General features: G+C 45.9%; 1 protein-coding gene and 1 long non-coding RNA gene across 2 annotated transcripts; one reads left to right on the top strand and one right to left on the bottom strand.

The window, feature by feature from the left end:
* Positions 1–14,427: 14,427 nt before the first annotated feature.
* Positions 14,428–27,853, bottom strand: LOC146205594 (uncharacterized). Its single transcript, XR_014704215.1, has 3 exons — positions 27,269–27,853; positions 15,640–15,806; positions 14,428–14,596 (listed from the first exon to the last, which is right to left on the bottom strand). It is a non-coding gene; the product is annotated as an uncharacterized LOC146205594 (long non-coding RNA).
* A 181-nt stretch (positions 27,854–28,034) lies between these two features.
* On the top strand, positions 28,035–29,600 carry LOC146205593 (protein ECT2-like). The gene is made up of 2 exons (XM_084607506.1): positions 28,035–28,111; positions 28,847–29,600. The coding sequence occupies exons 1-2, from the start codon at positions 28,035–28,037 to the stop codon at positions 29,598–29,600; spliced, it is 831 nt and encodes a 276-aa protein (XP_084463632.1).
* The last annotated feature ends 42,489 nt before the right edge of the window (positions 29,601–72,089 follow it).

Raw genomic sequence — 72,089 nt, 5'->3', positions numbered from 1 at the left:
CCAGTCTCTACAACGTCTAGGCTGGTCACAAAGAACCGGTGTACAAAGAGGATGTTGGGAGAGCATTTCTCGATGTCATTTAAAATGTGAAACATTGTCCCCTGGTTTTCTTACTTGCACTTCTCTTCATTGATGCGGAGCATCACTTGGTTCAAGGCGGCCGAGAAATGATGATCCCGGCACGCAAATCACTGAGGAGGTCGTCGATATGGCAATCCGGTCTTTACAAAATATTTAGAGAGGAACAGCGTGAGGGAGTCCCCCTTGCGGCTCAGGCCTTCTCCGTTCTCCACCACATCCAGGCTAGTCAGAAGAACAGGTGTACGGAGAGAATGTTTGGAGAGCACTTCTCGATGTCATTGAAGATGTAAAACATTACCACCTGGCTTTCTGTCTTGCGCTTTCCTTCATTGATGTGAAGCAACAATTGGTTCAAGGCTGCAATGTCTTTTTCCAGTTCTTCAGAGCCCTTGTTAAGTTTGGAGGAGAGCTTTTGGAGTTCTTTGAGCAGCAAGGCTATGCTGCCTAGCCTCTGGATGGGGCGGATCATCCGATCAGCCAAGGTCTGCCGTCCACATTCGGGCTTTGTCTGGCACCTCTTGAGGAAGGCGTGGAACCAGGACCGTTGCCGGTCACACATGGCCAATGTCTCCCGTACGTGCTCAAAGTTGTTGATGAAGGGCGGGTACGTCTTGGCAAAGTGGTGGGTCAGCACAGCCTCGCCCTCTGACAGATACTCTGAGCAGCACCATACCACGTCCTGCAGCCGCAACCGCAGGTTGCGATGCACCTCGTAGTTGGGCAGGAGGTGCCCAGAGATGAGCCGCACCTCGGCCTTGTCGATAATCGGCTCCCCCCACATCACCACGCTTCTGGGGTCCTCCAGAGGGTCCTTGAATAGCGTTAGAATGGTGTGCAGGATGGACACATAGTCGGTCTCCGTCGGCAGGATTTGATTGCATCCATCAAAAAACCTTATTGCCTAAGATGGAGCATTACGGAGTACGTGATAGTACAAGTCTTCTTCTTTCTTCACATCGACATGACAAATGTCAATATGTAAACCACAATAATAAGTATAAAAAGATCTCTTCCAGCGTACCGCAAGGATGTATACTTGAATCTATGCAATTGTTTCTTATAGTAACATTTTTTTCTCCTCCATGCACAAATTTGTGGTTGATTGATTGATTGACTTTATTTCATACAGCTGAGTAAACATGCTGAGGATTTAATCTGAGCGAAATATCACGCTTTGCCATTGATTAGAAACAGGTCGCAAAGAAAAACTCAAGCTATTCTTTTCCGCACTAAATAGATAATTTAAGGGGAAATGAGGGGCTCGTTATATACAGAAATGAAAGAAGCCAATTCAGTCGACGTGGTCAAGGAAAGCGTAGGGGACGTTTTCGTTTACTTTTTTTCTTTTGCTGTTGACGTGAATTCGTACAGTAATCATTTTAGAAAGATATTTAACTAAATACAAGTAGAAGGAAAAACCACGAGCTGATGGCGGAAAGTTGGAACCGAACCCACGACCTCCGACTATCGCGTCCGGTGCTCTTACCAACTGAGCTACATCGACGGCTGTCCAACCTTCTACTTTTTGGGTATTAATGTTTTCTATAACCAAACTTTGAGACAACCCACCCTAATCCATAGCGGCGGACATGGAACGTTCTGCGTTGCCGCGAGTGTCACGATCCAGAGGAAGGGCGGAAACTGTGCGAGAACCCTCTTTCGCTACCTATGGCTTCAAGACAGCCAGAACCGAGACCCCCGCAAGGTAATCAGCAGATAATTGAAGGTGAGATGAGGGGTACGATATATATGCGAAGGAAAGAAGCCAATAGTCGACGATTGCAAGAAAAGAGCAGGGGACATTTTCTTTTAGTTTTGTATCGAGAGCTACCCTGTGCTAGGTTTTCAAACCGTTGGCGTGGCACCGTGCCACCGTGCCACGTTACCGTTGCCTAGCAACTGACCGAGAGCTAGGCCAAGAGTTAGAAGAAGAAGAAGAAAAAGAAGGATAAAACAAAGAAAAACAGAAGTAAGAGAAGAAGAAGGACAAGCGGAAGAAGAAGACAGATAATTCGGTAGTTGGTAGAGGCGAACGACAACAGCGAGTTGAAGGTTCGTTCGAACGGTGTGACGGCGGCACTTTAAATTCAGGTGTTCGAAGAAAAATACGCTGCAACACACATATAGCTTTCGCTCTATCACTAGGTGACGACTTACTAGGCATGTTTGCATCGTTGTGTACAGGGAGTGCTCGTTTACCTGAAATAAACCGCGGGTTGTGCTGTACGGTTATAAAGTAATGTCTTCTTTTTTGAACCATTCGTATCATTGCTTGTTTACACAGTGCGACAACTCTGATGCGACCACCCGCCTTGAAAAATTTGGGGACTTCGCCTTTAAATTTTCAACGCAAAAGTCTTATCGGGCACCGTTCGCATCACCTCCTCATTCTCTTCAGCCTCACAACGACATACTTCTCATGATACACTACTTCTTTGAAGACGATGGGAGGATGTGTAAGGCTTTGAATCGGGCGGCGGGTCGCGCTATCTGTTGCGGCAGCGTCGTACGATCGCAGGAATTTTCTAGTGAGTTCCATACCGCAGGTAAGCAAAACGTAAATTTTCTTTAATACTCGCCTAACTACCATTTCCGCAATTAGTTACTTTCTAATCGCGCACCTAAACATTAGCTGAATGTCAAAAGGCAATACACGCATTACAATCCACCTTGTTTCGAAGAGAAGCAATGCGGTTCTGTGGCGGAGTAGTTTCGTGCTCGCCTCGCACTGCGAAGGAACCGCGTTAACTCCGCTGGTTTCCTCAAAACATTTATTGTTCGTTTGCTTTCTTCTGATTTTCGCGTTACAACCACAACGCTAACACCGACTTTTCTGCGACACGAGACCTTTAACGCAGTCGTGTTAAAGCACTATAGTCATGTTGGTGATGCTCCTTACGACCGGTGCTTTTCGCTGATTGTTCCTGCTTTTTTCCAACGTGACCAATAACCGATATAAATTGCTTTAGCCAGAAGTTTGTGCAATAACCGTTCGCATTCACTGAAATGGCCTAATGTTATCCCCAAGCGGCCTGGACGACTGCTGCGGGCCGTCTAGCTAAAAGCAGACTGCTCGGCAGTCAGGGTCACCTCGACGCTTCCCGTTCATTGTGTGCGCATTCTGCAATGTAAGCGATAGTTGATTTCAGAGCACTGTTGCCAAAACTCTACCAAAACTACACTCAATGAACATTTTCATTCACTAAACTTGAGTTAGCTCTGGAGAATCGCCGAAAGCGCGAGCCCATGGGTACTCAATCGCTATGCCAGTCACGCAGAAGAGGGTTCGAATCTTTTGGCGAAAGTTTATCGCTGATTGAGTTTTAAATTGCGCAAATGTGGAATATAGTCGCTGGTTGCGCTTATATTTAATACAGACAAAGTAGATAAAAGCACTTATATCGTCACGACGTCGGCTTGTCAAGCTAATGTTTTCCTGAGGCCGCCGATCTGTCGAGGACAAGGGCTGCCGTCTCAGTGTCGTTGGCCTAAAAAACACTTCGCAGTACAATAATATGCGGCTGCTGGACGTGCTGGTGTAGTTGTCGGTCTAGGGTGAGCATGGGAACCACCATCATTGCACCATTGTAAGTTGCACACTCTGAAAACAAACGAACTTAAAGAAACGAAACTCGATGCAGCGCAGCGCCATTGCAATACCACCAGTGAATGCTGAAGCTTTCGAATCTGTTTGAAAACTGTCGTGTAGCACCGCGGGAGTCCATCGAGTTCGAATGTCATTCGAGGTTTCCAATTTAGTTTGACTGGAATGTCATTCGAAGATACCCGTGTAGCAGGGATATAGGTATATTTTCTTCAGCATGTAGTTATGACAAGGTCGCAGTCAGCGGGCTGCGCGGATAGGTTCCTTATCTTATCGACACTGGGCTGTCGCATAGCACCGGTGACGACGCCAGCACGGCCAACGGTCGCCTATCGTCGTAGTGTGGGGTTTTCAGCTCCGCGACGCCGACGGAACTGATCAGCGGACGGTCGCCCGATCTGTTTTGGTTAGGTCTGAGGCCGAGCGAAAACTAAAATTGACGCCCTAACGGTCAGAACAGATGCGCTTGTCTGTAGCTTAACCTTGCCAGAAAATGGGCAAACACGCAGCTACGCGTCTTATATTCGCATTTCTATGTTCCTCTTGGCCAGAATTGTCAGTCGGCTCCGAACTGCCGGCCCGTTCCACAACGAGTAGGCTTATAGCGCGAGTCCGAGGGGTCTACAATTTCGGCGAATACGGTGCGCGCATTCACAAACTTTAGAGGTTGCATGTGGCCGTCGAATGTAGTTTCGGAAATAGTGGCCCAAGTCGACTACTGCTTACATAACAAAACGAATGCACATTGAGCGGAAAGCATCGATGTGACCCTGTATGGTGAACAATAATATACTTAGGGGAGCCGGCAGCTGTCGGCGCCGCTTGTGGGCACCCGGCGGCAGGAGACGTATAGCATCATCGGCGCTTGTTGCAGCGCTGTCGTAGTTTGTAAACAAATAAAAGTGCAACAGGTGTGAAAACAAAAAGAATACTTGTTTGGTATTGCCTGCTCAGCTTGCATTTTTAACCGTGTCAACGAGCAGCATAAAGCAACTTATATACAAAAGATGTGTAACAAACATGCTGGGGGGAGCAGTGGTATAGTCCTCGAATCGGCGCATTCCTGTGGGAGATTAGGGCTCAGACACTAAATACTAAATGGTTTATGTTCGCGTTGAAGCACTCACGAGTCATTTGCTGGAAAGCACAGAGAAGCATAAGGTTAGGCTCGGAGCCGGTCGCAGTCGTAGGGTGTCTTGCGTGCCATTGCTTTCTATGTCAGACACAAATTTCTGACTGCTGCTTTCATTAAAAGCTTTTTTTTTTTTTTTTGGTTTGGTTTGTGGGGTTTAACGTCCCAAAGCAACTCAGGCTATGAGAGACGCCGTAGTGGAGGACTCCGGAAATTTCGACCACCTGGGGTTCTTTAACGTGCACTGTTCATTAAAAGCTTCTTTATACGAAATCGATGTACCCTTTTAGTGTCACGTGTCCACACATATCACTCGCCTGTTTTAGCGTGTAATAACACAGCTTCCCAAATATTAATAATCTTCGCCCCTGCACTTGTATCTGCCTTATACGTCATAAGGACGTATTGTGGTGCCTCATTGTCGTACCAAGTATATATGGTATATACTAAACTGCTATATACTTTTAGTATATACTAAAATAGTTAAATAAGTCAGTCAATTAGGGTGACATCATCATCATCATCATCATCATCATCATCATCATCATCATCATCATCATAATCATCATAATCATCATAATCATAATCATAATCATAATCATCATAATCATAATCATAATCATCATCATCATCATCATCATCATCATCATCATCATCATCAGCAGCAGCAGCAGCAGCAGCAGCAGCAGCAGCAGCAGCAGCAGCAGCAGCAGCAGCAGCCTGATTATACCCACTGCAAGGCGAAGGCCTCTCCCACATTTCTCCACTTAACCCGGTTCTGTGCTAGCTGCATCTACTTGACCCCTGCGAACTTCTTAATCTCATCCGCCCACCTAACTTTCTGCCGCTCCCTGCTACGCTTTCCTTCCCTTGGAATCCAGTTTGTTACCCTCAGCGACCACCGGTTATCCTCTCTTCGCACTACGTGTCCTGCCCATGTCCATTTCTTCTTCTTAATTTCTACTAGAATGTCGGTAACTTGAGTTATTTCTCTGACCCACTCTGCACGCTTTCTATCTCTTAATGTTACCCCTACCATTTTTCGTTCCATAGCCCTCTGGGTTGTCCTCAACTTAAGTAGAATTCTCTTGGTTAGCCTCCACGTTTCAGCCCCATAGGTGAGTACAGGCAAGATGCAACTGTTGTATACTTTCCTCTTGAGCGATACCGGTAAGCTGCTAGTCATAATCTGCGAGTGCTTGCCAAATGCGCTCCATCCCAATCTTATTCTTCTTGTTATTTCCTTTTCGTGCTCCGGATCTGCGGTTACTACCTGTCCTAAGTAGACATATTCGCCAACTACTTCTAGTATTTCGCTACCTAATGTAAACAGCTGTTCCTTCCCGAGGCTGTTGAACATTACCTTAGTCTTCTGCATATTGATTTTCAAGCCTACCTTTCTACTTTTCCTGTCTAGGTCATCAATCATTATTTGCAGTTCATCCCCCGAGTTGCTTAGCAAGGCAATGTCATCAGCAAATCGCAGATTACTGAGGTATTCTCCATCTACCCTTATCCCTAACTGCTCCCATTTCAAGTCTCTGAATACTTCCTCTAAACAAGCTGTGAATAGTACTGGGGAGATTGTGTCTCCTTGCCTAACACCTTTCTTTATAGGAATTTTGTTACTTTCTTTATGCAGAACTATGGTTGCTGTGCAGCCACTATATATATCTTTCAGCACTTTCACGTACGGCTCGTCTACCCCCTGATTTCGCAATGCCTGCATCACCGCCGATGTTTCAACTGAGTCAAATGCTTTTTCGTAATCAATGAATGCTATGTATAAGGGCTGGTTATATTCCGAGCATTTTTCTATCACCTGATTGATGGTATGGATATGATCGACAGTAGAGTACCGTTTCCGAAACCCTGCTTGATCCTTTGCTTGATTGCAGTCTAAGGTTGTCCTGATTCTATTAGCGATTACCTTAGTGAATACCTTATACGTAACAGACAGTAAGCTGATTGGTCTGTAATTTTTAAGGTCCTTAGAGTCCCCTTTCTTGTGAATGAGGATAATGTTTGCATTCTTCCATGTTTCCGGTACCGTCGATGACACCAGGCACTGCGTATACAGGGTGGCCAGTTTTTCTAGCACGATATCCCCCCCCTTTCGTCTCCTCAGACAGCTTACCGGTATCCTCTCTAACTATCCTACCGCCTACTTCTACCGCACACTCAGTAATGATCTCTCTGAAATTGTTGTTCATTGCTTCTAGGGTAATGTCGTCATCCTCGGTTAGAGCTGAATATCTATTCTGTAGCGAGATCCTGAACTCTTCTGCCCTCCCCCTCACCGCTAATTCGTTGATGGGTTTCTTTCTTACTAATCTGTTGCGTTCCTTCTTCAGATTTAGGCTAATTCGGGACCTCACCATCCTGTGGTCACTGCATCGCACTTTCCCGATTACCTCTACATCTTGAATAATAGCGGGGGTTGAACACATTATGAAGTCGATTTCGTTTTTAGTCTCCCCGTTAGGACTTTTCCATGTCCATTTCCGGTTCTTCCGTTTGCTGAAGAAGGTATTCATGATTCTTAAGTTATTGCGCTCTGCAAACTCAACTAGTAACTCCCCCCTGCTATTCCTAGAACCAATGCCATAGTCACCTACTGCCTGGTCTCCTGCCTGTTTTTTCCCTACCTTGGCATTGAAGTCGCCCGTTAGTACAGTATACTGCGTCTTTACTTTTCGCATTGCCGATTCTACATCTTCATAGAAGCTTTCAACTGCCTGGTCATCATAACTACATGTAGGCCAATTACTGCACCAGGGTGGCCAACTCCTGTTCTGGTGAGGGAGTGCGTTGCCGGAGGTGCTCACCGGCATCAGGTCGCACCCCAAACCTGTTTATGCAATCCCATCGACACGCGGATTTTTTTTTTTTTTTTCATCCGGTGGAGAATTGCGCGGCACCGGGATTTGAGCCCCGGTCCTCTTGCATGCGAGGCGGATGTTCTACCGCTACGCCACCGCTGCGCTGGTGACATCAAAATGTATCAAGTACTAAATAGTTAGATAAAGTCAATCAGAGTGACGTCAAGGATGTTACCTCACGCAACCTGAAGTCGAGCCAAACAAGGACATGCAGGAAAGGATTGGCGCGCAATTTGAAAGTACCAAAGACTAACGTAGTTAAGGCAGTCAATTAGGGTTATGTCAAAGATGTGACGTCCCGCAACCGGAAGTAGGGCCGAAAAAGGGTATAGGAAGCGATTGGCGCGCAATTTGAAAGTACCAAAGACTAAAATGGGTAAACAAGAAGTGAATTACTGTGACGTAGAGGATGTGGACTGGAAGTAGAACCGAAAAAGGGCATAGGAAGGGATTAGCGCGTAATTGGAAAGTACCAAACACAAAAATGGGTAATCAAGAAGTGAATTAAGCAACTAGAAGCAACCAATAGCAGCATCCGTGCTTTCGCATTACTGCGATGCAAATTCTGCAGTCATCTTCATTTTTGAATGGTCATTGTCAGTGTTGCTATCATCACCACTAACGTTACTATCATCATTATCATCACCAACTAAAGGTACCGTCATTGTCATGGCTACCATAATCATTATCACTAACGATATCGAAATTGCGATCTCTTCTATCATCATTATCGTCTGCATATATCGTTTTGGGATGACGAAAACCAAGCAGGAGCAGTTCTACGACAATTCCGTCGGAAGCTCACTGCTTTTCGCTGCCCGCGCGGGGATGCTACGGCAAAGCTTTAGTTAACATTCTCACCAAGAAATAAGGGACATTTGATACGGTGATACGGTTTGACACCAGGTCGGTTTTGATATGAGCCTTGTAACCATATGGACCGGAGTGCGCATGTGTGCCTTTTGTTTCTTTGTGTATTCTTTCGGGTTTTTTCATATATATTACATGTCCCAATAAATTTTGACAGTTGATAGCGAGCACGGTCTGTCTTTCTCCGTATCTGTCCTCGTCCCTGTGGTGCCACAAAAAACATGAAGGAACATCTGTTTAATAATATAGGTCAAAATCTGTTGAACAAACCTTAGAAAAACTGTTACGTTTGCATGCGAAAACATTGAAAAAATATATAGTTAGTGGGTTTGCGGGGTTTAACACCCCAAAGCGGTTTAGGCTATGAGCGAGCCCGCAGAGACGCCGGAAATTTCGACCACCTGGGGTTTTAAAATGCACTGACATCGCAAAGTACACTGGTACCGTGTTTTTCGCCGGTCTAGCTAGAAAAGCGACCGCCGCGGCCAGATTCGATCACGCATAGCATAGCAGCCGAGCGCCCTAACGCTTGCACCATCGCGGCGGGGCTGGAAAATTTGTAGACGTCTCGAATCATTTCACGCAGAAAATTTTTCAAAAGTATGCACATTAAAACGATGTCTTAAAAGGAGAAGCAAATTTCCACTCTTTTCTTCACAAAACAACGGCAAAGATTTTATAATCCGTATGACCAAAGATAAATATTCAGTGTACCAAGTTTTAGGTTTTAGATAATAGCACGAAGCTTAATATTCACGCAATTCAGGTAGAGTGCGTAAAACTATACAGCGTCCAAGTCACATGGGTAGTCAAGAGGCTTCACACCTACCCCGGCACAATGCAAAAATGCGGCTAGTAATGCTTCTGCATTAAATACGTGGAGGACGTTACAAATAAACGAAATTCGCAGTAACATTTCTCACTCTTTGTGGAAGCCAGGTGTAAAAATTCGAAAGGAGGAGTACGTACAAGTCCATCCCAAACACGTCTACAGCTTACGCACGTGGGTAGGCACAGCCCACCCCAGGTGAGGTCCGGGGAGTGTGCCGCATGTCCCCACACGCCTTGTGTGCTGCAGACGTCCCTGTGAAACTTGAAGAATTGTCGCTCGAAGCATCCTTGGGTTAAAGCACTGAATAAACGTGGCGACATGCGGAGATAAGCAGTTCGCTGCCATGCGGTTATTGCACAGTGAAATTGTGTGTACCAGAATATCGAACTGCATTCCCGGTCTTCGGGGAGAGTTCAGGGTAAGCAAGTCTCATTGGCTATCGGTGCGTGCCAGCTTGGGTCTTCGAATTTTGCCTCAAAAAGAATAAAGCCAATCCAAGATATGTCGAACTCGGACGGTGTCACGAAATAGTTGTGTGCATCAATTATTAGAAAATTACAGGACTGTGTTTAAGTCTAAAGGACTGTTTTCATTAACTGTATCGTCATTGCCATCGCTACTATCATCATCATCACATTTGTTAGTATCATCTTTATCATTATCAACTAAATGCACCGTCACTGTCATCGCTACTACTATTACTGCGACACAAGACCTTAGCGACATCGCATTAAAGTCTTGTGAATTCGGCCGATGAAGCAATATGCCTATAAGAGAGCGGTGCTGGGACGGTGTAACGGCCGATGGCGCAGGATGTCTCATATATTGGATCGAGGCGCGTCACTATGAGCACATATTAAAAGAGCTTGCAAAGCAAAGGGAGCATAAATGAAAAAAAAAAAAAACAGCGATCATTCTGTCAATGTATAATTGGTCAGTCAATTCAGCATACCCACAGTAAAGCAGGGCTCAGAAACTCAGCTGATCACTTAGCGCTTCTTCTCCCGGATGGCTGCAGCATCATCTATGTTTTCGCTTCTACACTCAGGCCAGCATTAACTTTGTGCTTCAGTTGGTTTCACCGCGCTAACACATTGAACGACAGAAAAGACAAACACCACGGAGCGCGAACTAACAACTGGTTTTAATGGATGAAACGGAAGTCATTTTATACACAAAACGTGGTCGTCTAAGTAATAGCACGAAGCTCAATATTCACGCAATTCAGGAAGAGTGCGTAAAACTATACTATAGTTGTACTATAGTTGTACTTGGGATCTCTGTTTGTCGAATTCGAAGGGAACCTTTTCGAGCAGCGCACTGGGATCTGCATCGGCTCCTGCTTGGCGCCGATTTTGTCTGACCTGTACATGGCAAAAGGAAATAGGGCATTGAAGCACCAGCTCGAATCCCTCGGAGTGCTTGCATGTTTCCGTTATGTTGATGATTTTTTATTGTGTTTTCCTGGTGATGCAAGCAGTACTGTAAACCCCAACTTGGTCATTAATTTGTTTGAAACGGCGTTCAAGGGACTAAAATTCTCGTTTGAACTGCCGGAACAATCGGTGATTAGGTTTCTGGACCTCGAAATTCATAAGGGTCTAGAGCACACGTGTTGGCTTTACAAGACAAAAGGAGAGAAGGCGATTTTAAGGTATGATTCCGGACACTCAAAATTAATCAAACGGTCCATCGCTAATACATGTATAATTCAGAGCATCAGGAAGTCATGCGTGCATAAGGTAGAGCAAGGAATTATCCAACAGGTTGCAAGGTTAAAAGATAGCGGGTACCCTAATATTCTCCTGGCCTCGATTTCAGAAAAAATCCTAAAAACATTGACCGCAAAAAATAAAGAAAAAAATGACCCTGAAGGTTCCAAGAAGATCACGCGTCCGATTGTCATCCCGTATGTACACGGAGTATCGCACGGTCTAAAAAAGATTGCAGGCAGGCACGAAGTTCCTGTGGTGTTCACGGCACCCAAAAAGCTATCGGGGTTGTGCGCAAAAATAAACAGACTCGATGAGACACCCAAACTACGTTGCACCACCAACCATGAGAGGAAACACGTCGAATGCGATACAGGCGTGGTTTATTCCATCCCCCTCTCATGCGGATTGAAGTATGTCGGCCAAACGGGTCGGTGCATAAACAAAAGGCTAAATGAGCATGCTAACAATTGCAAATCAATCGCGCATCCAGGGAAGCTGGCTACGCATTGCCAGCACTGCAAATGTAAGCCTCAATTGAAAAAACCGCTGTTATTTCGCATTCTGATAATAAAACCGAAAGAGAGATCACAGAAGCGTTTGAAATAAAATTCGTCGGGGCCGATATGTGTATCAGCAACGTATCACTGTCGTTGTCTGCGAAAGAAGTTGATTTGCTTAGATTATCGCGATGTTTGTGTCTAGCTGTATGCCTTTGTTACCTGCGATGATTGTTTCCTCATGTTTCCTCGTTGCTTATGTTTGTTTGAAGACGACCACGTTTTGTGTATAAAATGACTTCCGTTTCATCCATTAAAACCAGTTGTAAGTTCGCGCTCCGTGGTGTTTGTCTTTTCTGTCGTTCAATGTGTTAGCGCGATGAAACCAATATGAATAACCAACTAGGCCCAATTCTCGCCATTTTGTGCTTCAGGCCGCAGCAGAAAAAAAAAAAAAAATCGGCAGGAGCTGAATAAAAAACTCTGCGTTGCGAACATCGGCAATCCTCTCAGTGACGCATGAGCAGCCTCAATTCGTATCCCGGAAGGACATCAGCAGTTGAGAGCCCTAATCACTGAGCCACCGCGGCGAAGCTACCTTTCGGCTTGAGGGCAGCATAGTATGCTACGAGGAAGGCTGTTGATTTGATCGCTTGGAGTTCCTTAACCTGCGCTCACATCGCACAGCACACTAGCGTCGCTCGCATAACGCCTCCGTTGAGATGCTGCTACCGCTTCCATAATCCATCTCACGAATTTGTGCCAAGTGGCCAAATGTCATAAGCCGCTAAACCAAATCACCCAGGTGTGTAGTTCGAGATGGTAGGCCTTTTTATTTTGAACACCTATATCGCATAAATAATTCACATCATATTCGAATGCGGTTAAACAATGTTCTGTTGGCACAAGTATTCCGTTTTTGAACTTGCTAATTTTAGATCCCTGCCTTCAACGTGTTCTTGTGACCGGGGTTCCGGCCGAGATACGCGCAGATTCTCCAGCAGCGGAAAACAGAAACGAGCGACCCCGACAAAAAACATCGAAGTGGCGCCGACGGCAGCGGAGTGACCCTTTGGCTTCTGCGGCGGCGGCCAAGAACCCAAACACCACCTTCGACAATGGGCGCGGCATCTCAAGTCACCGTTTGTGCCAAACTGATTGGACTGTACAGATTGGACTTGTTTCCCCAGCTAGACAACTGGGGATAACCGACCCTATTTAAAGGGCAACTCCGGGGGGTTTTTGACATTCGAATATTCTAATAAAAATTTTACTGTAGATTCCCCTCTCCGTCCTGACGCATTCTACAAAACTTGGGCGCCGTACGATAATCCGTTCGCGCGCAACCCGACTTTAAAATATGCTGTTTTCATGGCTTAAGTTGAGACTATTTCTGCCGGCAAAACTGAGTCTCTGACGTCACAAGCAGTATACCGGCGTTACTGTCCACTTCTCGCATGATTATCAAATTGTGAGGCTTATATTGAACTACCTCAGACATTTTATGCAATGCTTCATGATTTCCGCACTTTATTTTCACCATCCATCGCACGTATGAGTGTTTCTCTAATACTGAGTGTGACGTCACCATTTCGTCACCTGGGACGTCGTTTCTGGCCGTGAAAGCAGTTTCGGTTTCGATTTGCTGTTTTTTCTTTTTAAAAATACTTCTAATTGGAATTTCGAAAAACGGTTTTTTGTGTTCGAGTCAAGGACGTGCCGAGAAATGTAGTTCAACCAAAAACACAGAATGATGGAAAAGCCACCGGAGTTGACCTTTAAAAGGTAGAAGTTGTCTCTACGGAGAGCTTCGTTTTCTTCCTTCAACTTGTACATATCCCAGCATGTAAAAAGTTTTATAAGACATTTCTTATTTGCTTCGCCTCCTGGCTGCTCCTGCTCCGTCGTATCGGTCGCACATGGTTTCACTGTGGGTCCCCGAACCCCGATCACACCAGTGTTAAACTTTAGTTGCGTCTTACACGTTCACATCTTTTTAAAGAATACCAGAGTAGATTCTGCGATGCACTATGTGCGTTCTCAGCTGCGTTCTCTGTCTGCAGCGGCGGCAACGTTTTACACGATATACTCTACAAGAAACCTTTGAGTTAATATCTTATTTGGCCTTCGGACCACACGAGTATTTTTAAATGGTTAATTATCGAAATAAATTTCAAACTGTGCAAAAACATTCCCATGCACGAATACTGTTAAAATAAAACGGCTTGGCTTAGAACAAGCACGCTCACAGTTTAAATTTGTATTACGTCCTCATCCAGCCTATCATTTTCCTTCATGATTTGATCCCTTGTGTGACGCAATTCAATACTTGCCAGTCCAAAAAAAGGAATGTATCTATTCTTTTGTATGAACTCACGCGGACAATATTTCGGTCCGCTGTGGCGGAAGCATCGTTCACTGAAAAGCTTTCTTTCATCCATTGTTATGCCGCCCACATGGCTTTTGTGTAGTGCTGAGTTTTAGGAATATAAGCTGCGCCTTCATTTTCAACCGCGCCTATCATACTATTACACTTCCGTCTTACATGCGTTCAATAAAAATAATCAAGGTGTGTAACCTTCAACGTTTTTTTTCTTTTTTTTTTTTTTCATGCAGCTAAGAGCTTTTGAGGCTTTTCAAGCGCCCAGCATAAAAAAAACAAACTCATAACGGCTACAGTAACACTTTTCTGGCCCCTTTCTAGTTTCTCTTTCAGTTTAAGCTGGATGCACTGAATGCAAAGCGTGTTAACAAATTTTCGTTCTATTAAGTTAGGCGCGTCTCGGTTTCCTAGGCAGACTAGTGAGTGTTTGAGTGAAAACTTTATTGGCTCTGAAGGGGACTCGACGTTGAGTTAAGCAGGTCGTCTCATTAGTCCAGGGCTCCAGCGGCCACGGCTGCAGCGCATCCCCGCTCGACCAGCTGGGCTTGGACTCCAGGTCCTCGTTGGACAGTGCGATCTCCCACTGCTCCGGTGTGGGGCCTGCATGTGCGGGTAAGTGTGGGGTGCGTATGTGCGCCATGCCATAAGGTATAGTGGTCTGTTCCCTCGTCAAGGACATGCGTCTTGATATATGAATCGGTGGATTTCATTGTGAACAGAGAGATTTGGAAACGTGTTTGTCTGCAGCGGCATACAGCTGAGCTGACTGACTGCTCTCTGCTTAGTTCGGCATGGGGAAAACGGAATCGCTTCCTGGTGCCCCTGAGGTGACCCAATATGTAGCCGTACGTTTGCGATACCGGCTCGGTTTCTACGTCATTATAGGAGGCCGCGAGCCGGGAGTCGGCGAATGGCTTTCCTGCGAGTCCAAGGTGTCCTGCAGCTTATTTAATGGCACATTTTGAGAAGGCTATAGCCCTGGCTTGCTTCAATATTTGAAAGCTTTCCCGCTGAGGTGACCGCTTGTGTAATTTACGACAGGCTGTGTGCGAGCCAAAGGTTACTGTCGAATATATATGCCATCTCTTACCGTCAACGACCTCTTCGACGACAATCACGATACAGTCCTTGAATGCGGCACTGGACAGCTCCTGGCTACCGTCCGCGCATACGCTTATGGTTGACTCGCGCCTAGGTCATCGATAAACAGCTGGAACAGGGCAGGCAGAGGTCTATTCGGCAGCAGTGCCATTCTTACCATATTCACTAACCTCCTCGCACTTCGCAGGTAAACAGGTTTTTTTTTTTTCTTTTTTTTTTTCTGCTCTCGCTGAGTGCATTTGGCATTTTTGACTGCTTTCGAAGATCTCATGGTTTGTTGGGGGAAAATTTTGTTTTTGGGCATGCCAGTTTGGAGTGTAATGAGGAATGAACACAGAAAGCAATAAGAATAAATATGACGGTAGGAAACTGTTCACAATTACTTAAAGTCTGAGCTAGATGACTTCCGAAAAGACGTCGTAGCTGAATTTCCATTGTTATATGCTAGCATTATGGGGCAACTTTTGAGATGCTCCTTACCTGAGTGAGGACGCCTTAAGAGCGACTCACCTTCCTTCAGTCAATTTTTAAACATGCCTTACCGAGGAACGCCTTGTGAGGCATCGCTTGGAACGCCCTTTCCTCTAGGTAGGCACTGTGCGACTTTCATGCTCCCTTTAATCGCTCCTTCATTGGAACGCACGCTTCCTTGCACAACTAGCTTTGCGCTTGGGCAGTAGGGCGTCTTTGGAGGCTCGGGCGACGTTCACTGCAAGTGGAAAAGCACGCAGAGCGATAGATTCAGTGCTGCTCCTGCAGAGCCCCTCTTCATGTTGCTAGTCCTATAGTGTCTCTCTGTAGAGCCAAGCACATTGTTGAAACAAAACGTGTCAAATAAAAAAACGAGAGAACATAGGAGCGCACCTCGAAAGGAAGACAGCGAGAAAAATGTGTACTTGCATTGTTTCTTTTTTTTTCTTTTTTTTTTTTACAATTTCAACCATTATATCTCAAGCATTTAAGCGCATATTCTCGACACCAAACAGATACAAGCGGCTCCTCGCCGCTTTGAGTGCCACTTTAACCAAGGAGCCACTAAGGATGGTTGGAAAATTAGACGCCTTCCGCCTCATTAAGTTGAGGAAGCGGGGAGGGCACCTCGTGGAAGGTAAAGAAATAGCGTAAGCCAAGGACTGTCATGAAATTCGGCATTAAGCTTTTGTAGCGATATTTGAGACGAAACCAATGTAACAAACACAGAACACAGGCTACTGAAAGAAATCAAGATCTTGAAATGAGAGGCAACAAAGCGCTTAGATAAAAGCCACGATCTAGTCAAGCGCGTCGAGCAGATTACTAAGCAGCACTGCGGTTCGGGACAGTTTGGAGATAAAGAACAAGTCATCTGATCTTAAATCAAGTGATGTCGTCGTTAAGGGAGCCGAGACAATCGGCGAACCAATGTCGTTGGACGACATTGACAAGTATCATGGAGCACCCATTATGAACTCATGCGAAATAAATATTTTTGCGCGTTTCATGCGTTGCGATAAAGAAAATGTGTGCTTACAAAGGAAAAGAAAAGCCGGGTAATAACTGCTACGCTCGGATGCGAAACAACCAATGCAGTTTTAAAAAGTGAGCATCCCACCCGCCACAACAAGCAGCTACTCGGTGTTTAATAAAAAAGAAATAGCAAGTTGAATGGAAGCGTCGTACAAGGATGGAACAAATTTTGGGCAAAATGAAGAGTGTTCGCTGTGGTTCATCGCATCCCTGAGTGACATAAAAGGAAAGATTCACAGCGCTAACAACTAGACACTCACAAATAGACAGACAGGACAGGCGCTGAACTACAACTTCTTTTTCTTAACAACACCACATAGAAACTTCTTGAAGAAACAAATCCTGCCACACCGTCGGCAACATATGCATGTCAGTTTAGGTCTTCCCTATCTTAACGAAATTCAAAAGACGACTTTAAATAATAAATAGTGATACAGATGAGTCACTCATGCATTCCGAACCTAGCCTTTTTATACAAGAGGCTTCTAGCAACTCACGGGCAAGGGGTCCGTGTTCCTGCCTAAAATCCTAATTTCTACGAACTTCGGTTTGCACTTCGGCTTGAAATCGCACGATTGGCAATCGGCAGGTAGATGTAAATTCGAACTGTTTTTCAGAGAAAAGCAATACTCTGCAGCCCGATCATTCACACATCGGCCAGTTTGGCCGATGCATACCTTGCCACAGGTTAAGGGGATTTCATAAATAACCCCGGTGGCACATTTGACGTAGGGCTTGACGTGCTTTTTAGTGCAGCCTTGTTTTCTATTGACATCGCCCGCGACTCGTACGCACATGCCAGCCAATATTTGGGGGGCGGAGAAGACCATCACCACAGCGTGTTTGCTAGCGCCATCTTCAAATTATGAACCACCTTATGCATATAATGGGCAACAGCAGGTCTGGTTGCGACCTCCCCTTCATGATACGTGCCTTTTCTGCAAACGATTGTGTCCCTTCATACTCTGCATCAAGGACTCCGTTAGACACCGCTAGGTGTAGCCCGCTGATCGAAGCCTCTTCAGCTGGTTATCGAAGCACTCTTTTATCACGTGACAGCAGGATCTCTGCAAAGCACACTTTAGTGCTTGTATCATGATTGCTCGCTTAATTATCTCAGTGTGCGAAGAATCGTAAGGAAGTAAATCCTTACAAACTCTGGGATGATAGCACCAGCAGACGCCGTTTTGTGTGAAGCCCATGGATGAGAGAGAATTTCATGCGTTTAAGTCGTTCAGGAATAGTTCAAACATAATAAGCTTAAGAGTGCTAAACATCAGTAATTAATGACACAATTTAATTATGAAAATAAAACCACTGATTTGTTGCGGAAGTACTTAAACAATTTTCTCCGTAGTAAACGGCGAACTGGACTCGCAAGCTTAAGCGTGGGTAAAACCATTGTGGCTGGAAAAGAGGTTTCTGATATTTTTCATTTTATTAGTGATGGTACCTAAAACAGTCTGCTAAATATAAGGTCTATCCCACTTCCTGGACAAAATACAAATTTTAATAATAGTATGGACTTTTTCTTCACGAGATCAAATCATAGCGGCATTCCAGACAATGAAAACTTCAAAATCACAGGATGTAAACTGCATGCAGATTGCCCCAGTTAAACATGCCCTAGACCTTGGATGCGTCTCTCCCAAATAAATGCTGTGCACTTAGCTCTGGAGTGGGGCTGTTTTCCTAGGAACAAGTAGATTGAAAACGTGATGGCCCCATGCAAAATAAGCGATAAAATAACGTAAATGTGTTTTACTACATGTCTGCATGTATCCCTATATTTTCCGATGGTTTGAAAAGATAACGCCCACGCGCCTGTGCAGTTTCTTAAACAAGTTCGAATTTCTTTCGCCACACCAACATGACTTCCTAAAAAGCGCATACACAAAATTAGCATTATCAAGAGTAAATGAATTGATCATTGGCGCTTTTCACCATGAAGAACTTGAACTAGGATTATGGAACTGTCCATTTTGTAACTCTAGCTGACAGCGTCTTTTGTAAATTCCGGGAAACAGTGATCTCGGCCCACAAACCACTGAGGATGTCTCCAACAAGACAATCCAGTCTTTAGAAAATATTCAGAAAGTAACAGCATGATGGAGGCCCCTTGCGGCTCAGGCCCCCTTCTCCAGTTTCTACTACGTCCAGGCTGGTCACAAAGAACCGGTGTAGAAAGAGGATGTCGGGAGAGCACTTCTCGATGTAATTTAAAATGTCATTGTCCCCTGGTTTTCTGCCTTGCGCTTCTCTTCATTTGACGGAGCATCACTTGGTTCAAGGCGGCCGGGAAATGATGATCCCGGCACGCAAATCATTGAGGAGGTCGTCAATATGACAATCCAGTCTTTATGAAATATTTAGAGAGGAACAGCGTGAGGGAGTCCCACTTGCGGCTCAGGCCCCCTCCAATCTCCACCACGTCCAGGCTGGTCACAAAGAACCGGTGTACGGGAAGGATGTTTGGAGAGCACTTCTCGATGTCATTGAAGATGTAAAACATTGCCGTCTGGCTTTCTGTCTTGCGCTTTCCTTCATTGATGTGGAGCAACACTTGGTTCAAGGCTGCAATGTCTTTTTCCAGTTCTTCAAAGTCCTTGTTATGTTTGGAGGACCGCTTTTGGAGTTCTTTGAGCAGCAAGGCCATGCTGCCCAGCCTCTGGGTGGGGCGGATCATCAGATCAGCCAAGGTCTGCCGTCCACACTCGAGCCTTGTCTGGCACCTCATAAGGAAGCCGTGGAACCGGGGCCGTTGCCGGTCACACATGGCCAGTGTCGCCCGTACGTTCTCGAGGTTGTTGATGAAGGGCGGGTACGTCATGGCAGAGTGGTGGGTCAGCACAGCCTCGGCCACTGACAGATCCTCTGAGCAGCACCATACCACGTCCTGCAGCCGCAATCGCAGGTTGCGATGCACCTCGTAGTTGGGCAGGATGTGCCCAGAGATGAGCCGCACATCGGCCTTGTCTATCATCGGCTCCCCCCACATCACCACGCTTATGGGGTCCTCCAGGGGGTCCTTGAACAGCGTCAGAATGGTGCGCAGGATGGCCTCATAGTTGGCCTCCGTCGGCAGGATTTGATTGCATCCATCAAAAAACCTTACTGCCTAAGATGGAGCATTACTGAGTACGTGGTAGTGCAAGTCTTCTTCTTTCTTCACATCTCCAGAGGTGCCAATATGCAAACCACAATAATAAGTATAAAATATCACTTCCGGCGTACTCAAGGATGTATACTTGGATCTCTGTTATTTGTTTCTTGTAGTAACGACATTTTTTTCTCCTTCATGGCACAATTTCGTGGGTTGATTGATCGATTGACTTTATTTCAAACTGCTGAGTAAAAATGCTGAGGATTTAATTTGAGCGAAATATCACGCTTTGCCACTGATTTGAAACAGGTCGCAAGGAAAAACCACAGCTGCTTCTTTCCGCACTAAGCAGATAATTTTATCTGAAATGAAGGGCTCGTTATACACAAAGGAAAGAAGCCAACAGTCGACGAGGTCAAGGAAAGCGCAGGGGACATTTTTTTTTACTTTCTATCTTTTTATGTTGACGTGAATTAGTACGGTAATGATTTTAAAGAGTAATGCAATTAAGTACGTCGAAGGAAAATGTTACGAGTTGGTGGACCGAGCAATGCCGAGAGGCGGACCGGCTCGGCTGTCGCCGTCAACGGCTAGGCTCCAAGAAACGAACAATGATGCACCGCACTCCACTGCGCAACGAACTACGACTGCCCGAGCCGTGTCCTTTTTATTGCCTTGCTGCCTCACAAGTTCTATCGCGCCGCCACAGGGTGGCGCCACGAACAAACACGAACCGAAACTGTAACAGTCCTCCCCCATTGGTTTGTTCAAGAAGAGCATTATGGACAGTAGTGCTGCACTGGCTTGCGGCTTTTCGTGCTTCTTAGCAACTGAGGCGTACTACATGCTGACTTGGGAGAGTTCATAGCAGTCTGTTCTGTACCACTAGTAGCACTCACGGTGGGGTCAGAGTCCACAGAAATAGCCAAGCTGGTGTCACGCTCAGTTGATGGGTGGCTGGAAACGCCCTGTGTTCCAGTAGGTCCAGGCCTCCATAGTCCAGTGGTTGGCTCAGCGATTTCTTCGACTTGAGAACGTAGGTGGTCGCCATGCCTATGTCAGAGAGTACCGTCACTGAGACGGACTGTAGCTGCTGACTGACCTGTGGTGCTCGTGACACGTGCAGGTACCCACGGTGGCCCCTGACGAAAGTTCCTTGCGAGTACGTTGTCTCCCACATTCGGCAATGGAGAAGAACGGCACCCTTTATCGGCCTGTAGTTTCTGCTTCAACTGTCTCAGCAGCACTGAAGTGTGTAGATTTGGGCGAAGAACATCCAAAGGTGTCTTGAATAACCTTCCCATGAGCAATTCACACGGTGCTCTGCCTGTGACTTCATGTGGCGTGGTTCTGTAATGAAATAAGAACCGTGAAATCTAGGTTTGGAAAGATCCGGATACACTCTTCTTGATCTTGTTCTTGACTGTCTGTACGACGCGCTCTGCCGCACCATTCGAAGCTGGATGGTAGGGAGGCACAAGCATGCGACGTTTTCCATTACGTGGCAAGAATTCCAAATACTGTTCACTTGCAAAGGCAGGCCCATTGTCAGACACGATGAGATCCGGCAGCCCATGCTGCGCAAATGCTGTTCGAAAAGCACTGACAACAGCATCGGCTGACGTTGACGCCACTGGAAAAACTCCGACCCACTTAGAATAGGCGTCAACAATGACCAGGAATGTATGAACCATGAATGGGCCCCCAAAGTCAACGTGAGGCCTTGACCAGGACCTCTGTGGAAACGGTCATGGCGTGTGTTTAATGCGTTGCTGTGTACGCAGGTAAGCTTGGCAGGTTTCGCAGCTCTTTACACTCTTAGCGATGTCTCCATCAATTCCCGGCCACCAGATGTGGCTTCTGGCAATTGTCTTGCTTTTCTCAATGCCAGGATGCCCAGCATGGAGTATCATTAGGACTTGGGCTTGCAAAGATTTTGGGATAACAACTCGGGAACCCCACAGCAAGCAACCTTCGTGGAGGCTGAGTTCGCTGCTCCTTGCTGTGAATGGATTTCCATCTGGTCCTGCTGGAAGTTGTTCCCCTCGCAAGACAGCAAGAGCTACATGGCTCAGGAATGGATCATTTTTTGCAGCTTGTGCCACAATGGCAGGTGACAACAGTCCTGAGTATGCTCGTTCAAGCATGAACATTTCAGCAGGTGCAGGTAGATCCACGTTGTTTGCAGGCAACGGCAATCTACTGAGAGCATCCGAATGACCTAGCTCCAGACCAGGCTTGTACACAAGCTTGTATTTGTATGCAGAAAGTTTCAATGCCCATCTGACTAGTCGTGGTGATGCTTGCACTGGAATGGGTTTTTCATCATTCAGTAATCCTAGTAGTGGTTTGTGATCCATATAAGCAGTGAAAGGAGTGCCCCACAAGTACTGGCGGAACTTTTCAACACCAAATACAAAGGCTAATGCCTCTTTGTCAAGTTGGCTGTATCTTTGCACTGCACGAGACAAACATCTGGAGGCAAAAGTAATGGGCAGTTTTCGACCATCAGATTCTCGGTGTGCCAAAACTGCGCCGATCCCATACGGAGAGGCATCGGAGATGAGACACAGCGGCTTCCCTGGGTCGAAATGTACTAGGACTGGGGCGAATATTATTAACTGCTTCACTGCATTGAATGCATTTTCTTGCTCTTTTAACCACACCCATTTCGTCTCGTTCATGAGAAGCAAATGCAAAGGGCGGAGGCGTCCGGAAAGGTTTGGTAGAAACCGCCTCTAGAAGTTCACAAGTCCCAAAAAACTTTGAAGCTCCTTGATGTCCCGGGGTGCAGGTGCATGAAGATGGCAGATACCTTGCTCAAACGTGGAGACAGGCCTTGTTTGCTTATGATGTGCCCGCGGTATTCAACTTGTCGGACGAAAAAATGACACTTTTCGAACTTCAACTTAAGTCCAATTAACATCACGGAGTCTAGATAGGACCGCACTGAGGTTGCGAAGATGCTCCGAGTCATTCGAGCCAGTGACAAGGATGTCATCGAAATATACTGCAACATGTGGTAGCCCTCGGAAAAGGTTCCCATTCTCCCTCTGGAACAAGGCTGGTGCCGATGACACGCCAAACGGAAGTCGTGTATACTGGAATAATCCCATGTGTGTGGAGATTGTGACATACTTTCTAGACTCTTTGTCAAGAACTATTTGCTGGTAGGCATCTCTCAAATCCAGCTTCGTGAACTTCTCACCTCCTGACAGCATGGCCCACAGGTCCTCAATTCTTGGAATTGGATACTTATCCACCGTAGCCACTGGATTAACAATAATCTTGAAATCTCCGCAAATCCTGACGCGCCCATCCTTCTTGGCCACTGGAACAATTGGTGCAGCCCAAGCTGAAGAAGTGACTGGCTCCAGGATGTCTTCCCTCACTAGGCGCTGAAGCTCTTGTGACACCCCGTCCTTCAGGGCAAAGGGCAGTAGGCGTGGCTTGAAAAACTTAGGTACAGCATCTTGTGGAACATGGATTGTAGCTTCTGGACCCTTGAAAGTTCCCAGGCTCTGTTCAAACACCTCAGAGGAAACGCTTGAAGAAGGTCCTCAATATCAGAAACAGCATGAACGTCTGCTTCCACGCGAGCAATGTCAATGCCCAGTTCTCGAATCCAGTTCCGGCCCAGAAGTGTAGGTGAATGTTCCCCAGTCAGGAATAAAGGTAGTACTGCTTTTCTGTCACGAAACTGCACTGTGACATCCGTTCTACCTTGTGGTTTCTACGTGGGCATAGCCCACCAACCACCGCGGGTTTCGAGCGTCGCGCGAGCCGAAGCCCCGATCAGCCGTCACCACGCGCACACTGAAACACCGCAGAGCGCACTCAAGCTCCACCGGGAGGAGAGCACTTCGCTGCAAGGACACAAGCCTCCAAGTTCACAAAGGAGACGTTTATTGAAACGCCATTCTCCAGCGGCGCGCACGCGTGCGCGCGCACACACACACACACACACACACACACACACACACACACACACACACACACACACACACACACACACACACACACACACACACACACACACACACACACACACACACACACACACACACACACACACACACACACACACACACACACACACACACACACACACACACACACACACACACACACACACACACACACACACACACACACACACACACACACACACACACACACACACACACACACACACACACACACACACACACACACACACACACACACACACACACACACACACACACACACACACACACACACACACACACACACACACACACACACACACACACACACACACACACACACACACACACACACACACACACACACACACACACACACACACACACACACACACACACACACACACACACACACACACACACACACACACACACACACACACACACACACACACACACACACACACACAGTCACCGTGTCCCGGGAGCGCGCGAGGAGCAAGGCTCCCCTGCGCGCACGAAGTGACACGGAGGGCGCGCCGCAAGCACGCAAGGGCGTGCTGTGATCTCTCTCTCGCGGTGACCAAAGGGTTCCTTTGAGAGATAGTGGGCAACCACTGCAAGGTACGCCTGTCGCAGATCGTTGGATCACGATCGACAGGCTCGAGAGCTGCGCTCTCAGGTACGACCCGGAGCAGACGAACTCGAGTACACACTGGTCTGTGCGGACAAAGGCCGGTAGACAAGAACAGTAGCGTACGCACCTTGCGATGTCTCGGAGGGGTCTCTCCTTGAGCTCCGCTCGGACGGTCGCGCGAGCGCGGCCGTCGAAGCGGTGTCGTGTTCCCGCCAAAAGGCGCCAATGGGAACAGCCACTGGGACGCCAGGGCGGAGCTGTGGCCCGAACGACAGTGACAAGTCGTCCGAGCTAAAGTCCCTCGATAATTTGAAAGTAGCGACACTCTCCTCCACTCCGGCACTTTCCTCCTCGAATATCCTCGCCCGCCGCCTGCGCGCGCTGCACACGGCACGCTTTTTTGGGCAGCGCTCCTTCGCCGTCCGGTAAATTGGCTGGCACGCGCGCGCGCTCTTAAGTTTGCGCTTTTTCCACGCTCTGTTATCGAATAAAGACACGAATAAGACATGCGACTTGCTTGACTGTACCGCGAGCCACATAAATTAGCGTCTCGTACGCGCAATGAAAGTGCAAATTACGAGCGCTTGCCGCATGAACAAAAACCGCTTGCTGCATACACCTCACATTCCTTTTGACTTTTCATTACCGTGTGTCTCAACCCGTCATAATATATTAAGCATAATATTTACTATATATTTGAACATTCCTGAATATTCTCAGCATACCGATGCTGAGTTAAATGTATTTTCACCTCAAACTAATTTTAGCGAAAGTAAAGTTTATGCAGTTGTTAACGAGCGGAGTTTCATTAATGCGATAGTTGCTAGCAAGAGGCTGGAACAAATGCTTTGATGGTCATCCTAAAATTTTTCAATAAGGTTTAGACTGAGGTTGGTACCACGCAGTGCACATGCAGCTGCTTAGTTTTCGTAGTTAAAAATTTTCGCGGCTGCTTGAAAACGATCGAATATCAACTTTTTTCTGTTAAGAATGAAACGGATCTAGCTCCTGCTGTCGGCAGCCTTGAAGTGACGTCGAGCCGAAACCGAGAGCCAAGATCAGGGCCCCGATTTCCCATCATCCGTACCCCAAAATTTGGCCCTGTCGACCACCGATACTCCACCTTGTCGGAAGTTCATCCACATTGGTGTCAACTCTAATTTTAGTATGACCAATATTTTCTTTTTCTTTTGCTTTGACTAGACTAAATAAAAGTGACCCACAACGCTTTCAACTCTTTAGTGGCAAAATGTGGAAGAAGTACCGGCCTTATGTCGATAACTGCGACAGGGTGCGCACCTACAAAATACTGCTATGTCAACTCAAGACCAAACAGCATTGTTTTCTTTGTACACACTAGACCTCTCGGGTCCAAGGCCGACGGCTACTCTACGCTACGAAAATGGACATGACGCCCGTTAACTAGGCAAATAATTAAGGAGGCCCACCTAAATTTGGAAGTCAAGACTGAGTTGGCCATATGCAAATTAGGTTATAGACACCAATTTCCGGTCAGACACGGACCAGGTCAAATTTTGGGGATTCAGAGGGCCACATTTCGGGGTGGCCCTCCTAGATTGGTAGATTACCACTGAATTTCCCATACTCAAATAGGTCGGACACCAATTTTGGTCCAATTCAGGCGAGGACAAATTTCGGGGGTCCAGAGAGCTAACTTTTGGGAATAGGCCACCTAGGTTTGGAGGCCACCACTCAATTCGTCATAAGCAAATTAGGTTGGACACCAATTTTGGTAAAATCGGACGAGGTCAAACTTCGGGGGTCCAGAGAGCAAAATTTTGGCGATGGCCCACCTAAGTTTGGAGGTAATTCCTGAATTCGCACTATGCAAATGAGGTTGGTCATTAATTTTGCCACCTTTTGAAGTGGTCAGATTTAAGGGGTTTCTGGGGCTACGTTCTGAGGGAGGCCCACCGAAATTTGGACGTAACCAGTAATAAATAATCAAATTAGGTAGGACACCAATTTTCGCCAAATTAGGACGAGGTCTAATTTCGAGGGTCTAAAGAGACAAAATTTTGATGTGCGGATATATATACACTATGTGGACAAGTTCTGCGAAAGAGTCCTCTACACTCTCCTGCGACATAAACCTATTAATGAATTAACAATCTCCTTCATTGCACGCGTTAGCGCTGAAAAGCGAGACCTTTAGTTCAGACATTAAAGCGGCTATTGTATGCGCATAGTATGCATCAGGTTTCGCTATTATATAGCACGTTGAGCGGAACCATGAAGTCAAAACAATAACGCGCATAACGTCGCAAAATGATCATTGAATTAAGTGAGATTATCAGCTTTGTGATGCGCTTGCAAGCAGTTTCATGTCGCTTGGAACAAATGCACAGTACGTCGCAGAAGCAGCAGAGGTGACTAGTCTTCGTCGGGGTGAAGTGCTTGCGGCCGATTTTGTTGAACCACTTTTTTATTCGAATGGTGGCCTTCTTTCTGCTCGGAATTGCGAAAAAAAATGAAGCCTTTTTCGCGACAGCTTGTGCAAATAAATATGCCGCAGCTCGGCATAGCGCTGCATTAAAACAGCGCGAATTGCGCGAAGTGCGAGCGCGGAATGCTAGGGAGCTCGCTCCTACAAACAGCGGCTGCCTAAAAAATGGCGCCGGCTAAAAATGAAAACACAAAAAGAGCGAACTTTTCGCGCGCTTTTCCCGGCGACGGCCCGCGGAGCCAATCACCGTTGAGAAGAGCGCCGATGGGAGAGCTGAGAGAGGAGGATCTGCGAGGGGGCGCGGAGCGGCGGCAAAGTTCACAGAAAGTCGCTACTTTCGTTTTATCAAGGGATTTTAGTCCGAGCCTCTCTCTGCCGCCTCAGGCGGGAGAAAGGGAACGAGGAGAACAACATGGCACGGCGCGGCGGCCGCTCAAAGGGCAGCCGCGGCAAGCCCGAATCCCACAACCTTGAACTTGTGTTAGCTCACCCGAGTAGCTTCGCAGGAGTACATCAGACGGCATGACAGGTACCGATGGTAGCAGCTTCTGAAGACGATTTTTTCCCATGGCAGAAACGCTCGCACCGGTGTCCAGCTCCATACAGAGCGGCTTACCGCAAACGCTGACTGTCACAGTGAAGGGTGGTGACGGCGCGACGGTGTCGACTGGCCACATGTCAAACACGTCGGTAGAAACGTCGTTGTCAACAGTGTTTACTGGATGCGTTCCAGGCGCGGACGCATGTGGCTTTGTGAATTGTCCCTTCCGTGATGAAGCGTGCTTTTTCTTCGAGTAGCACACTCGAGCAATGTGTCCCTTCTTCCTGCAGTAATTGCACGAACTACTGATGTGCCTGCACACGGACGCGAGGTGTTCGTCCCCGCAGCGGTAGCATGTGAGGTAGCATTTGATGCCGCGACTTGATAAGTGGGCAGCGCACTTCGGCTTGAGCTCGCTATCTCGCCGGCATCTTTCTTCGCAGCTTCAATGGCAAGTGCAGTTTTTTCAGCGTCTTCATAAGTAAGGTCTGCTTTTTCGAGCAGCCTCGTCTGCACGGCTGTGTCGTTGATGCCGCAAACGATGCGGTCCCTCAACATGTTGCTAAGTTGAGCTCCGAAGTTGCAATGTTCCGAGAGGCTTTTGAGCGACGCCACAAAGTAACTGACTGCAGCCATCTGCTGGCGAGTCAGTTACTTTGTGGCGTCGCTCAAAAGCCTCTCGGAACATTGCAACTTCGGAGCTGAACTTAGCAACATGTTGAGGGACCGCATCGTTTGCGGCATCAACGACACAGCCGTGGGGGAGGACTGTTACAGTTTCGGTTCGTGTTTGTTCGTGGCGCCACCCTGTGGCGGCGCGATAGAACTTGTGAGGCAGCAAGGCAATAAAAAGGACACGGCTCGGGCAGTCGTAGTTCGTTGCGCAGTGGAGTGCGGTGCATCACTGTTCGTTTCTTGGAGCCTAGCCGTTGACGGCGACCGCCAAGCCGGCCCGCCTCTCGGCATTGCTCGGTCCACCAACTCGTAACATTTTCCTTCGACGTACTTAATTGCATTACTCTTTAAAATGATTACCGTACTAATTCACGTCAACATAAAAAGATAGGAAGTAAATAAAAATGTCCCCTGCGCTTTCCTTGACCTCGTCGACTGTTGGCTTCTTTCCTTTGTGTATAACGAGCCCTTCATTTCAGATAAAATTATCTGCTTAGTGCGGAAAGAAGTAGCTGTGGTTTTTCCTTGCGACCTGTTTCAAATCAATGGCAAAGCGTGATATTTCGCTCAAATTAAATCCTCAGCATTTTTACTCAGCAGTTTGAAATAAAGTCAATCGATCAATCAACCCACGAAATTGTGCCATGGAGGAGAAAAAAATGTCGTTACTACAAGAAACAAATAACAGAGATCCAAGTATACATCCTTGAGTACGCCGGAAGTGATATTTTATACTTATTATTGTGGTTTGCATATTGGCACCTCTGGAGATGTGAAGAAAGAAGAAGACTTGCACTACCACGTACTCAGTAATGCTCCATCTTAGGCAGTAAGGTTTTTTGATGGATGCAGTCAAATCCTGCCGACGGAGGCCAACTATGAGGCCATCCTGCGCACCATTCTGACGCTGTTCAAGGACCCCCTGGAAGACCCCAGAAGCGTGGTGATGTGGGGAGAGCCGATGATAGACAAGGCCGATGCGCGGCTCATCTCTGGGCACATCCTGCCCAACTACGAGGTGCATCGCAACCTGCGATTGCGGCTGCAGGACGTGGTATGGTGCTGCTCAGAGGATCTGTCAGTGGCCGAGGCTGTGCTGACCCACCACTCTGCCATGACGTACCCACCCTTCATCAACAACCTTGAGAACGTACGGGCGACACTGGCCATGTGTGACCGGCAACGGCCCCGGTTCCATGCCTTCCTCAAGAGGTGCCAGACAAAGCTCGAGTGTGGACGGCAGACCTTGGCTGATCTGATGATCCGCCCCATCCAGAGGCTGGGCAGCATGGCCTTGCTGCTCAAAGAACTCCAAAAGCGGTCCTCCAAACATAACAAGGACTTTGAAGAACTGGAAAAAGACATTGCAGCCTTGAACCAAGTGTTGCTCCACATCAATGAAGGAAAGCGCAAGACAGAAAGCCAGACGGCAATGTTTTACATCTTCAATGACATCGAGAAGTGCTCTCCAAACATCCTTCCCGTACACCGGTTCTTTGTGACCAGCCTGGACGTGGTGGAGATTGGAGGAGGCCTGAGCCGCAAGTGGGACTCCCTCACGCTGTTCCTCTCTAAATATTTCATAAAGACTGGATTGTCATATTGACGACCTCCTCAATTATTTGCGTGCCGGGATCATTTCAAGGCCGCCTTGAACCAAGTGATGCTCCGTCAAATGAAGAGAAGCGCAAGGCAGAAAACCAGGGGACAATGACATTTTAAATGACATCGAGAAGTGCTCTCCCGACATCCTCTTTCTACACCGGTTCTTTGTGACCAGCCTGGACGTGGTAGAGACTGGGGAAGGGGCCCTGAGCCGCAAGGGGCCTCCATCATGCTGTTACTTTCTGAATATTTTCTAAAGACTGGATTGTCTTGTTGGAGACATCCTCAGTGGTTTGTGGGCCGAGATCACTGTTTCCCGGAATTTACAAAAGACGCTGTCAGCTAGAGTTACAAAATGGACAGTTCCATAATCCTAGTTCAAGTTCTTCATGGTGAAAAGCGCCAATGATCAATTCATTTACTCTTGATAATGCTAATTTTGTGTATGCGCTTTTTAGGAAGCCATGTAGGTGTGGGGAAAGAAATTCGAACTTGTTTAAGAAACTGCACAGGCGCGTGGGCGTTATCTTTTCAAACCATCGGAAAATATAGGTATACATGCAGACATGTAGTAAAATATATTTACGTTATTTTATCGCTTATTTTGCATGGGGCCATCACGTTTTCAATCTATTTGTTCCTAGGAAAACAGCCCCACTCCAGAGCTAAGTGCACAGCATTTATTTGGGAGAGACGCATTCAAGGTCTAGGGCATGTTTAACTGGGGCAATCTGCATGCAGTTTACATCCTGTGATTTTGAAGTTTTCATTGTCTGGAATGCCGCTATGATTTCATCTCGTGAAGAAAAAGTCCATACTGTTATTAAAATTTGTATTTTGTCCAGGAAGTGGGATAGACCTTATATTTAGCAGACTGTTTTAGGTACCATCACTAATAAAATGAAAAATATCAGAAACCTCTTTTCCAGCCACAATGGTTTTACCCACGCTTAAGCTTGCGAGTCTAGTTCGCCGTTTACTACGGAGAAAATTGTTTAAGTACTTCCGTAACAAATCAGTGCTTTTAATTTCATAATTAAATTGTTGTCATTAATTACTGATGTTTAGCACTCTTAAGCTTATTATGTTTGAACTATTCCTGAACGACTTAAACGCATGAAATTCTCTCTCATCCATGGGCTTCACACAAAACGGCGTCTGCTGGTGCTATCATCCCAGAGTTTGTAAGGATTTACTTCCTTACGATTCTTCGCACACTGAGATAATTAAGCGAGCAATCATGATACAAGCACTAAAGTGTGCTTTGCAGAGATCCTGCTGTCACGTGATGGAGAGCTTCGATAATCAGCTGAAGAGGCTTCGATCAGCGGGCTACACCAAGCGGTGTCTGTGACGGAGTCCTTGATGCAGAGTATGCATGAAGGGACACAATCGTTTGCAGAAAAGGCACGTATCATAAAGGGGAGGTCGCAACCAGACCTGCTGTTGCCCATTATATGCATAAGGTGGTTCATAATTTGAAGATGGCGCTAGCAAACACGCTGTGGTGATGGTCTTCTCCGCCCCCCAAATATTGGCTGGCATGTGCGTACGAGTCACGGGCGATGTCAATAGAAAGCAAGGCTGCACTAAAAAGCACGTCAAGCCCTACGTCAAATGTGCCACCGGGGTTATTTATGAAATCCCCTTAACCTGTGGCAAGGTATGCATCGGCCAAACTGGCCGATGTGTGAATGATTGGGTTTTAGTGCATTGCCGTTCTCTGAAAAAGTCTGAATTTACATCTACCTGCCCATTGCCAATCGTGCGATTTCAAGCCAAAGTGCAAACCGAAGTTCGCAGAAATTAGGATTTTAGGCAGCAACTAAGACACTCTTGCCTGTAAATTGCTTGAAGCCTCTTATATTAAAAGGCTAGGTTCGGAATGCATCAGTGACTCATCTGTACCACTATTAAGTAGTGAAAATCCTCTTTTCAAATTCGTTAAGACAGGGAAGACCTAAACTGACATGCATATGTTGCCGACGGTGTGGCAGCATTTGTTTCTTCAAGAAGCTTCTATGTGGTGTTGTTAAGAAAAAGAAGTTGTAGTTCAGCGCCTGTCCTGTCTGTCTATTTGTGAGTGTCTATTTTTTAGCGCTGTGAATCTTTCCTTTTATGTCACTCAGGGATGCGATGAACCACAGCGAACACTCTTCATTTTGCCCAAAATTTGTTCCATCCTTGTACCACGCTTCCATCCAACGTATTTCTTTTTTATTCAGTACCGAGTAGCTGCTTGTTGTGGCGGGTGAGATGCACACTTTTTAAAACTGCATTCGGTGTTTCGCATCCGAGCGTAGCAGTTATTATCCGGCTTTTCATTTCCTTTGTAAGCCCACATTTTCTTTATCGCAACGCATGAAACGCGCAAAAATATTTATTTCGCATGAGTTCATCATGGGTGCTCCATGATACTTGTCAATGTCGTCCAACGACATTGGTTCGCCGATTGTCTCGGCTCCCTTAAGGACGACATCACTTGATTTAAGATCAAATGACTTGTTCTTTATCTCCAAACTGTCCCGAACCGCAGTGCTGCTTAGTAATCTGCTCGACACGCTTGACTAGATCGTGGCTTTTATCTAAGCGCTTTGTTGCCTCTCATTTCAAGATCTTGATTTCTTTCAGTAGCCTGTGTTCTGTGTTTGTTACATTGGTTTCGTCTCAAATATCGCTACAAAAGCTTAATGCCGAATTTCATGACAGTCCTTGGCTTACGCTATTTCTTTACCTTCCACGAGGTGCCCTCCCCGCTTCCTGAACCCTATGAGGCGGAAAGCGTCTAATTTTCCAACCATCCTTAGTGGCTCCTTGGTTAAAGTGGCACTCAAAGCGACGAGGAGCCGCTTGTATCTGTTTGGTGTCGAGAATATGCGCTTAAATGCTTGAGGTATAATGGTTGAAATTGTAAAAAAAAAAAAAAAAAGAAAAAAAAAAGAAAAAAAAAGAAACAATGCAAGTACACATTTTTCTCGCTGTCTTCCTTTCGAGGTGCGCTCCTATGTTCTCTCGTTTTTTATTTGACACGTTTTGTTTCAACAATGTGCTTGGCTCTACAGAGAGACACTATAGGACTAGCAACACGAAGAGGGGCTCAGCAGGAGCAGCACTGAATGTATCGCTCTGCGTGCTTTTCCACTTGCAGTGAGCGTCGCCCGAGCCTCCAAAGACGCCCTACTGCCCAAGCGCAAAGCTACTTGTGCATGGAAGCGTGCGTTCCAATGAAGGAGCGATTAAAGGGAGCATGAAAGTCGCACAGTGCCTACCTAGAGGAAAGGGCGAGGAAAGCGATGCCTCACAAGGCGTTCCTCGGTAAGGCATGTTTAAAAATTGACTGAAGGAAGGTGAGCCGCTCTTAAGGCGTCCTCACTCAGCTAAGGAGCATCTCAAAAGTTGCCCCATAATGCTAGCATATAACAATGGAAATTCAGCTACAACGTCTTTTCGGAAGTCATCTAGCTCAGACTTTAAGTAACTGTGAACAGTTTCCTACCGTCATATTTATTCTTATTGCTTTCTGTGTTCATTCCTCATTACACTCCAAACTGGCATGCCCAAAAACAAAATTTTCCCACAAAAAACCATGAGATCTTCGAAAGCAGTCCAAAAATGCCAAATGCACTCAGCGAGAGCAGAAAAAAAAAAGAAAAAAAAACCTGTTTACCTGCGAAGTGCGGGGAGGTTAGTGAATATGGTAAGAATGGCACTGCTGCCGAATAGACCTCTGCCTGCCCTGTTCCAGCTGTTTATCGATGACCTAGGCGCGAGTCAACCATAAGCGTATGCGCGGACGGTAGCCAGGAGCTGTCCAGTGCCACATTCAAGGACTGTATCGTGATTGTCGTCGAAGAGGTCGTTGACGGTAACAGATGGCATATATATTCGACAGTAACCTTTGGCTCGCACACAGCCTTTCGTAATTATACAAGCGGTCACCTCAGCGGGAAAGCTTTCAAATATTGAAGCAAGCCAGGGCTATAGCCTTCTCAAAATGTGCCATTAAATAAGCTGCAGGACACCTTGGACTCGCAGGAAAGCCATTCGCCGACTCCCGGCTCGCGGCCTCCTATAATGACGTAGAAACCGAGCCGGTATCGCAAACGTACGGCTACATATTGGGTCACCTCAGGGGCACCAGGAAGCGATTCCGTTTTCCCCATGCCGAACTAAGCAGAGAGCAGTCAGTCAGCTGAGCTGTATGCCGCTGCAGACAAACACGTTTCCAAATCTCTCTGTTCCCAATGAAATCCACCGATTCATATATCAAGACGCATGTCCTTGACGAGGGAACAGACCACTATACCTTATGGCATGGCGCACATACGCACCCCACACTTACCCGCACATGCAGGCCCCACACCGGAGCAGTGGCAGATCGCACTGTCCAACGAGGACCTGGAGTCCAAGTCCAGCTGGTCGAGCGGGGATGCGCTGCAGCCGTGGCCGCTGGAGCCCTGGACTAATGAGACGACCTGCTTAACTCAACGTCGAGTCCCCTTCAGAGCCAATAAAGTTTTCACTCAAACACTCAGTAGTCTCCCTAGGAAACCGAGGCGCGCCTAACTTAATAGAACGAAAATTTGTTAACACGCTTTGCATTCAGTGCACCCAGCCTAAACTGAAAGAGAAACTAGAAAGGGGCCAGAAAAGTGTTACTGTAGCCGTTATGCGTTGTTTTTTTTTTTTTTTTTTTTTTATACTGGGCGCTTGAAAAGCCTCAAACGCTCTTAGCTGCATGAAAAAAAGAAGAAAAAAACGTTGAAGGTTACACACCTTGAATATTTTTCTTGAATGCATGTAAGACGGAAGTGTAATAGTACGATAGGCGCGGTTGAAAATGAAGGCGCAGCTTATATTCCTAAAACTCAGCACTACACAAAAGCCATGTGGGCGGCATAACAATGGATGAAAGAAAGCTTTTCAGTGAACGATGCTTCCGCCACAGCGGACCGAAATATTGTCCGCGTGAGTTCACACAAAAGAATAGATACATTCCTTTTTTTGGACTGGCAAGTATTGAATTGCGTCACACAAGGGATCAAATCGTGAAGGAAAATGATAGGCTGGATGAGGACGTAATACAAATTTAAACTGTGAGCGTGTTTGTTCTAAGCCAAGCCGTTTTATTTTAACAGTATTCGTGCATGGGAATGTTTTTGCACAGTTCGAAATTTATTTCGATAATTAACAATTTAAAAATACTCGTGTAGTTCGAAGGCTAAATAAGATATGAACTCAAAGCTTTCGTGTAGAGTATATCGTTTAAAACGTTGCCGCCGCGGCAGACAGAGAACGCAGCTGAGAACGCACATAGTGCATCGCAGAATCTACACTGGTATTCTTTAAAAAGATGTGAACGTGTAAGACGCAACTAAAGTTTAACACTGATGTGATCGGGGTTCGGGGACCCACAGTGAAATCTTGTGGGGCCGATACGACGGAGCAGGAGCAGCCAGGGAGACGAAGCAAAAAAGAAATGTTTTATCAAACTTTTTACATGCTAGGATATGTACAAGTTGAAGGAAGAAAACAAAGCTCTCTTGGTAGAGACAACTTCTACCTTTTAAATAGGGTCGGTAATCCCCAGTTGTCTAGCTGGGGAAACAAGTCCAATCTGTACAGTCCAATCAGTTTGGCACAAACGATGACTTGAGATGCCGCGCCCACTGTCGAAGGTGGTGCTTGAACCTCCTCGCACATCTTTCGGTGGCGAAGGCCATTTTCTCCGAAATCAATGACGATTTTGTGCTCACCAAGGCGAAACAGCCCGATAAGTCGTTCGTTGGCGGAGGTCATTTCCCGGCGGTACTTCCCAAGTGTTCCCCTGCTTGCCCCGAAAGTCGGCGAGTAGGGTCAGTACTGCTCGGCGACGCACCTCCGAATCTTTCAACAAAAGGTCAGAATCCCTGTGGTCGCCGCCGCGGGCGCAAAGGGGGATTAAGGCCTGAGAAGGCAGCTCGTTTCCGTCCCGAAGGGGTTAGGGGGGGGGGGGGGGGGGTGCTTGGCCGCCGCCGCAGGAGCCAAAGGGTCACTCCGCTGCCGTCGGCGCCACTTCGATGTTTTTGGTCGGGGTCGCTCGTTTCTGTTTTCAGCTGCTAGAGAATCTGCGCGTATCTCGGCCGGAACCCCGGTCACAAGAACACGTTGAAGGCAAGGATATAAAATTAGCAAGTTCAAAAACAGAACATTGTTTAACCGCATTCGAATATGATGTGAATTATTTATGCGATATAGGTGTTCAAAATAAAAAGGCCTACCATCTCGAACTACACACCTGGGTGATTTGGTTTAGCGGCTTATGGCATTTAGCCACTTGGCACAAATTCGTGAGATGGATTATGGAAGCGGTAGCGGCATCCCAACGGAGGCGTAATGCGAGCGACGCCAGTGTGCTGTGCGATGTGAGCGCAGATTAAGGAACTCCAAGCGATCAAATCAACAGCCTTCCTCGTAGCATACTGTGCTGCCCTCAAGCCGAAAGGTAGCTTCGCCGCGGTGGCTCAGTGATTAGGGCTCTCGACTGTTGATGTCCTTCCGGGATACGAATTGAGGCTGCTCATGCGTCACTGAAAGGATTGCCGATGTTCGCAACGCAGAGTTTTTTATTCAGCTCCTGCCGATTTTTTTTTTTTTTTTTTTTTTTCTGCGGCGGCCTGAAGCACAAAGTTAAGGCTGGGCTGAGTGTAGAAGCGAAAACATAGATGATGCTGCAGCCATCCGGGAGAAGAAGCGCTAAGTGATCAGCTGAGTTTCTGAGCCCTGCTTTACTGTGGGTATGCTGAATTGACTGACCAATTTTACTTTGACAGAATGATCGCTGTTTTTTTCTTTTTTTTTCATTTATGCTCCCTTTGCTTTGCAAGCTCTTTTAATATGTGCTCATAGTGACGCGCCTCGATCCAATATATGAGACATCCTGCGCCATCGGCCGTTACACCGTCCCAGCACCGCTATCTTATAGGCATATTGCTTCATCGGCCGAATTCACAAGACTTTAATGCGATGTCGCTAAGGGTCTTGTGTCGCAGTAATAGTAGTAGCGATGACAGTGACGGTGCATTTAGTTGATAATGATGAAGATGATACTAACAAATGTGATGATGATGATAGTAGCGATGGCATTGACGATAGAGTTAATGAAAACAGTCCTTTAGACTTAAGCACAGTCCTGTAATTTTCTAATAATTGATGCACACAACTATTTCGTGACACCGTCCGAGTTCGACATATCTTGGATTGGCTTTATTCTTTTTGAGGCAAAATTCGAAGACCCAAGCTGGCACGCACTGATAGCCAATGAGATTTGCTTACCCTGAACTCTCCTCGAAGACCAGGAATGCAGTTGGATACACTGGTACACACAATTTCACTGTGCAATAACCGCATGGCAGCGAACTGCTTATCTCCGCATGTCGCCACGTTTATTCAGTGCTTTAACCTAAGGATGCTTCGAGCGACAATTCTTCAAGTTTCACAGGGACGTCTGCAGCACACAAGGCGTGTGGGGACATGCGGCACACTCCCCGGACCTCACCTGGGGTGGGCTGTGCCTACCCACGTGCGTAAGCTGTAGACGTGTTTGGGATGGACTTGTACGTACTCCTCCTTTCGAATTTTTACACCTGGCTTCCACAAAGAGTGAGAAAGTTACTGCGAATTTCGTTTATTTGTAACGTCCTCCACGTTTAATGCAGAAGCATTACTAGCCGCATTTTTGGATATTGCCGGGTTGGTGTGAAACCTCTTGACTACCCATGTGACTTGGACGCTGTATAGTTTTACGCACTCTTCCTGAATTGCGTGAATATTGAGCTTCGTGCTATTATCTAAGACCTAAAACTTGGTACACTGAATATTTATCTCTGGTCATACGGATTATAAAATCTTTGCCGTTGTTGTCCGAAGAAAACAGTGAAAATTTGCTTCTGCTTTTAAGACATCGTTTTAATGTGCATACTTTTGAAACATTTTCTGCGTGAAATGGTTCGAGACGTCTACAAATTTTCCAGCCCCGCCGCGATGGTGCAAGGGTTAGGGCGCTCGGCTGCTATGCTATGCGTGATCGAATCTCGGCCGCGGCGGTCGCTTTTCTAGCTAGACCGGCGAAAAACACGGTACCAGTGTACTTTGCGATGTCAGTGCATTTTAAAACCCCAGGTGGTCGAAATTTCCGGCGTCTCTGCGGGCTCGCTCATAGCCTAAACCGCTTTGGGGTGTTAAACCCCGCAAACCCACTAACTATATATTTTTTCAATGTTGTTTTCGCATGCAAACGTAACAGTTTTTCTAAGGTTTGTTCAACAGATTTTGACCTATATTATTAAACAGATGTTCCTTCATGTTTTTTGTGGCACCACAGGGACGAGGACAGATACGGAGAAAGACAGACCAAGTGCTCACTATCAACTGTCAAAATTTATTGGGACATGTAATATATATGAAAAAAACCGAAAGAATACAGAAAGAAACAAAAGGCACACATGCGCTTCCGGTCCATGGTTACAAGGCTCATATCAAAACCGACCTGGGCCGGCTTGCACGATAAAGTTGGAGCTAAGTCCAGACTTAAACGGTCCAGACTTAAACGAGCCGAAAGCTTCGGTTCGGCTCGTGTTTACCAGAGTGACTTCCCTGAACGCCCTCAGCAACCACTTTGGGCATTTTTGCTCGTAACACAATCTTAAGCCGCAAAAAGCAATGGGACGGATTTTGCACAGTGCAAGATTGACCGAATGTTTACATCTTACCGCGAGAACAGGGCCAGCGCATCCCTGTATTTTCCTAATTTCTCGACTTAGATACCGGGCGTCCTTGCGTCTTAACTAAGACGGCCTAAAGTCGTAATTGTACAAGCGACTTATTCAAGTCAGGACTGAAGCCCAGTCTTGACTCCAGTCTTAAGCGGCCATGCTAGCGGCCTATCCTTTAGACTCCAGTTAAGTCTGGACTTAGCTAAGACAGTCTTAAGATCGTTTCGTGCAAGCGGGCAAACCGTATCACCGTATCAAATGTCCCTTATTTCTTGGTGAGAATGTTAACTAAAGCTTTGCCATAGCATCCCCGCGCGGGCAGCGAAAAGCAGTGAGCTTCCGACGGAATTGTCGTAGAACTGCTCCGGCTTGGTTTTCGTCATCCCAAAACGATATATGCAGACGATAATGATGATAGAAGAGATCGCAATTTCGATGTCGTTAGTGATAATGAATATGGTAGCCATGACAATGACGGTACCTTTAGTTGGTGATGATAATGATGATAGTAACGTTAGTGGTGATGATAGCAACACTGACAATGACCATTCAAATATAAAGATGATTGCAGAATTTGCATCGCAGTAATGCGAAAGCACGGATGCTGCTATTGGTTGCTTCTAGTTGCTTAATTCACTTCTTGATTACCCATTTTTGTCTTTGGTACTTTCCAATTACGCGCTAATCCCTTCCTACGCCCTTTTTCGGTTCTACTTCCAGTCCCCATCCTCTACGTCACAGTAATTCACTTTTTGTTTACCCATTTTAGTCTTTGGTACTTTCAAATTGCGCGCCAATCGCTTCCTATACCATTTTTCGGCCCTACTTCCGGTTGCGGGACGTCACATCTTTGACATAACCCTAATTGACTGCCTTAATTAACTACGTTAGTCTTTGGTACTTTCAAATTGCGCGCCAATCCTTTCCTGCATGCCCTTGTTTGGCTCGACTTCAGGTTGCGTGAGGTAACATCCTTGACGTCACCCTGTTTGACTTTATCTAACTATTTAGTATTTGATACATTTTGATGTCACCAGCGCAGCGGTGGCGTAGCGGCAGAACATCCGCCTCGCATGCAAGAGGACCGGGGTTCAAATGCCGGTGCCGCGCAATTCTCCACCGGATGAAAAGAAAAAAATCCGCGTGTCGATGGAATTGCATAAACAGGTTTGGGGTGCGACCTGATGCCGGTGAGCACCTCCGGCAACGCACTCCCTCACCCATAGAGTTTCTTACTCTTACCTAGAGGGAAAGCTGTGCTGCCGTCTATGGGCGTTTACATGGAGTTTCCAGACGGCCAGTTCAGTCACCATGGGCGCTCAAAGCATCATGGGCCGGTGAGCTACCGAGTGCAGAACTACAACTTTTGGCCAAAACTAATGAAAAGATAAACGTTGTTCTACCGTAAATAATGTCCTAAGATTGAATATTGTGACTATAAATTACAAAAAGAGAGAGAAACAGAATGCCAGTGTGAGATTTATCCAATATAAGCGATGGCCCTTTCTCCTATTGGCTTAGTTTTGAGCAGCACAAATACCAATATTTCGCACTTAATAGGCAAACTTTGAAATAAAAAAATGTTATGAAAATATTTATCGTTGTACCATCACTTAAGGAAGTTTTTAGTGGCATTTCGGGAAACAGAAACCATTTATTGGCGACGTGTGCTTTTGCGCCTTCGCTACTATGGCTTTCGCAGTCTATGTACGAGCCTTCAAATGATGATGATGGCGAAAAAGAAGCATCGCAGTAACGCCACTCCACGTACCCGAGAAAAACCGACTGTCCCGCAACAAGTAGCACACCGGCCCATGATTCTTAGCGCGCCCATGGTGGCTGAAGTGCAGCGCCCTCAGCTTTCCCTCTAGTTAGTGTAAGGAACTTTATGCCCTCACCAGAACAGGAGTTGGCCACTCTAGTGCAGTAATCGGCCGCAACCTCCTATGATAAGCTCCATAAAACCCCGGCCCTCAGTCACCAGCGGCTGCGGAACAACTGACCACGGCGGCGGTCAGACCTGTGACGCAGCAGGGGGTGCTAAGAAAGCCTGGCTCCGCTGGACAGGCCGCCATTGGAAACTGACTCTGGCAACGTTTAATGCGAGAACCCTAGCTAGTTAATCTAGTTTAGCAGTGCTGTTAGAGGAACTAGAGGGCATGAATTGGGATGCCATAGGGCTTAGTGAGGCTAGGAGGCCGAATGAGGCATATACTATACTGAAGGATGGGCATGTACTGTGTTGTCGAGGTTTACCAGAGAGGCGACAACTAGGAGTAGGTTTCCTTGTCAATAAGCATATAGCGGGTGATATAGATGCATTCTGTAGTATTAATGAGAGGGTTGCAGGCATCGCAATTAGGCTTAATAAGCGGTATAAACTGAAGGTTGTACAGGCCTATGCACCTACATGTAGTTATGATGACCAGGCAGTTGAAAGCTTCTATGAAGATGTAGAATCGGCAATGCGAAAAGTAAAGACGCAGTATACTGTACTAATGGGCGACTTCAATGCCAAGGTAGGGAAAAAACAGGCAGGAGACCAGGCAGTAGGTGACTATGGCATTGGTTCTAGGAATAGCAGGGGGGAGTTACTAGTTGAGTTTGCAGAGCGCAATAACTTGAGAATCATGAAATGGACATGGAAAAGTCCTAACGGGGAGACTAAAAACGAAATCGACTTCATAATGTGTTCAACCCCCGCCATTATTCAAGATGTAGAGGTAATCGGGAAAGTGCGATGCAGTGACCACAGGATGGTGAGGTCCCGAATTAGCCTAAATCTGAAGAAGGAACGCAAAAGATTAGTAAGAAAGAAACCCATCAACGAATTAGCGGTGAGGGGGAGGGCAGAAGAGTTCAGGATCTCGCTACAGAATAGGTATTCAGCTCTAAATGAGGATGGCGACATTACCCTAGAGGCAAGGAACAATAATTTCAGATATATTATTACTGAGTGCGCGGTAGAAGTAGGCGGTAGGATAGTTAGAGAGGATACCGGTAAGCTGTCTAAGGCGACGAAAGATTTGATTAAGAAACGCCAGAGTATGAAAGCTTCCAATCCAACAGACTAGATCGAATTGGCCGAGATATCAAAGCTAATCAATAAGCTCAAGGTGGCCGATATAAGGAAGTATAACATGGAGAAAATTGAGCATGCTGTAAAGAACGGGGGAAGCCTTAAAGCGGTAAAGAAGAAATTGGGCATAGGCAAAAACCAGATGTATGCGATAAGGGACAAGGCGGGCAACGTCATCACTAATATGGAAAAGATAGTCAAAGTAGCCGAGGAGTTCTATACAGATCTCTACAGTAGCCAAAATTGTCAGGACCGTAATGAGATTGGCGGTAGGGAAAAACAGTCAGACGTTCCACCAGTGACGAAGGACGAGGTCAAGAAAGCACTAGAAACTATGAAAAGGGGGAAATCAGCTGGAGAGGATCAGATAACTACAGATTTGCTGAAGGACAGGGGGGATATCGTGCTAGAAAAACTGGCCACCCTGTATACGCAGTGCCTGGTGTCATCGACGGTACCGGAAACATGGAAGAATGCAAACATTATCCTCATTCACAAGAAAGGGGACTGCAAGGACCTTAAAAATTACAGACCAATCAGCTTACTGTCTGTTACGTACAAGGTATTTACTAAGGTAATCGCTAATAGAACCCAGACAACCTTAGACTGCAATCAAGCAAAGGATCAAGCAGGGTTTCGGAAACGGTACTCTACTATCGATCATATCCATACCATCAATCAGGTGATAGAAAAATGCTCGGAATATAACCAGCCCTTATACATAGCATTCATTGATTACGAAAAAACATTTGACTCAGTTGAAACCTCGGCGGTGGTGCAGGCATTGCGAAATCAGGGGGTAGACGAGCCGTACGTGAAAGTGCTGGAAGATATATATAGTGGTTGCACAGCAACCATAGTTCTGCATAAAGAAAGTAACAAAATTCAGGTTCAACACGCGCGAACACGCGTGTTGAACCTGAAACGCTGCGCGACAGCAGATGGCTTGGGACAGTAATGGTCACCAAGAACAGAAAGAACTTCCTGAAAGGTTTTGTCTTTCGGTGGGGCGGGCTTAACGAGATCCCGCAAGGGAGCATACGTTTTCTGTCCACAGCAACTAAAGAAGACTGACTTCTTTTTCTCTTCTGCTAAGTCATTCGTGATGAAAAGAGCTTGAAGGCAATCAACGTAGCAAGGCCATACATCTCCCTCTCCTCCATCGAACGCTTCGAGGGTGCCGAACATCGGCATGATGGAATTCTTGCGCGTTGACTCGTCAGAACAACGAAGAACTCACGTGCACAGAAGCGGGCGGATAAAGACGAACGTGAACTTGAACTTGAATTTTTTTCCTCGTCGCCACTTGTTACGAGTTGGTGGACCGAGCAATGCCGAGAGGCGGACCGGCTCGGCGGTCGCCATCAACGGCTAGGCTCCAAGAAACGAACAATGATGCACCGCACTCCACTGCGCAACGAACTACGACCATCCGCCTTGCCACGACTGCCCGAGCCGTGTCATTTTTATTGCCTTGCTGCCTCGCAAGTTCTATCGCGCCGGCACAGGGTGGCGCCATGAACAAACACGAACCGAAACTGTAACAGAAAAACCACGCGCCGATGGTGGGAAGTTGGAACCGAACACACGACCTCCGACTATCGCGTCCGGTGCTCTTACCAACTGAGCTACATCGATGGCTGTCCAAGCTTCTACTTTTGGGGTATTAATGTTGCCTATACCCAAGCTTTGAGTCTCACCAGCCCACCCTAATCCATAACGGCAGACGCGGAACGTTCTGCGTGGCCGCGAGGGTCACGATCGAAAGGACGGGCGGAAACAATGCGAGAACCTCTTTCGCTACCTATGGCTTCAAGACTGCCAGAACCGAGACCCTCGCAAGGTAATCAGCAGATAATTTAAGGGGAAATGAGGAACTCGTTATATACGCGAAGCAAAGAAGACAATAGTCGACGAGGGCAAGAAAAGAGTAGGGGACATTTTCTTTTAGTTTTGTATCAAAAGCTACACTACGCTAGGTTTTCAGACCGTCGGCCTGGCACCGTGCCACGTTACCGTCGCCTAGCAACTGTCAAGTAGTATAGACCGAGAGCTGGGCCAAGAGTTGGAAGAAGGAAAGAAGAAGAAGGATAAAAGAAGAAAAGAAGAAGCAGAGAAAGAAGAGGAAGAAAAAGAAAAGAAGAAAAGAGAGGAGAAGTAGAAGAAGGAGACAACAGTTAACTCGGTGTTTCGTAGAGGCGAACGACAACAGCGAGTTGCTGGGACAGAAGGTTCGTTCGGACGTTGTAACGGCGGTACATCAAATCCAGGTGTCCGCAGAAAAATTCGATGCAACACACAGCTTTCGCTCTATCACTATAGGTTCTAGCCATACTTAACCTTATCCATGGCGGCGGACGTAGAACGTTCTATGTTGCCGCGAGTATCACGTGGAAAAAAAAAATCCCCTACGCTTTCCTTGGCCTCGCTGACTGTTGGCCTGTTTCATCTGTGTATTCCAAGGAGCCCCTCATTTCCCCTTAAATGATCTGCTAATAGCTTGCGAGGAGGGTTCTCGCACAGCTTCCGCCCTTCCTCTTGATCAAGCTCAACGTGACACGGCAATTCAGGACGTTCCGCGTCCACCGTAATGGATTATGGTGGCGCAGGTCAACACTCTAAAAGGACGGTTATAGGCAAGACTCATACCTAAAAAGTAGAAGGTTGGACAGCCGTCGGTGTAGCTCAGTTGGTGAGAGCACCGGAAACGATATTAGGAGGTCGTGGGTTTAGTTTGCACCATAGGCTCGTGGTTTTCCTTCTATTTTGTATGTGATTATCATTCTTCCCTAAATGATTGCAGTACTAATTCACGTCCATAGCAAAATATAAAACTAAAAGAAAATGTCTCCTACGCTTTCTTTGGCCTTGCCGACTGTTAGCTTCTTTCCTAATTCTTTTCCGCACGACGAATACAAGTGTAATTAACCTCGAAGGGAAACTCTTTTTAGACGGCGAGGACCTAAGCATCGTTAATGAAGTTGATACAGTTGATGTAACATTTTCGAAAACTCTTAAGTGCAACAAACGTGTTGATAAACTCTGCAACAAACTTGGCGATGGCAGGGCTGTTCAATGTATTGCAGTTTTATACTTCTGCTTTAATGTACAAGTCTGTGACTCTACTCACAAAGAGTTAAGCGCCCAGAGCGCACCGCATATAACAAAAAAAAAAAAACAATAGAAATCATCGCCGGGAAACTTCTATCACCGAGATCGACCGCCATTTTGAAATGCTCGTTTCACGTCACAAGAGCATAGAGGACGGAGCGTCGTCTGCAGTGCAGGCTGCATTATTAAAGTACAAAGGTCCTTTTCTTTAGTGGACGATTGACATATTGGCTTCATGCAGTAGTGCATAATGAACATGTTACTTCACAAAAATGATAAAGAGTAATATATCTGCTAACCGGGCGTTTCGAATGCCTTCGAACCGAATCTCATTGGACTCAAATGCCGAACCTGCGCTGCTACACGAAGTGTTTCGAAGGTACTCGACTGAAATGTAATTCCAGTTGAATGAGCTACGCGAAGAGATTCGAGATTTCGGAATGAATTCGAAACGCGAACACAGTGGAACACAGCAAGCGCTGACCAATAGCAGGTCGCCATCGCCTTGCCACGCCCACCGCCGTACCGCATGATATGTCGGCGTGGTATCGCGTCACTTCGATACTGTGGTGGTTTATTTCGATTTCTGTTGCTGACTTTCTTCAACTGCTTGTTTAATGAATAGCTTGTATAGTTGCTAAATGAGTACTTGAAGATGATATTACGAAGCTTGGCATTTACCGCGTAAGCGCGAAATTTGCACGCGAATGCGCCGATTACGACGTAGCATGTTTGCATCGTTGTGTACAGAGCCGTGCTCGTTTTCCTGAAATAAATCGCAGGTTGTGCTGTACGGTTATAAAGTAAAATCGACACACGAGCAGTGGGAGGCGGCCCTGACCAGCGACAACCTGGACCAGCAAGCCTGGATTATCCAGCTAGTCCGCAAGTCAGCTGCTGCCAGCGGAGCCCTGGACTAGAGGCACCGACCACCCAGCTCCTGCGAATTTTTACTGATTATATGCTCATTAAAAGTTTTCTCTCTCTCTCTCTCTCTCTCTCTCTCTCTCTCTCTCTCTCTCTCTCTCTCTCTCTCTCTCTCTTTTGAACCATTCGCATCATTGCTTGTTTACACAGTGCGACAACTCTGTAGGAAGCGCTGATGCGGCCGCCAGCCTCGAAAAATTGGAGGACGTTCAACGCAACAGTCTTATCGGACCCCGTTCGCATCGCCTTCTCATTCTCTTCAGCCTCACAACGACATACATACTTCGCGTTAAAGCACTACAGTCGTGTTGGTGATATTCCTTACGATCGGTGCATATCGCTGATTGTTCCTGCTTTTTTCCAACGTGACCAATACCCGATATGAATCACTTTAGCCAGAAGTTTGTGCAGTAGCCATTCGCATTCACTGAGATGGCCAATGTTATCCCCAAGCGGCCTCTACGAATGCTGCTGGTCGTCTAGCTAAAAGCAGACTGCTCGGCAGTCAGGGTCACCTCGACGCTTCCCGTTCATTGTATGCGCGTTCTGCAATGTAAGCAATAGTTTATTTGAGGGCACTGTTGCCAAAAATGTACCAAAACTACACTCTATGAACATTTTCATTCATTAAATTTGTGAATTAGCTCTGGAGAATCGCCGAAAGTGCGAGCCCGTTAGGATTGTTAGGCTAGTCGCGCGGAGGAGGGTTCGAATCATTTGGCGTACGTTTATCGCTGATTGAGTTTGAAAGTGCGCAAATGTGGAATAAAGTCGCTGGTTTCGGTTATATTTAATAAGGATAAAGTAGATAGAAGCACGTATATCGTCATGACGTCGGCTTGTTAAGCTAATGTTTTCGTGAGGCCGCCGATCTGTCGAGGATAAGGGCTGCCGTCCCTGTGTCGTTGGCCTGAAAAACACGACGCAGTAGAATAATATGCGGCTGCTGGACGTGCTGGTGTAGTTGTCGGTCTGGTGTGAGTATGGGAACCACCGTCATTGCACCGTCTAACATTGTACACTCTGAAAACAAACGAACTTAAAGAAGCGAAACTCGATGCAGCGCAGCGCCATTGTAAATGCTGAAGCTTTCAAATGTGTTTAAAAACTGTCGTGTAGCACCGCGGGAGTCCATCGAGTCCGAATGTCATTCGAAATTTCAAATTCAGTTCGACTGGAATGTCATTCGAAGATGTCCGAATAGCAGGGGTATAGGTTTGTTTTCGTCGGCATATTCGCCGCGAGATCAACCTAGAAGTGGCGCCACCGTCGCTCTGATAGTGTGGATCGGCAGCCGGCGGCGCTCGAAGAAACGCACGCGGCGTAGGTCTGCTTCCAAATTTACGGCGGGTTTGTTGCCGATGAAAACAGTGTTCTAATACTGCAGAAAAAAAAAATGGATTTGGCCAATGTTGTAGAAAAGAAGCGCGGATATTTAGTAAAAGAAGGCACGTAACCACCAGTCTTTTAGATTTATTGGCATCGACTTGCACGCTTTTTGAGTTGTACCGCAACTCATGGGCCTGGAACTTGGGCCTAAAGTGTACGACTTGCGTAATGACCGCTTTGATTTTTTTATCGCCTTTTCAACAGTGCGCGCGTGTCTTATACGAGTGAGACAGACAAATTTAGTGTCAATTTTCATTCACTAAATTTGTGAACTAGCTCTGGAGAATCGCCGAAAGAGCGAGACCATGAGTACTCAATCGCTAGGCTAGTCGCGCGGAGGAGGGTTCGAATCATTTGGCGAACATTTATCGCTGATTGAGTTTTAAAGTGCGCAAATGTAGAATATAGTCGCTGGTTTCGCTTATATTTAATACGGATAAAGTAGATACAAGCACTTATATCGTCACGACGTCGGCTTGTCAAGCTTCGTGAGGCCGCCGATCTGTCGAGGACAAGGGCTGCCCTCCATGCAGTGTCGTTGGCCATAAAACATGTCGCAGTACAATAATATGTGGCTGCTGGACGTGCTGGTGTAGTTGTCGCTCAAGTATGACCATAGGAACCACCGTCATTGTACCGTTGTAATTTGTACACTCTGAAAACAAACGAAGTTAAAGAAGCGAAACTCGATGCAGCCCAGCGCGATTGCAATACCACCACCACCACCATCATCATCATCATCATCATCATCATCATCATCATCATCATCATCATCATCATCATCATCATCATCATCAGCCTGATTATACCCACTGCAGGGCGAAGGCCTCTCCCATATTTCTCCACTTAACCCGGTTCTGCGCTAGCTGCATCCACTTGACCCCTGCGAACTTCTTAATCTCATCCGCCCACCTAACTTTCTGCCGCCCCCTGCTACGCTTTCCTTCCCTTGGAATCCAGTTTGTTACCCTCAGCGACCATCGGTTATCCTCTATTCGCACTACATGTCCTGCCCATGTCCATTTCTTCTTATTAATTTCCACTAGAATGTCGGTAACTTGAGTTATTTCTCTGACCCACTCTGCACGCTTTCTATCTCTTAATGTTACCCCTACCATTTTTCGTTCCATAGCCCTCTGGGTTGTCCTCAACTTAAGTAGAACTCTCTTGGTTAGCCTCCACGTTTCAGCCCCATAGGTGAGTACAGGCAAGATGCAACTGTTGTATACTTTCCTTTTGAGCGATACCGGTAAGCTGCTAGTCATAATCTGCGAGTGCTTGCCAAATGCGCTCCATCCCAATCTTATTCTTCTTGTTATTTCCTTTTCATGGTCCGGATCTGCGGTTACTACCTGTCCTAAGTAGACATATTCGCCTACTACTTCCAGTATTTCGCTACCTAATGTAAACTGCTGTTCCTTCCCGAGGCTGTTGAACATTACCTTAGTCTTCTGCATATTGATATTCAAGCCTACCTTTCTACTTTTACTGTCTAGGTCATCAATCATTATTTGCAGTTCATCCCCCGATTTGCTTAGCAAGGCAATGTCCAAGGCAATACCATCAGTTAATGCTGAAGATTTCGAATGTCTTTGAAAACTGTCGTGTAGCACCGCGAGAGTCCATCGAGTCCGAATGTCATTCGAGGTTTCGAATTTAGTTTGACTGGAATGTCATTCGATGATACCCGTGTAGCAGGGATATAGCTATGTTTTCTTCAGCATATAGTTATGACAAGGTCACAGTCAGCGGGCTGCGGCGATAGGTTCCTTATCTTATCGACACTGGGCTGTCGCCGGTGACGACGCCAGCACGGCCAACGGTCGCCTATCGTCGTAATGTGGGGTTCTCAGCCCCGCGACGCCGACTGAACCTGATCACCGGACGGTCGCCCGATCCGTTTTGGTTAGGTCTGAGGCCGAGCGAGAACTAAAATTGACGCCCTAACGGCCAGAACAGATGCGCTTGTCTGTAGCCTAACCTTGCCAGAAAAGGGGCAAACACGCAGCTACGCGTCCTATATTCGCACTTCTATGTTCACCTTGGCCAGAATTGTAAGTCGGCTCCGAACTGCCGGCCCGTTCCACGACGAGTAGGCCTATAGCGCGAGTCCGAAGAGTCTACAATTTCGGCGAATACGGTGCGCGCTTTCACAAGCTTTAGAGGTTGCATGTGGCCGTCGACTGTAGTTTTGGAAATAGTGCCCCAAGTCGACCACTGCTTACATAAAAAAACGCATGCACATTGAGCGGAAAGCATCGATGTGACCCTGTATGGTGAACAATAATATACCTAGGGGAGGCGGCAGCTGTCGGCGCCGCTTGTGGGCACCCGGCGGCAAGAGACGTATAGCATCATCGGCGCTTCTTTGAGGGCTGTCGTAGTTTGTAAACAAATAAAAGCGCAACAGGTGTGAGAACAAAAAGAAAACATGTTTGGTATTGCCAGCTCAGCTTGCATTTTATACCGTGTCAACGAGCAGCATAAAGCCACATATATACAAAAGATATGTAACAAACATGCTAGGGGGAGCAGTGGTAGTCCTCGAATCAGGGCATTAGGTCTCACAGACTAAATACGAAATGGTTTATGTTCACGTTGAAGCACTCACGAGTCATTTGCTAGAAAAGCACCAGAGAAGCATAAGGTTCGGCTCGGAGCCGGTCGCAATCGTAGGGCGTTTCTGTTTCATCTAGTGCTACATGCCACAGCATCAGGCCGGAATGACTTTCGAACAGCGCTTCCTTGGTTCCTGATGCTGATGCTGATGCGGCCATTCCCCTTTGTATCGGGGGATCACAAAGTTCTGGATCAGGCCAGGAGAAACGGGTAGAAAAATTGAGGAGTGAGAGAAAATTCTATGCTAAATGTTCAGTCAAATAGTCCGAAGAAGTAAGGAAGAGAGAGAAAGAATAAATTTAACAGGCTTCTCTGTTGCGCCACCAGTCCTCGTGGGCGGCGCTTTGTCGTCTCCACTGCTCTCATGATTACCCTAGTCTCTTCGGGTAGTGACGTCGACTGTAGACCGAGTGCTGTCAAAAGCGCCTCCGTTGGTGTTGTCGCTGTTGTAGTGGGGGCGAGTCGCAGTTCTGGGCACTCGATCACTACATGTTGGATGGTTTCGTCGGCCGCGCCGCACCTGGGGCACCCGCCTTGAAAACTGCTCGATGGCGATTTGGCTTCCGGTAACGCAGTGGTAATAGGAAAGGCACCCGACACGGCTGGGGATGTGGAAGCAACCGCGAAAAGAGCAAAGCGACGACTTATGCTTTGCCCACTAAAGCTTTGCCGTAGAATCCTTACGCGGGCATTGAAAAGCAGTGAGCTTCCGACAGAGTTGCCATAGAACTGCTCCTGCTTGGTTTTCGTCATCCTGAAAAGATACATGCAGACAATAATGATGATAGAAGAGAGGACAATGACGATGTCCTTAGTGATAATGATGATAGAAGCAATGGCAATAACTGCACATTTAGTTTATAATGATAATTATGACAGTAGCAATGGTGGCGATGATAGTAACGGTGAGAACGACGGTTCAGTTAGTGAAAACATCACTGCACAGGGGCTTTCGCATTTGAACTCTGAAGCAGACTTAGGCGCAGTCCTGTAATTTTTTTGTTCCTCAGTGAGAAACGGAAGTGAGAGATAAAATCTGCCTAAACGCGCCGTAAGGATGCCCAGCCCCCTATGTACAGTTGAGCAGCAGTTTCAGTACAATACCAGAAGCGACATTAGACCGAGTTCAGATTTGCACACTTTAGTTTGTAGACCCAAATTAGCGCTATACAAAAGGAAGCCCTTCCGAAAAATGTACATTCTGCTTGAATACATTAATCTGAAACACATTAAATTTTAAACATAATAAAATTGAAAACGCATTGTCTAGAACACATTTAGTTTAACGCACTTAGGTTTGAAAAATGTGGTACACAACTTTGAATTCCAATTAAAATTGAAAACCATTTCATGTTAAATCACAGCAAATCATAAAGATATAGCACCAAATACACAATGAAAGTACCAGCACCAATATGCAAGAAATGATGAGGCGTTGGCCACGATTAAACATGCATAAATTGCTCGTATCAACATCTTTTCCGGGCAAGTATCGACGAGCGCAAGGCTATTAGAAGAGAAGCAGCATGGTATGAAATGGGATGGCGACCGTATATCCTCTGTACGTCAATGAGGCACCACAAAACACAATACATCATTTTGACATATAAGGCAGATGCAAGTGCAGGGGTGAAGGTTAATAATATCCAGGAAGCTGTTATTACACGCTAAAACGGGCGAGCGATATGTGTGGACACGTGACACAAAAAAGGGTACATGGATATCGTGGAAATAAGCTTATAATGAACGCAGCAGTCAGAAATGTGTGCCTGACATGGAACAGTAGCAAAGCACGCAAGACACCCTGTATCACATTTATCTACTTCATTAACAATGCTAAGTTCCTCGTCGCGTAAAAGCATTTTCCTTTCGAGGTTGTTTTTTTTTTTGTGTGTGTGTGCTTAGTACGGGAAAGAATAGGTTTTTTTTTTTTGTGCTCGACCGCACATAATTTTTTTGCGACCTGTTTTTAATCCATGACGTAACGTGATTTCCAGACCTGAATAAATTATCAGCATTTTTACTCCTCTGTAAAAAATAGCAGTACCACCTGCATACTCAACCCAAAAAAATTATGACATGAAGAGGAAAGCGTCGTTACTATAAAAAACAAATAACAGAGCTCCAAATATATTCTTCCTTCCAACGTATGCCGAAAGTAACATTTTTATAGCTAATATTGCGTTTTACATATTGGCACCTGTTATGAAGATGTGAAGAAAGAAGAAGAGTTGCACTACCACGTACTTCGTGATGCTCCATCTTATGCAATAAGGTTTTTTGATGGATGCAATCAAATCATGAAGACGGAGACCGACTATGTGGCCATCCTGCACACCATTCTAACGCTATTCGAGGGCCCCCTGCAGGATCCCAGAAGCCTGACGATGTGGGGAGAGCCGATGATGGAGTCCGCCGAGGTGCGGCTCATCTATGGGCACCTGCCGCTCATATACGAGGGGCATCGCAGCCTGCGGTTGCTGCTGCAGGACATGGTATGGGCCTGGTCGGAGGACCTGTCAGTGGGCGAGGCTTTGCTGGCCCGCAACTCTGCCACGCCCTACCCACCCTTCGTGAACAACTTTGAGTACGTACGGGAGACAATGGTCATGCGTGACCGGCAACGGCCCCGGTTCCACGCCTTCCTCAAGAGGTGCCAGACAAAGCCCGAATGTGGACAGCAGACCTTGGCTGAGCTGATGACCCGCCCCATCCAGAGGCTGGGTAGCATGACCCTGCTGCTCAAAGACATCCAAAGGTGCTCCCTCAAACATAATAAGGACTTTGAAGAACTGGAAAAGGTCATAGCAGTCTTGAACCAAGTGATGCTCCACACCAATGACGGGAAGCGCAAGACAGGAAGCCAGGAGTCATCATCTAGCACTTTAAATGACAAGGAGAAGTGCCCTCCGAACGTCCTATTTGTACGCTCGTTCTTTGTTACCAGCCTGGTCGGAGCAGAAGGAGGCCTGAGCCGGAGTGGGGACTCACTCCCCCTGTTCCTCACTAAAGATTTTCTAATTGCCATATTGACGGCCTCCATGGTGATTCGCAGTGACTTGGCAGCCTTGAACCGAGTGATGCTTCATGTCAATGAAAGGAAGCGCAAGACAGAAAGCCAAGTGAGAATGTTTTACATCCTCTACTGCACACCGGTTCATTGTGACCAGTGGAGACCTGAGCCGCAAGGGGCCTCTTTCATGCTGTTCCTTTCTTACTAAAGACAGATTATAAAGACTGGGTTATCTTGTTGACGACCTCCTCAGTGACTTGCGGACCGGGATCCTCGTTTCCAAGAATTTCCGAAGATGTCGACGGCAAGCGCCACAGAGGCCGGTCCAATATCCTAGTGCAAGTTCTTTATGGTGAAAAGAGCCAATGCAGTATTCATTTTTTCTTGACGGTGCTAATTCTAAGTTCGCCTCTTAGAAAGCCATATTGTAGAGGCGAGATAAATGCGAACTTGTTTCAGAAATTGCAAAGACTCATGGGCGTTATCTTTCCAAGCCATTTAAAATATAGGTAGTGCAGAGATGGAGGGAAACGTTTACTGTATCTTTATTATTAATTTTGTTTGGGGCCATCACTTTCGCAATCAGCATTTTTCTTCGGAGGACAGCCTCACTGCAGAGCTAAGTGTATAGCATCTTATTTAGGAGAGATGAAATCAGGTCTAGGGCATAATTAACTGGAGCATGCCGTTCACATCCTGTGATCCTGTCTGGAATGTCGCAATGATTTCAGTCTCACTTATAAGGGAAGCGACCATATTTTACTGATTTTATTTGGTCCGTGAAACGGGACAGACTTCGTGTTGGCAGACTGCTTGAGGTGTCAGCACCAATAAAATGGAAATGAAAAACTTAGAAAGATTTTCATGAGCCACAACGGTTTTACCCGCTCCTAAGCTAGCGAGTCCGGTTCGACGTTTACTCAGTGGAAGGCTGCATGCTTAAGCATTTGCATAAAAAATGAGTGTTCTAAAGCATTCAAACTGCGCCATAAAGTACTGACGTTTAGCGCCTTAAGCTTAGTATATTTAAACTATTCCTGAACGACCTAAACGCATTAAAACCTGAAGCACCCATTAATTTTATCAATTTTTAATACAGCTTATTTTTAAATAATATTTGAGATAAATGGTCGGTTACAATTTATACCTTTAGCGAGGTTTTGTTACTCATGTGTGACATGGAAAGGGAATGGTAGGATCGTAATATATCTGGCAAGAAAGTGTCACACATGGAAACAACATCAGCCTTTTGAAGCTCTTTAGCCCAGTTCTTCTTCTTCTTCTTCTTCTTCCTTGATATTTGACACATACCCACGAAGGGGGATTGGCCAGGGTTCAGTGCGGACTGTCAAATGTCCTACACAAACTGAATTACTGTATTACAGTAATTGGCAACTAAACAAAAACATAAGATTTAAGATCACAAAAATTATTGAAAGAAAAATTATGAAGCAAAAGTTTGAAATTTTGTAAATTTGGAATATAATTAGCAAGCAAATCTGTCCGTAGCTGTGATGTAGTTATGTAAGTACTGACAAATTTGAGGCAACGCAAATCCTTCAAATCCTTTCGCTCTCGCACCGAAGGAGAGTAGAAGCGGGACCGACAACGTAAATCCCAAGCGTGCAATTGAAGTTTCTATATGCACCCTCTTCTGATGTGAAAACTTTCGGCAAGCGAGACGGAAGTGATCAATATTTTCAATTTCACCGCAAGCCTCAAAAATGTTTGTGGGGCTGATCCCGCATCTACATAAATAAAGATTTAGGCGAGGAATCCTGCATCTCAGGTGAGTCATCATTACCTCACAATGCCGTGATTTACATGAACGAACTTTCCATGAGTATATGAGATGCTGGTATTCGGGTGTAGATAGCAAAGGATCATTGCATGAAGCGGCTAGGTATTGATATCGCTGGAAACGGGACATTCCAAAAATGGTGATATTAGGGATGGTACATGAAGCAGATGCATCAAGAGCTGATTTAGCCAGAAAATCTGCCGCTTCGTTCTGGAAAATACCGCTGTGACCGGGGCCCCAGATGAAGCGTATTTCTTTCACCCACCCCGGTATGAAATACTTTAGTGAGCGGCCCAACAGAGCATCCCGTGCTGACTCCAGTGACAACAAAACAGAAAGAGAGTCTGATAGAAAAATTATTTTTGATTGACTGCAGGGAACTTTCAGTAGTGCTAGCCCAGTTGCCATAAACTCTGCTAGAAATATCGGTGTGTAATCCGGGACACGCACCGAAAACTCCAGGAAAGAGACTGTGAAAAAATTCCAATCGATGCTTTGTGCGCAATCACAGACGCATCAGTGGCAATTACAGTGTAATCAGGGAACGTTTCAAGGTGTTCACATAGGAGACTGGATATTGGACTTGAGGGCAAGTGCTTCACATTAGATGGAAATATAGAATCATAATTTATATCCACAAAGGACGTTGAGCAACCAATAGGACATATAGAAGCAAGGTCCACACCAACGTTTGCTGAAATGCTCTGCGTGTAAACAACCTGGGGCTTGGAGACCCTCGGCTACTGGTGAGTGAGAAAGAGGGCGGGGTTTGACACAAAAATAGGTATAGCCACACCGGGAGTAGCCTCAAATGATCACAAGAATGATCTGACAGCTAGAAGGCGGAAACGGGAGTTACGGTCCGGAGTGCGAGCCTCCAAGCACAGAACAGTGGTAGAGACTGACTGTGGAAGCCCTAGGCAGAGGCGCAGCGCCCGTCTTTCTAAAAGCAACAAAGGACAACATCTGTTTATAGAAAGATTAGTGACATTTTGAAAAAGCAGAGGGGGTGAGCTTTCGGTCTTTGCTGCTTTGTCTTCAATAAAAGAAAAAAATGGCAAGTGGTCACTAATGTCACATACAAGGGTGCCACAAGTTACATGTTTATTGCCATTAGTGACAAAACTATATATTGATGATAAACAGGTAGCGAAAATTACATCATACATGTAGGGTCATTGCTAAGGTTTACAAAGACATGTCCCCTACTCTTTTCTTGCTCTCGTCGACTATTGCCTTCTTTCCTTCGCGTATATAACGAGTCCGTCATTTCCCCGTCAATTATCTGCTTAATACCTTGCGAGGGTCTCGTTTCTGGCAGTCTTGAAGCCATAGGTAGCGAAAGAGGTTCTCGCATTGTTTCCGCCCTTCCTTTCGATCGTGACCGTCGCGGCAACACATAACGTTCCACGTCTGCCGCCATGGATTACGGTGGGCTGGTGAGCACTCAAAGCTCGGTTATAGGCAACATTAATACCCAAAAAGTAGAAGGTTGGACAGCCATCGATGTAGCTCTGTTGGTAAGAGCACCGGACGCGATAGTCGGAGGTCGTGTGTTCGGTTCCAGCTTCCCACCATCGGCGCGTGGTTTTTCCTTGAACTTACTTAGTTGCATTACTCTCTAAAATGATTACTGTACTAATTCACGTCAACACCAAAAGACCTTTGTGTATATAACCAGCCCCTTATTTCCCCTTAAATTATCTGCTTAGTGCGGAAAAAAAAGTAGCTGTGGTTTTTCTTTGCGACCTGTTTCAAATCAATGACAAAGCGTGATTTGCCGACCAAATTAAATCCTCAGCAGTTTGAAATAAAGTCAATCAATCAATCAACCCACCAAATTGTGCCATGGAGGAGAAAAAAATGTCGTTCCTATAAGAAACAAATAACAGAGATCCAAGTATATATCCTTGAGGTACGCCGGAAGTGATCTTTTTATACTTATTATTGTGGTTTACATATTGGCACCTGTCATGAGATGTGAAGAAAGAAGAAGACTTGCACTACCACGTACTAAGTAATGCTCTATCTTAGGCAGTAAGGTTTTTTGATGGATGCAATCAAATCCTGCCGACGGAGGCCAACTATGAGGCCATCCTGTGCACCATTCTGACGCTGTTCAAGGACCCCCTGGAGGACCGCAGAAGCGTGGTGATGTGGGGGGAGCCGATGATAGACAAGGCCGATGTGCGGCTCATCTTTGGGCACATCCTGCCCAACTACGAGGTGCATCGCAACCTGCGATTGCGGCTGCAGGACGTGGTATGGTGCTGCTCAGAGGATCTGTCAGTGGCCGAGGCTGTGCTGAACCACCACTCTGCCATGACGTACCCGCCCTTCATCAACAACCTTGAGAACGTACGGGCGACACTGGCCATGTGTGACCGGCAACGGCCCCGGTTCCATGCCTTCCTCAAGAGGTGCCAGACAAAGCTCGAGTGTGGACGGCAGACCTTGGCTGATCTGATGATCCGCCCCATCCAGAGGCTGGGCAGCATGGCCTTGCTGCTCAAAGAACTCCAAAAGCGGTCCTCCAAACATAACAAGGACTTTGAAGAACTGGAAAAAGACATTTCAGCCTTGAACCAAGTGTTGCTCCACATCAATGAGGGAAAGCGCAACACAGAAAGCCAGACGGCAATGTTTAACATCTTCAATGACATCGAAAGGTGCTCTCCAAACATCTTCTCCGTACACCGGTTCTTTGTGACCAGCCTGGACGTGGTGGAGATTGGAGGAGGCCTGAGCCGCAAGGGGGACTCCCTCACGCTGTTCCTCTCTAAAGATTTTGTAAAGACCGGATTGTCATATTGACGATCTCAGTGATTTGCGTGCCGGGATCATCGTTTCCCGGCAGCCTTGAACCAAGTGATGCTCCCCATCAATGAAGAGAAGCGCAAGGCAGAAACCAGGTGACAATGTTTGACATTTTAAATGGCATCGAGAAGTGCTCTCCCAACATCCTCTTTATACACCGGTTCTTTGTGACCAGCCTAGACGTGGTATAGACTGGGGAAGGGGGCCTGAGCCGCAAGGGGCCTCCATCATGCTGTTACTTTCTGAAGATTTTCTAAAGACTGGATTGTCTTGTTGGCGACATCTCAGTGGTTTGTGGGCCGGGATCACTGTTTCCCGGAATTCCCAAAGATGTTGACAGCAAGGGTTACAAAACAGACACTTCTATAATCCTAATGCAAGTTCTTCATGTTGAAAAGCGCCAATGATCAATTGATTTTCTCTTGATAGTGCTAATTCTGTGTATGCGCTTTTTAGGAAGCCATGTCAGTGCGGCGATACAAATGCGAAATTGTCTAAGAAACTGCACAGGCATGCGGGCGTTATCTTTCCAATCCATCGAAAATATAGGTATGCAGATATGTAATAAAACATATTTACGTTATTTTTATCGCTTATTTTCCATGGGGCCACCACGTTTTCAGTCTACATGTTCCTAGAAAAACAGCCCCACTCCAGAGCTAAGCGCACAGCATTTATTTGGGAGAGATGCATTCAAGGTCTAGGGCATGTTTAACTGGGGCAGTATGCATGCAGTTCACATCCTGTAATTTAGAAGTTTTATTTGTCTGTAGTGCCACAATGATTTCGGTCTCGTGAAGAAAAAGACCATACTATTACTAAATTTGTATTCGGTCCAGGAACTGGGATATACCTTATTGTTAGTAGACTGTTTTAGGTACCATTACTAATAAAACGAAAAATATCAGAAAGCTCTGTTCCAGCCACAATGGTATTATCCACGCTTAAGCTTGCGAGTCCAGTTCGCCGTTTACTACGGAGAAAATTGTTTAAGCACTTCCATAACAAATCAGTGCTTTTAATTTCATATTTAAATTGTGTCATTAATTACTGATGTTTAGCACTCTTAGGCTTAGTATATTTAAACTATTCCTGAACGACTTAAACGCATTAAATTCTCACCCATGCGCTTCACACAAAACGGTGTCTGCTGTTGCTATCGTCCCAGAGTTTGTAAGGATTCACTTCCTCACGATTCTACGCACACTAAGATAATTAAGCGATTAATCATGACACAAGCACTAAAGTGCGCTTTGCAGAGATCCTGCTGTCACGTGATAAAAGAGAGCTTCGATAACCAGCTGAAGAGGCTTCGATCAGCGGGCTACACCTAGCGGTGTCTAACGGAGTCCTTGATGCAGAGTATGAAGGGACACAATCGTTTGCAGAAAAGGCACGTACCATAAAGGAGAGATCGCAACCAGACTTGCGATTGCCCCTTATACGCACACGGTGGCTCATAATTTGAAGGAGGTCGCTAACAAAAACGGTGTCATGATGGTCTTCTCTGCCCCCCCAAAAAATTGGCTAGCATGTGCGTACGAGTCACGGGCGATGTCAATAGAAAACAAGGCTGCACTAAAAAGTACGTCAAGCTTTACGTCAAATGTGCCACCGGGGTTATTTATCAAATCCCCTTAACCTGTGGCAAGGTATGCATCGGCCAAACTGGCCGATGTGTGAATGATCGGGCTGCAGAGTATTGCCTTTCTCTGAAAAACAGTTCGAATTTACATCTACCTGCCCATTGCCAATCGTGCGATTTCAAGCCGAAGTGCAAACCAAAGTTCGTAGAAATTAGGATTTTAGGCAGGAACACGGACCCCTTGCCCGTGAGTTGCTAGAAGCCTATTATATAAAAAGGCTAGGTTCGGAATGCATGAGTGACTCATCTGTATCACTATTTAGTAGTTAAAGTCGTCTTTTGAATTTCGTTAAGATAGGGAAGACCTAAGCTGACATGCATATATATTGCCGACGGTGTGGCAGCATTTGTTTCTTCAAGAAGTTTCTATGTGGTGCTGTTAAGAAAAAGAAGTTGTAGTTCAGCGCCTGTCCTGTCTGGTCTATTTGTGAGTGTCTATTTGTTAGCGCTGTGAATCTTTCCTTTTATGTCACTCAGGGATGCGATGAACCACAGCGAACACTCTTCATTTTGCCCAAAATTTGTTCCATCCTTGTACCATGCTTCCATCCAACGTATTTCTTTTTTATTCAGTACCGAGTAGCTGCTTGTTGTGGCGGGTGAATACGGCTTTTCATTTCCTTTGTAAGCCCACATTTTCTTTATCGCAACGCATGAAACACGCAATAATATTTGTTTCGCATGATTTAATCATGGGTACTCCATGACACTTGTCGATGTCGTCCAACGACATTGGTTCGCCGATTGTCTCGGCTCCCTTAACGACGACATCACTTGATTTAAGATCTGATGACTTGTTCTTTATCTCCAAACTGTCCCGAACCGCAGTGCTGCTTAGTAATCTGCTCGACACGCTTGACTAGATCGTCGATTTTATCTAAGCGCTTTGTTGCCTCTCATTTCAAGATCTTGATTTCTTTCAGTAGCCTGTGTTCTGTGTTTGTTACATTGGTTTCGTCTCAAATATCGCTACAAAAGCTTAATGCCGAATTTCATAACAGTCCTTGGCTTACGCTATTTCTTTACCTTCCACGAGGTGCCCTCCCCGCTTCCTCAACTTAATGAGGCGTTTAAGGAAGGCGTCTAATTTTCCAACCATCCTTAGTGGCTCCTTGGTTAAAGTGGCACTCAAAGCGACGAGGAGCCGCTTGTATCTGTGTGGTGTCGAGAATATGCGCTTAAATGCTTGAGGTATAATGGTTGAAATTGTAAAAAAAAAAGAAAAAAAAAGAAACAATGCAAGTACACATTTTTCTCGCTGTCTTCCTTTCGAGGTGCGCTCCTATGTGCTCTCGTTTTTTATTTGACACGTTTTGTTTCAACAATGTGCTTGGCTCTACAGAGAGACACTATAGGACTAGCAACATGAAGAGGGGCTCTGCAGGAGCAGCACCGAATGTATCGTTCTGCGTGCTTTTCCACTCACGGTGAGCGACGTCCCAGCCTCCAGAGACGCCCTACTGCCGGAGCGTAAAACTAATTGTGCAAGGAAGCATGCGTTCCAATGAAGGAGCGATTAAAGGGAGCATGAAAGTCGCGCAGCGCCTACCTAGAGGAAAGGGCGTTCCAAGCGATGCCTCACAAGGCGTTCCTCGGTAAGGCATGTTTAAAAATTGACTGAAGGAAGGTGAGCCGCTCTTAAGGCGTCCTCACTCAGGTAAGGAGCATCTCAAAAGTTGCCCCATAATGCTAGCATATAACAATGGAAATTCAGCTACAACGTCTTTTCGGAAGTCATCTAGCTCAGACTTTAAGTAATTGTGAACAGTTTCCTACCGTCATATTTGTTCTTATTGCTTTCTGTGTTCATTGCGCATTACACTCCAAGCTGGCATGCCCAAAAACAAAACTTCCCCCAAAGATCTTCGAAAGCAGTCCAAAAATGCAAAATGCACTCAGCGATCGAGAGCAGCAAACAAACAAACAAACAAAAAAAAAAGAACCTGCTTACCTGCAAAGTGCGGGGAGGTTAGTGAATATGGTAAGAATGGCATTGCTGCCGAATAGACCTCTGCCTGCCCTGTTCCGGCTGTTTATCGATGACCTAGGCGCGAGTCAACCATAAGCGTATGCGCGGACGGTAACCAGGAGTTGTCCAGTGCCACATTCAAGGACTGTACCGTGATTGTGGTCGAAGAGGTCGCTGACGGTAACAGACGGCGTATATATTCGAAAGCAACCTTTGGCTCGTACACATCCTGTCGTAGTTACAGAAGCGGTCACCTAAGCAGGAAAGCTTTCAAATATTGAAGCAAGACGGTGCTATAGGCTTCTCAAAATGTGCCAATAAATAAGCGGCCGGACACCTTGGACTCGCAGGAAAGCCATTCGCCGACTCCCAGCTCGCGGCCTCCTATGTGACGTAGAAACCGAGCCGGTATTGCAAACGTACGGCTACATATTGGGCCACCTCAGGGGCACCAGGAAGCGCTTCCGTTTTCTAAGCAAAGAGAAACTAAGCCGAGAGCAATCAGTCCGCTATATGCCGCTGCAGACAAACACATTTTCAAATCTCTCTGTTCATAATGAAATCCACTGATCCTATATCAAGACGCACGTCCTTGACGCGGGAACAGACCAACACTATACCTTACGGCATGGCGCACATACGAACCCCACACATACCCGCACATACGAGCCCCACACCGGAGCAGTGGGAGATCGCACTGTCCAACGAAGACCTGAAGTCCAAGTATAGCTGGTGGAGCGGGAATGCGCTGCAGCCGTGGCCGCTGGAGCCCTGGACTAATACTACCTGCCTAACACAACTTCGAATCCCCTTCAGAGCCAATAAAGTTTTCACTCAAACACTCACTGGTCTCCCTAAGAACCCGAGACACGCCTGACTTAATAGAACGAAAATTCGTTAGCACGCTTTGTATTCACTGCATCCAGATTAAACTGAAAGAGAAACTACAGAGGGGCCAGAAAAGTGTTAATGTAGCCGTTATGCGTTGGGTTTCTATGCCGGGCGCTTCAAAAGCCTCAAACGCTCTTAGCTGCATAAAAAAAAAAAAAAAAAAAAAAGAAAACAAAAAAACGTTGAAGGTTACACACCTTGATTATTTTCATTGCATGTACGAAAGACGGAAGTGTAATTGTGCGATAGGCGCGGTTGAAAATGAAGGCCCCGCTTATATTGTTAAAACTCAGCACTACACAAAAGTCATGTGGTGCGGCATAACAATGGATGAAAGCTTTTCAGTGAACAATGCTTCCGCCACAGCGGACCGAAATATTGTCCGCGTGTGTTCACACAGAAGAATAGACACATTCCTTTTTTGAACAGGCAGGTATTGAATTGCGTCACACAAGGGATCAAATCGTGAAGGAAAATGATAGACTGGATGAGGACGTAATACAAATTTAAACTGCGAGCGTGCTTGTTCTAAGCCAAGCCGTTTTATTTTAACGGTATTCGTGGATGGGAATGTTTTTGCCAGCTTGAGATTTACTTCGATGATTAACAATTAAAAATTCTCGTGTAGTTCGAAGGCCAAATAAGATATGAACTGAAAGGTTTCATGTAGAGTATATCGTGTAAAACTTTGCCGCCGCGGCAGACAGAGAACGCAGCTGAGAACGCACACAGTGCATCCCAGAATCTACTCTGGTATCCTTTACAAAGCTGTGAACATGTAAGACGCAACTACAGTTTATTACTGCTGTGATCGGGTTTCGGGGACCCGCAGTGAAACCATGTGGGGCCGATACGACGGAGCAGGAGCAGCCAGGGAGGCGGAGCAAAGAAGAAATGTTTTATAAAACTTTTTACATGATGGGATATGTACAAGTTTAAGGAAGAAAAGGAAGCTCTCCGTGGAGACTTCTACTTTTTAAATAAGGTCGATTATCCCCAGTTTTCTGGCTGGGGAAACAAGTCCAATCTGTACAGTCCAATCAGTTTGGCACAAACGATGACTTGAGATGCAGCGCCCACTGTCGAAGGTGGTGCTTGAACCTCCTCGCACATATTTTGGTGGCGAGGGCCATTTTCTCCGGTATCAATGACGATGTTGTGCTGGCAGTGGAGATTCTTCACTAATGCGAAATATCCCGAGAAGTCGTTCGTTGGTGGAGGTCATTTTCCGGCGGTACTTCCCAAGTGTTCACCCGCCTGCCCCGAAAGTCAGCGAGCAGGGTCAGTGCTGCTCGGCGCCTCCGAATCTTTGAACAAAAGGTCAGAATCCCTGTCGTGCCCGCCGGGGGCGCAAAGGGGTAATAAGGCCTGAGAATTCAGCTCGTTTCCGTCCCGAAGGGGGGGAGGGGGGTGCTTGGCCGCCGCCATAGGAGACAAAGGGTTACACCGCTGCCGTCGGCCCCACTTCGATGTTTTTGGTCGATGTCGCTCGTTTCTGTTTTCAGCTGCTGGAGAATGTGCGCGTATTTCGGCCGGAACCCCGGTCACAAGAACACGTTGAAGGCAAGGATATAAAATTAGCAAGTTCAAAAAAGGAATACATACGCAAACAGAACATTGTTTAAACGCATTCGAATATGATGTGAATTATTTATGCGATATAGATGTTCAAAATAAAAAGGCCTACCACCCGGAACTACACACCGGGGTGGTTTGGTTTAGCGGCTTATGGCATTTGGCCCCTTTGCACAAGTTCGTGAGATGGATTATGGAAGCGGTAGCGGCATCTCAACGGAGGCGTAATGCGAGCGACGCCAGTGTGCTGTGCAATGTGTGCGCAGGTTAAGGAACTCCAAGCGATCAAATCAACAGCCTTCCTCGTAGCATACTATGCTGCCCTCAAGCCGAAAGGTAGCATCGCCGTGGTGGCTCAGTGATTAGGGCTCTCGACTGCTGAACCCCCTAGCGGTCGTTTTCAAATGTCCTTCCGGGATACGAATTGCGGCTGCTCATGCGTCGCTGAGAGGATTGCCGATGTTCGCGTGGCAGATTTTTTTATTCAGCTCCTGCCGATTTTTTTTCTGCGGCGGCCTGAAGCATAAAGTTAATGCTGGCCTGAGTGTAGAAGCGAAAACGTAGATGATGCTGCAGCCATCCGGGAGAAGAAGCGCTAAGTGATCAGCTGAGTTTCTGAACCCAGTTTTACTGTGGGTATGTTGAATTGACTGACGAATATACTTTGACAGGACGATCGCTGTCTTTTTTTTCTTTTTCATTTACGCTGCCTTTGCTTTGCAAGCTCTTTTAATATGTGCTTATGGTGACGCGCCTCGATCCAATATATGAGGCATTCGGCGCCATCGGCCGTTACACCGTCCCAGCCCCGCTATCTTATAGGCATATTGCTTCATCGGCCGAATTCACAAGACTTTAATGCGATGTCGCTAAGGGTCCTGTGTCGCAGTAATAGTATACAATGACGGTGAATTTAGTTGATGATGATAAAGATGATACTAACAAATGTGGTGATGATGATAGTAGCGATGGCATTGACGATACAGTTAATGAAAACAGTCCTTTAGACTTAAGCACAGTCCTGCAATTTTCTAAAAATTGATACACACAACTATTTCGTGACACCGTCCGAGTTCGACATATCTTGCAATGGCTTTATTCTTTTTGAGGCAAAATTCGAAGACCCAAGCTGGCACGCACCGATAGCCAATGAGACTTGCTTACCCTGAACTCTCCCCGAAGACCGGGAATGCAGTTCGATATTCTGGTACACACAATTTCACTGTGTCATAACCGCATGGCAGCGAACTCCTTATCTCCGCATGTCGCCACGTTTATGCAGTGCTTTAACCTAAGGATGCTTCGAGCGAAAATTCTTCAAGTTTCACAGTGACGTCTGCAGCACACAAGACGTGTGGGGACATGCGGCGCACTCCCTGGACCTGACCTGGGGTGGGCTGTGCCCACCCACGTGCGTAAGCTGTAGACGTGTTTGGGGTGGACTTGTACGTACTCTTCTTTTCCAATTTTTACACCTGGCTTCCACCAAGAGTGAGAAAGTTACTGCGAAATTCGTTTATTTGTAACGTCCTCCACATATTTAATGCAGAAGCATTACTAGCCGCATTTTTGGATTTTGCCGGGGTAGGTGTGAAGCCTCGTGACTATCCATGTGACTTGGACGCTGTATAGCTTTTACGCACTCTTCCTGAACTGCGTGAATATTGAGATTCATGCTATTATCTAAAACTTCTAAAACCTAAAACTTAGTACACGAAATATTTATCTTTGGTCATACGGATTATAAAAGCTTTGCTCGTTGTTGTCCGAAGAAAACAGTGGATGTTTGCTTCTCCTTTTAAGACATCGTTTTAACGTGCATACTTTTGAAAACTTTTCTGCGTGAAATGATTCTAGACGCCTACAAATTTTCGAGTTCCGCCGCGATGGTGCAAGCGTTAGGGCGCTCGGCTGCTATGCTATGCGTGATCGAATCTCGGCCGCGGCGGTCGCTGTTCTAGACCGGCGAAAAACACATTTCCAGTGTTCTTTGCGATGTCAGGGCATTTTAAGGCACCCCAGGTGGTCGAAATTTCCGGCGTCTCTGCTTGCTCTCTCATAGCCTAAGCCGCTTTGGGGCGTTAAACCCCACAAACCAGCCAACTATATATTTTTCATCGTTGTTTTTCGCCAATCGCATGCAAACGTACCTGTTTTTCTAAGGTTTGTTCTACAGATCTTGACCTATATTATTAAACAAATATTCCTTATTTCTTTTTGGGGATGTTAACATTGTATTGCTTGTCTATTCGAACGGTCAAACTGGCCTGCTATCGGTTTTCAATGCAACGTTACTTGATTACTTCTTCAGAAGGAGGGTTGAAATCTGGGTCAGTTGGTACATCGTCTTCCTTCGTCCTCGTCCCTTGGCTGGTTTTTGTTCTCCAATACTTCTTCAGTTTTCAAACTCCGGCGCCGCGGGTGTCACCCTTCCTTGTCCCGCCGAGCAGGGGCCGCTGTGTGACTCGGGTGCCGAGAGAGGGCATCCAGGCACCCTATGTTTGACCGGTTTGCTTCTGGCTTCCCTACCAGTGTTGCCCGCGCCCGTACGCGCGATCCTGTGCCCGACATTTCTTTGTTGCCTTCAGCTGTGTTGCATATGTTATCCCTGCCTCTGCAAGTTCTCGCAAGACTAATCTAAATAGGTAGAGCGAGACAGCATCTGCCGATCGTGCGGCGTATGCTTCCACCACAGTATACAACACAGCGGCGTCTGCGCGCCCAACCAGCGCATATTCGTGAGGCGCTGCCCACGTGACAAGAAATTGTATAGCTTGAGTTATCCACCTGAAAATCAAGGCATACAATTTAAGCAATGTCATCGGCACTTCAGAACCCTTTATTGGCTTCGATGCATACATACATACATACATGAACTTTATTGCGAGAAATATACATGCAAAAAATATCGGGTGCCCGCAGAAGCGCAAGCGCTTGTGGGCGGGCAACGGCAGTCACAGCGGTATGCATTCAATATAAAAACGCTGATAGTACACAGTCAGTCAAAAAAGAAAAACAAACAAAAACTGGTACAATGCATATATAGTTTTCTCAGTACAATCAATAGCTAAAAGACACTCAAACCTGTAGTCAATAAACGTAATGAAATCGGCAAAAAAAGAAAAAAAAAACGAACATAAATTACAAAGAAGCTTCATAGCTTTCTTCGCGACCTGCAATCCACGCTTTCAGTGCAGATTTAGTAGCCTTCATAGAATCGCAACCCAACACATGTGCTGGTAGTTTGTTGAAATAGTAAGGAATATAAAACTGTCGTGTTTTTTTGCCATAATTGGTATAAACCCTTGGTACCTTGTAACGTGCTATGTGCCTAAGGGACTCTGGTTTTTTATCTGGTTGTTTGAACTGGTTTGAAAAGTAATTTCTTAGAATTACCACTTGCACGTACAAGTCATGCAGGGGACTAACACCTGCTTCAACCATCCTGGTGTTGTAGTCAGCCTTCTCATAAGCAGTTCCATACAGCAAATTAGTGGAGATTCTGCACAACAACTTATCAACCTTCCTAATCTTACAGGGCGCACATGATCCATAGACAGAAATGCCGTATCTAAGCATAGATTCTCCCAAAGATTTATACACAGTCTGACGCAACTTTACAGGTGCAGTGTATTTTATACGATACAGCTGCACAGAAAGGGAACGCATTCGCTTTAATAAGTGGTCAATTTGAGACGACCAACACATATTAGAATCAAGATACAGGCCGAGATATTTAACACTGTTCGAGTAGGGCAGCAGCGAACAGTCACAATTGGCACAGTCACTACCATGCAAAAGAATCGACGCGGAAAGATCAACATTCTTGTGCGGATTTCGGAAACATATCAACGCAGTTTTCTTTTTGTTTATGTATATTTGATTTCCAGAAAACCAATCTACTATTTTTTTGACATCGTACTGAAGTAGTTTCAGTGCCTGTGGGCTTGATTCATGGGATATTACTAATGCCGTATCATCAGCATACTGAAATAACCTTGCATTTAATTTTAAGTCAACCATATCGTTTACATAAATATTAAACAAGAAGGGCCCCAAAACAGAACCTTGTGGTACGCCGTACTGAATATCAGAAAAGGTACTAAATGATTCATTAATTTTTACTACTTGTTTACGATTAGACAGATAGCTTGCAAAATATTTTTGATATGGACCACGGAATCCAACACTTTCCAATTTTTTTAACAAAACAGAGTGTTCTACGGTATCGAATGCTTTCGATAAATCCATAAATAACCCAAAAACACATAAATTCTCATCCAAATTACCATTGATAAAATCGCAGCAATCTTCGAGAAGCTCAACCGTACCAATATTACGACGAAAACCATACTGTGTAGTACTCAAACATGAATACTTTTCACAAAAAGATGTCATATATTGGTGGACAATTTTTGCCATCAGGATGCTAATGACCGGCAGTATGGCAATCGGTCTGTAGTTGGTTGGATCCGACTTTTTTCCCGACTTGTAAATTGGTCTTAAAACTGATATCTTAAGACCTGGCGGTATGTCTCCTGTATTAAAACAACCATTGAGTATATGTAAAAGTACTTCTTTAAGTATGGAGTAATTGCTCTGCAAATCACGCAACCTAATCCTATCGTATCCTGGTGGTTTACTATCTGGTAGCGTCAGAATAAGGTTCCACAACTCTTCGTCATCAACAGGTGGAAACGCAGCCGAATTGATTGTTTTCTTGCCTTGGTAGGGGATGGTAGAATCATTAGTTCGCGTTTTCAGCTCCCTAATGGATGATAGAAACGCGTCATTAAAAGAATTCGCAACGATCGCAGAATCTACTTCTCCGAAAGTACAACGCAAATTCTCATCCAAATTAGGTTTTTTCTGTCTACCTAATAACCCATTTAATAGATTCCAGGTTTTCCTTTTATTCTTGCTACACCTAGAAAATTCCGCAGAAAAATATTGCTTCTTTGCTAGCCTCAGTGCAGCAGTAAGTTTATTACGATGTGCCCTGTATTGCTCTTTCAAGGCTAGATTCCCGACATCTTGTTTATACGCACTCCAAAGTTTGTCTTTTTGATGAGATAATTTCAGTATATCATTCGTTATCCATTTCTTCTCAGGATTCCTTAACCTGATTTTAACCTCCTTTGTGGAACTGGCATACAGCTCATCAAACTTAGCTACTAAAGAGTTATAAGCATCAACGTGACTTTGAGTTAGCAGTATCTTCCAGTTAAAAGTTTGAACGAGGTTGTCCAAACAATTGTTATCGATAATTTTTATCGTTCTAACAGTCTGACTTGACGTTTCCCTATCGTGCTTGAGCACACAAAGCACAGTGAAATAATGATCCGCCACTTTTTTTCGTATTACTGCAGCGTTAACGTCATAATTCGGGAGTCTAACTGCTATATGGTCGATACACGACTGAGTAAGTCTAGTGCCCATTACCTCTTCTCTAGTATAACTACGAATCATATTCTCTATTCCGTATGAGGCAACTAAGTCTAAATAGCACTCAACACCAGGCTTCCTTGTTTCTGAAATGTCAATATTAAGGTCTCCCGCTATTATCAGATTAATTTGATTGTGTCGATTTAACAATTCTGTAAGTTCAGAAAAACATACGTCGAGTATTGAGTTAGGAGGGCGATATATTGCCAGCACAAAAAATGTCTCGTCTTTGGAAGTGAGTGAAAGGGCCACAACCTCCGCCGCAGTAAAAGCACAGGATACTCTTTCAACGTGCCAACATTCTTTAACAAATACTAATACACCACCACCCCTACCAGAGTCACGACAATACGAGAAAGATTGGAAACCCGGAAGAATAAACGTGTCAGACTCATACTGGTGAACATTAGTTTCAGTCAGAATCACAATGTCAAGGTACCTAGCCAAATCAGACAGGTAGACATTTAATAAATTCCAGTGCTTCTTGATGCTCCTTATGTTGATATGGACAAGATCTACTGCAGCGTTGGCTTGGGAGTTAAACAAAGTACTTCTATATGTGTTCCAGTCGTCAAAAGAATCGAAGTCGTCAGTCATGGCTATTTGAGCTTATCAATATCACATAGGTTTTCAATTCTTATCGCTCCAGAGCCCTCAACTTTCCTCACAAAAATTTTCCCATTTTTCAGCCATACAAATTTGTATGATTTTTTCTTTGCTTCTTGTTTAATTTGCCACAGCAACTTCTTTGTCTGAGCAGGTAGGTTCTCATTAATGTACACATCTTCATCCTTCAGTGCGTAGCGCTTATTTATCCACAGTTCACGAGCAGTATGTGAAGTAAATTTCACTAGCACAGCCGGTATCCTGTCCTTTTGTGCAGGTAGTCGGTGCGCAACCTCTACGGATTTAAGTGTGGTCTCTGGAATTGCCAACCTACAAGCCAGTGACCTCAATGTAACCTCAAGGTCCTCATTTTGCTCTGGTTTGAGACCATGAATTTCTATGTTGTTACGCCTTGAGTAGGCTTCTAGGTTATTCAAGGCTGTGCTAAGATAACTCAGCGTATTAGCCTGCTCCGCAAGAGAACCCGCCAACTCTCCTGACCTCTCTTTTAATGCAGACACCTCAGCAGAATACGAAGCCACAGACACCTTCATTTCTTCATACTTTGAAGCGAGAAGTTCAATAGAAGCCTCAATTCCAGTAATCACCTGTCCTTGTTTCTCAATGTGTTCAAGCACTGAATCACTCTTCTGACTCTGAGACTGTATAACTTTGTCTAGCTTATCAACTCTGGAACTGATTTTCGAAATCTTCTCATCTAATGAACGGATAGCTTTCATGAGCTGATTCAGCGTTGGTTGCTTTCCTTCATCTTCACTATCTGTATCCGAATTTTCTGTGTCGCGCTGATGTACAGACTTCGACGACATACATGTCTGGCACACCCAACCAGATTTTTTCAGAGTTTTCAGGGATTTCTTTGCAACCCCAGAGCACTTGCCAGAGTGATAAGAACTGTTACAGTCACTGCACTTCAGGCCATTGTCATCAGGCACTAGTTTTGAACAAACACAACAAAAACCGATAGTATTAGAAGACATGGCAGAAAAAGCACTTGTACCAGACACACGCGAACAGAACACGCAAAGAGTACGCTGATCGCAGTCCGACGAAGTGAACAGAATTCAATCAGTTTGGTAGTTGCAAAATTAAACAAATTGCTTACCTAGAATAAAGCATGGGTGTTAGCATCTCGTTCCGCACTCCGTCGGACTGCGATCCGTCGAACATCCGAGGCCGCTTAAGTAGCCTTAGTTCGTCACCGCCCTCCTTGATAACGGCGGTACCACGTGACGATAAGATAAAGGATGCCGTCTGTCTTGCTTGAGGTGATGCACGCCGGTAGCTTTTGTGCGGGTATTCCTAGTAGGGTCACCAGGCAGCTGCAGGGATCATTCCTCCATCGACGATCAGCAGGCTATCGACGATCAGCAGGCTAGAATAAAGCATGGGTGTTAGCATCTCGTTCCGCACTCCGTCGGACTGCGATCCGTCGAACATCCGAGGCCGCTTAAGTAGCCTTAGTTCGTCACCGCCCTCCTTGATAACGGCGGTACCACGTGACGATAAGATAAAGGATGCCGTCTGTCTTGCTTGAGGTGATGCACGCCGGTAGCTTTTGTGCGGGTTTTCCTAGTAGGGTCACCAGGCAGCTGCAGGGATCATTCCTCCATCGACGATCAGCAGGCTATCGACGATCAGCAGGCTAGAATAAAGCATGGGTGTTAGCATCTCGTTCCGCACTCCGTCGGACTGCCAAATATATATACGACTGCTGAATATATATATTGCTGAATATATATACGACTGTCTTAATATATATACGACTGCTGAAGTGTTCTGACCTTCTTACATAACAATTCAGTCGCTTTTCTTGATAATTACGAAGATGCAGAGCTAACACAGTTGTCACCCCTTTGGCGATATAGAATGTCTCGATAACTTAAGTTTGAGTTTTTGCCTTAGATAAGGATTTCTTCCAGATAAGGTAAGTCGGAGGTCTTGCAACGCAGGGTGAGATTGCCGCTGCGGGTGCTCATGGATCACTTCTGCGCCACAGCACGCTCACTAAAACATTGCCCAGATTGTTTTCTTGGTGGCCTTGTTCTGATGATAATTCCGGCATGAACTGGAATCTTTTAGCATTGGCTGGATGAGGACGCAAATTAGTTTGTAAGCCCTTGAAACTTACAAAGGTGTGTCCCCTTTTAGCCAATAAAAAAGGATTCCAATTTCAAAATCACTCAATTCGACAGTACTGATCATATGTCGTTATTTACCTGCCAAATACTGCACGCTGTCGACTAGGAAGCAAATAAAAGGTGGCTATAACAAACAAAAAAGCGTCCCTATTGTGATTCTAGCTCTTTAACATGTGCTCTACCAATTATATGTTGTTTTTTTTCTATGGCTTCATTTAGTAAATTGTTTTTATTGTGACATACTTTCCGCTATTACCGTCATTCATCGAACTTTATAACATTCCAAACGGCTAGCTTTCACAGAACTAAATCTGCATCTTGCTGTAAAAAAATAGTTATCCTTGCCAGTGGTTCTTGGCTTTGGGTTTTGGCTAGTGTTTCCTGAGACATTCGATTACTGGTGCTGCATGGCTCGCCGCTGACAGTAACTATAAGTAAAACTGAATTAAAAACAGCGCCCGATGCCCTGCCAAAAATTAAAGAGCACTACAGAATCTGTATTGCAGTAATGCGAAAGCACGGAAGCTTTTTTTGTGTTCTTTTTCCTTTTTGCTGCTTATGAATTTGGGTTTTTGTTTTGTAACTGTTTTGTTGCGCGCCAATTCTTTCCTATGCCCTTTTTGTCTCTATTTCCGGTTGCATGACGTCACATCGTGCAGGTCACATTATTTCAATTCTTGTTTACCCG

Source organism: Amblyomma maculatum, chromosome 1, assembly GCF_055883805.1.
Source record: "Amblyomma maculatum isolate TAMU_Amacu chromosome 1, ASM5588380v1, whole genome shotgun sequence".
NCBI classification, from domain to species: domain Eukaryota; kingdom Metazoa; phylum Arthropoda; class Arachnida; order Ixodida; family Ixodidae; genus Amblyomma; species Amblyomma maculatum.
The sequence above is the reverse complement of the archived record's forward strand: the minus strand, read 5'-3'. Positions and strand labels throughout refer to the sequence as shown.

What these genes read in the sequence shown, in the direction of transcription:
- LOC146205593 (XM_084607506.1), top strand. Translation starts at nt 28,035, where the DNA reads ATGTTGAGGGACCGCATCGTTTGCGGCATCAACGACACAGCCGTGGGG. An exon ending in TACAGTTTCGGTTCGTGTTT is followed by an intron (nt 28,112 to 28,846) that starts GTTCGTGGCGCC and finishes TGATGGATGCAG; the next exon opens with TCAAATCCTGCCGACGGAGG.